Source organism: Mustelus asterias, chromosome 12, assembly GCF_964213995.1.
Source record: "Mustelus asterias chromosome 12, sMusAst1.hap1.1, whole genome shotgun sequence".
NCBI lineage: Eukaryota > Metazoa > Chordata > Chondrichthyes > Carcharhiniformes > Triakidae > Mustelus > Mustelus asterias.
This window is the reverse complement of record NC_135812.1, coordinates 91,783,206-91,854,947: the sequence shown is the minus strand read 5'-3', so window position 1 is coordinate 91,854,947 and position 71,742 is coordinate 91,783,206. Positions and strand designations below refer to the sequence as shown.

The 71,742-nt window shown below is 44.2% G+C and overlaps 3 protein-coding genes across 5 annotated transcripts in view; 2 read left to right on the top strand and 1 right to left on the bottom strand.

Moving 5' to 3' along the window:
* The first annotated feature begins 6,455 nt into the window (after window positions 1–6,455).
* LOC144501697 (uncharacterized) lies at window positions 6,456–23,164 on the top strand. Of its 2 annotated transcripts, none has more exons than XM_078225635.1 (9): window positions 6,456–6,600; window positions 7,286–7,372; window positions 8,783–8,848; window positions 9,686–9,808; window positions 11,619–11,742; window positions 13,835–13,859; window positions 16,338–16,494; window positions 17,661–17,828; window positions 20,478–23,164. In XM_078225635.1, the coding sequence occupies exons 2-9, from the start codon at window positions 7,364–7,366 to the stop codon at window positions 21,201–21,203; spliced, it is 1,398 nt and encodes a 465-aa protein (XP_078081761.1). In that variant the 5' UTR covers window positions 6,456–6,600; window positions 7,286–7,363; the 3' UTR covers window positions 21,204–23,164. The 2 variants fall into 2 exon arrangements, with proteins under 2 accessions (XP_078081761.1, XP_078081762.1); XM_078225636.1 differs by lacking the exon at window positions 6,456–6,600 and adding an exon at window positions 6,638–6,755.
* Window positions 23,165–27,469: 4,305 nt separating this feature from the next.
* On the top strand, window positions 27,470–59,617 carry LOC144501694 (uncharacterized). Of its 2 annotated transcripts, none has more exons than XM_078225633.1 (9): window positions 27,470–27,568; window positions 30,675–30,715; window positions 32,601–32,657; window positions 38,390–38,509; window positions 41,073–41,199; window positions 41,723–41,747; window positions 43,179–43,335; window positions 46,534–46,707; window positions 58,205–59,617. In XM_078225633.1, exons 2-9 carry the CDS (start codon window positions 30,707–30,709, stop codon window positions 58,241–58,243), a joined length of 708 nt encoding a protein of 235 aa, XP_078081759.1. In that variant the 5' UTR covers window positions 27,470–27,568; window positions 30,675–30,706; the 3' UTR covers window positions 58,244–59,617. The 2 variants fall into 2 exon arrangements, with proteins under 2 accessions (XP_078081759.1, XP_078081758.1); XM_078225632.1 differs by having other exon boundaries at window positions 53,007–59,617.
* Window positions 59,618–66,525: 6,908 nt separating this feature from the next.
* LOC144501696 (uncharacterized) overlaps window positions 66,526–71,742 on the bottom strand; it is a 14,283-nt gene continuing 9,066 nt past the window's right edge. Inside the window, exons 3-4 of the mRNA XM_078225634.1 lie at window positions 70,625–70,792; window positions 66,526–69,122 (exon numbers count right to left, since the gene is read on the bottom strand). Of these exons, the coding sequence (XP_078081760.1) occupies window positions 68,370–69,122; window positions 70,625–70,792 (921 nt within the window). The 3' untranslated portion in view covers window positions 66,526–68,369. The remainder of the gene's footprint in view (window positions 69,123–70,624; window positions 70,793–71,742) is intronic.

The following is a 71,742-nucleotide window of genomic DNA, read 5'->3' as shown; positions in this document are numbered from 1 at the left end:
TACATTGCAGAAGGAGGCCATTCAGCCCATCGAGCCTGCACCGACAACAATCCCACCTAGGTCCTATCCCTGTAACCCCACCTATTTACCCTGCTAATCCCCTGACACTAAGGGTCAATTTAGCATGGCCAATCAACCTTACCTGCATACATTGTTGCAGAGATTTTTCTTAAATAAAATGCTTCAAAGGCACCTCCCTCCCCCCACCCCACTCCTGATTCCAGGAGCTGACGACTGCAGTCTCGATTTAACTCGTCAAAAATGTAATAGCCCCGAAGCTCAACAACTCCACGGCAGGTGAAAGTTAACAAAATGGTTTGTTGAAATTACGTAAAAGGGAGGATGATAAATGCCACCTTACTCCTTGATTCCCCAGGCATCAACTGACATGCCTCAACCACCACTCTGCTTGGACTCATGCTCGTCCGCCACTCCGCGAACTTGGACCCGTGCTCAGCCGCTGCACCCATGCGCTCTGCCACAAGACCACAATCCCCTTACCTTCTTCCCCTTCCACAAATACATTGGGCTGGATTCTCCGACCTCACCCGCGGCTGCGATTCTCCGGTCTTGCTACAGTGAACAGAGATTTGGCTGAGTGCCAAATTCCCCGTTCTCACTTGCAGTGGCGACGGGGTGTTATCTCACATGTCTTCCAATTGAATCCCATTCGCCACTGTCCCACCCACCAGGCTAGTCCATTGACATCTTCCTGTAGCTTTCTTCTTTACCAGCTGCACAGCCAATTTTGTATCATCGGTAAACTGCTTAACCGTAGCCCCTACGTTCAAATAAATCATTAATATAGAGCACAAAAAACAATACTGAGCCCACAGACATGTTTCCACCATCGTGTTTAGGCTGGTCTTTAATGACTCAGCCTATCTCTTTGTCAGTAGAACGTTAGCTATTCCCCAGTCTTCTGGCATAACACCTGTAGCCGGAGATGATTGGTAAGTGATGGTCAGAGTCTCCACTATTTCCTCTCTTGCTTCCTTAACAGTCCAAGATCCATTTTGTCCAGGGCTGGGGATTTATCTGCTTTCAAAGATATGAAATCCCTTAATACTTGTTACTCTTTCACTCTGTCAATTACATCTAAGATTGCTCACTCATCCTCCCTGATTACAAGCTCTGTGTCATCCTCTCTTCTGAAAACAGATGTAAAGTATTAAAAACCATACCAATGTCATCTGCCTGCACACACAGGCTGTCCTTGACCCCCATACACGCTGGACATTCTCTTTTCCACCTTCTTCCATCAGGAAAAAGATACAAAGGTCTGAGGTCACATACCAGCCGACTCAAGAACAGCTTCTTCCCTGCTGCCATCAGACCTTTGAATGGACCTACCCCATATTAAGTTTCATCTTTCTCTATACCCTAGCTATGACTGTAGCACTATCTTCTGCACCCTCTCCTTTCCTTTTCTATGAACGGTATGCTTTGTCTGTATAGCACACAAGAAACAATACTTTTCATGTATACATGTGACAATAATAAATCAAATCAGATCCTTGTAGGTTCTCTTCTGTTTTATGCATTTATTTAAAAAAGGATTTTCCCTGATTTTACTTGTCAATATGTTCATGTGCTCTCTTTGCCTTCCCAATTTCTTGTTCAATCTCACCTCTACACTCTTTATACTCGTCTCGGTTTTCTTCGGCACAGTGGTTAGCACTGCTGCCTCACAGCGCCTGGGACCCTGGTTCGATTCCCGACTTGGGTCACTGACTGTGTGGAGTTTGCACATTCTCCCTGTGTCTGTGTGGGTTTCCTCCGGGTGCTCTGGTTTCCTCCCACAATCTGAAAGATGTGCTGGTTAGGTACATTGACCCAAACAGATGCCGGACTGTGGCGACTAGGAGAATTTCACAGTAACTTCATTGCCGTGTTAATGTAAGCCTTACTTGTGACTAATAAATAATAAATAAACTTTAAATCATAGAATCCCTACATTGCAGAAGGAGGCCATTCGGCCCATCGAGCCTGCACTGACAACAATCCCAAGTAGGCCCTATTCCCGTAACTCCACATATTTATCCTGTTAATCCCCTGACACTAAGGGTCAATTAGGTTGAGCATGGCAACTCAACCTAACCTGCATATGTTGCTGCAGAGATTTTTCTTAAACTAAAAGCTTCAAAGGCATCCTTCCACCCCCACCCTCCCCCCCCCCCGCCCCACCCCTCAGTGTTAATGTAAGCCTTACTTGTGACTAATAAATAAACTTTAAACTTTAACTTTTTCAGTATTGAGCCCTCAGAAACTATCACAAACTTCCTTTATTTATTTTCTTCCTTAAGCCTCTGACATCTGGGGGCCTCTGGATTTGTCAAAGAACAAAGAAAATTACAGCACAGGAACAGGCCCTTCGGCCCTCCAAGCCTGCACCGACCATGCTGCCCAACTGAACTACCCTTCCGGGGACCATATCCCTCCATTCCCATCCTATTCATGTATTTGTCCAGACGCCCCTTAAAAGTCACGATCGTATCTGCTTCCACTGCCTCCCCTGGCAGCGAGTTCCAGGCACTCACTACCCTCTGAGTAAAAAACCTGCCTTGTACATCTCCTTTAAACCTTGTCCCTCGCACCTTAAACTTATGCCCCCTAGAAATTGACTCTTCCAGCCTGGGAAAAAGCTTCTGACTATCCACTTTGTTCATGCCCCTAATAATCTTGTAGACTTCTATTAGGTCGCCCCTCAACCTCCGTTGTTCCAGTGAGAATAAACCAAGTTTCTCCAACCTCTCCTCATAACTAATGCCATCCATACCAAGCAACATCCTGGTAAATCTTTTCTGTGCCCTCTCCAAAGCCTCCACATCTTTCTGGTAGTGTGGCGACCAGAATTGAACACTACATTCCAAGTGCAGCCTAACTAAGTTTCTATAAAGCTGCAACATGACTTGCCAATTTTTAAACTCAATGCTCCGGCTGATGAAGGCAAGCATGCCGTATGCCTTCCTGATGACCTTCTCCACCTGTGTTGCCACTTTCAGAGACCTATGTACCTGTAAACCCAGATCCCTCTGTCTATCAATACTCATAAGGGTTCTGCCATTTACTGTATATTTCCTATCTTTATTAGACCTTCCAAAATGCTTTCCCTCACATTTGTCCGGATTAAACTCCATCTGCCATCTGACCCACAATACCTCCTCTGTTTTGATCTCAATATGACTCAAACTACCTACACACCCTTCCCCTGACTCATCATCCACCGAGTCCTTCTCTTTGGTGAATACTGACGCAAAGTATTCATTTAATACCTCGCCCATTTCCTCTAACTCCACGCATAGGTTCCCTCCCCTGACCTTGAATGGGCCAACCCTCTCCCTGGCTACCCTCTTGCTCTTTATATATGTCTAAAAAACCTTGGGATTTTCCTTAATCCTGCTGGCTAATGACTTTCCGTGACCCCTTTTAACCCTCCTTACTCCTTGCTTTAGTTTCTTTCTACTTTCCTTGTATTCCACAGTTGCTTTGTGTGTTCCCAGCCTCCTAGCTTTGACAAATGCTTCCTTTTTCTCTTTGACTAGGCTCACAATATCTCTCATTATCCAAGGTTCCCGAAACTTGCCATACTTATCCTTCATCCTTACAGGAATGTGCCGGTCCTGAATCCCTATCAACTTACACTTGAAAGCCTCCCACATGCCAGATGTTGATTTGCCCTCAAACATTTGCCCCCAATCTATATTCTTCAGTTCCTGCCTAATATTGTTGAAATTAGCCTCCCCCTAATTTAGCACCTTCACTTGAGGACTTATCTTTATCCACCAGTACTTTAAAGCTTACTGAATTGCAGTCAGTGTTCCCGAACTGCTCCCCTACTGCTCCATCGACCACATGGCCGGACTCATTTCCCCATTCGCAGATCCAGTATGGCCCCTTCCCTAGTTGGACTATTTGCATATTCTGGGTGGTTTGCTAGTGTCACACGGAAGGATTTAAACTACTTGGCATGATTCAAGAAGCCCTCCTGAATGCTCCTTACAAACTCTGCCCCATCCACGCCCCGAGCACCAAGTGAGTCCCAGTCAATATAGGGGAAGTTAAACTCTCCCATCACAATAACCCTGTTACTTTTACACCTTACCAAAATCTGCCTACATATCTGTTCCTCTATCTCCTGCTGGCTGTTGGGCGGCCTATAGTAAGCCCCCAACATTGTGACTACACCTTTCCTATTCCTTAGCTCTACTTATATTGCCTCGCTGTAAGAGCCCTGAGATGTCCTCCTGCAGTACAGCTGTGATATTCTCCTTAACCAATAGGGCAACTTCCCCACCCCTTTTACATCCCCCTCTATCCTGCCTGAAACATGTGTGTCCTGGAAGGTTAAGCTGCCAATCCTGTCCTTCCCTTAACCAAGTCTTTGTAATAGCAACAACATCATAATTCCAAGTACTAATCCAAGCTCTAAGTTCATCTGCCTTACCTGTTATGCTTCTCGCATTGAAACAAATGCACTTCAGTCCACCAGACCATTTTTGATTAGCACCCACACCCTGCCTGCTCTTTCACTGAGTCTTACTGGCCCCACTCTCTAGTTCCCTTTCAGTTAATTCACCTTTGCTTTGGTTCCCACCTCCCGCCAAAGTAGTTTAAATCCTCCCGTGTGACACTAGCAAACCACCCGGCCAGAATATGTACGCTCTTCCAGTTTAGATGCAACCCGTCCTTCCTGTACAGGTCCCACCTGCTCCAGAAGAAATCCTGTCAACCCATCCTTTTCCTATAAGGGAACATACTTGCTCCAATTCCTCACTATCTCTTCCTTGATTACCTTCTACTGATCAGGCAACAATTGACCTGTGCGGAGCTGTTTCCAGTCTACTTTAGCTCAATCACATTTCAGCTTAGCAAAATTAGCTTTTCTCCAACTGAGAACTTGTTTGTCTTTCTCCTTTGCTGTAATTGTTCCAGATCTAGGTCCAGGAGCTGGGTCCACTGTTGTTTGTCATTTATATAAACAATTTGGATGAGAATGTAGGAGACATGGTTAATAAGTTTGCGGATTAAACCACAATTGGTGGTGTAATGGACAGTGTAGAAGGTTATCTAAGACTACAACGGGATCTTGATCAACTGGGCCAGTAGGCTGAGGAATGGCAAATGGAGTTTAATTCTGATAAATGCAAGGTGTTGCATTTTGGTAAGACAAACCAGGGCTGGACTTGCACAGTTAATGGTAGGGCCCTGTGGAGTGTTGTCGAACAGAGAGAGCTGGTGGTACAGGTACGTAGTTTCTTGAAAGTGGCACCACAGGTAGGGTGGTTAAGAAGGCGTTTGGCACACTTGCCTTCATCGGTCAAAGCATTGAGTACGGGGGTGTTGGGACATTTGTTACAACTGGGGGTGTGACCTTATAGACGTTTATAAAATCATGAGGGGCATAGATAAGGTGAATAGCCAAAGTCTTTTCCCCAGGATAGAGGAGTTCAAAACTAGAGGGCATAGGTTTGAGGTGAGAGGGGAGAGATTTAAAAGGGATGTGAGGGGCAACTTTTTCACACAGAGGGTGGTGCGCATATGGAATGAGCTGCCAGAGGAGGTGATAGAGACAGGTACAATTACAACATTTAGAAAACATTTGGACAGGTACATGGATGGGAAAGGTTTAGAGGGATATGGGCCAAACGCAGGCAAAATGGGAGTAGTTCAGTTTAGGAAACCTGGTCGGCATGGACGAGTTGTTTGCGAGCTCTTTTGGTAAGACAAACCAGGGCAGGATTTGCACACTTAATTATAGGGCCCTGGGGAGTATTGTCGAACAGAGAGTGCTGGTGGTGCAGGTACGTAGTTCCTTGAAAGTGGCAGCACAGGTAGGGTGGCGAAGGAGACATTTGGCACACTTGCCTTCATCGGCCAAAGCACTGAGTATGGGGGTGTTGGGGCATTTATTACAACTGTACAAGACATTGGTAAGGCCCTACTATTAACGTGTTCCCCAAGTCCTGGCCACCCCCCCCCCCCCCCCCCCTTGCTACCTTCCAGCCAAAAAGGTTCTCTTGAATACATTTTAAGATTTGAACTCCCTTTGTGACTTGCACACTCTTTAGTTGATATTAGCGTAGTTAAAATCCCTCACTATTACTGCCCGAGTGTTTGTGTCTTTCTCAGATTTATCCTCCCGCCTTCCTCTGGCTGGTGGTCCACTTCTTAAGGATTGTAGGTGGAAAACATTCTCACTGGGTGCACTGTTGAAGTAAGTACATTAATTTGCAAGCGATATCGAGCTGCTCCAGTCTGCGTGGCCCTGTTTGACGTCCAATTTCTAAGATTAACTACTTGCACAATTGAAATAATGCACTCAGGATGAAGCGCATCTTTCTTTAAAAAAATGCACCTTAATTCCTTGATTATTTAAACTGGATTATATTGCACTTTGAACCAATGCAACACGCCGTGTTTTACCTAAATTGCCTTTCCCCTGCCCTTTACAGTATTTGATCAGCGTCGCCACAGAGGGTGGCGATGAGTTTCGATGAGTTTCGTTTTCCTGGTTCTGACGCCCTGCTTTGGAGTTGAAAACGAGGAAGGAGGATTCATTATTATATTTCATTCTCCGGAGAAGTGTTCAGAGTGCAGGTTGGTTTTGATCCTGGTTACTTCCTTCGGCCGAACATTGGAAGCTTAACCCAGAGCGGGAATGAGTTAACCTTTCGTCCCATTCTCGGGATGGTCTGGCGTTTCAGTGTCTATCTCCAATAGAAGTTTTCTCCATACCTGTTCTTTACCGCCTTGTAAGTTCATGTTTAACTGAGCGTGGCAAATCTCGAACGGAGAGTCATTCACAGTTTGGTTTATTCTGGAGTAGCCCGGCTTTCTTGTTGAAATTGTAATGTTAACTTCGTGAAATAACAATATCAGCTGTTTTTTTGTGTGAATCTTTAATCGTAGAATCCCTACAGTGCAGAAGGAGGCCCATCGAGTCTGCACCGACCACAATCCCAACCAAGTCCTATCCCCATAACCCCACATATTTACCCTAGCTAGTCCCCCTGACACTAGGGTCAATTTAGCATGACCAATCAACCTAACCCGCACATCTTTGGAGTGTGGGAGGAAACCGGAGCACCTGGAGGAAACCCACTCAGACACGAGGAAAATGTGCAAACTCTCCACAGAGACAGTGACCTGAGGCCAGATTTGAACCCGGGTCCTCTGGTGCTGTGAGGCAGCAGTGCTAACCACTGTGCCAACGTGCCACCCTTAGTGAACTCATTGCTTCTCGCATCTGGCCGGTAACTTTGATGTTTTTTTATATTGACAGATGATTTTTGCAGTGATTTGAAACATTGATGATCTCAAGAGATTCATTAATTTAAAGCGAACACCCGTTTGAAACAAAATGTCTGAGGTAAGCTTCCTGGCGTGCTCATCATAAAGAAATATTTTGTTTTATAAATTAATGAATAAACAAAACCAAGTTCTGTGAATTTGTGATATAATCATAGAAACCCTACAGTACAGAAAGAGGCCATTCGGCCCATCAGGTCTGCACTGACCACAATCCCACCCAGGCCCTACCCCTATATCCTACATATTTTACCCACTAATCCCTCTAACCTATGCATCTCAGGACACTAAGGGGCAATTTTAGCATGGCCAATCAACCTAACCCGCACATCTTTGGACTGTGGAAGGAAACCGGAGCACCCGGAGGAAACCCACGCAGACACGAGAAGAATGTGCAAACTCCACACAGAAATATAGTAGCAGAGTGAACACTCGGTATATGTAATAAAAGGTAATCTTTCTTGATAAGCAAGCACAGGAAAGGTTATCAAGGGTAGAATGTGCAGTTGAGGTTGCAGTGAGATTAGCCCTGAATTTACTGACAGACAGACAGGTGTAAGGGGGCCAAGTGGTCTACTCCTGTTGCTAATGAGTCAGCCCACTTCCCATGCATATGTTCCGCCTGTGGCCGAAGTAATTCTTATTCTTTTAAAATAATCTTTGTTTTCAGACATGTTTTTGCTAACTTCCTTTTCCCATATTGGGCAATGGTTCCATGCACACAGGACCCGCCACCCCCTTGGCACTACCCAGTGCCTGGTGGGCAGTGCCAGTGTGTCAATCTGGCACTGCCCAAAGGGCACTGCACAGCCCTGCACCCAGCCACCCAGGGGGCTTCAATGCTCATGTACAACAATACCGAGAATGCCTCACGCCTGATTACCAGGTTCTTAACTGCAGTGGTGAGGGAGCAGTGTTCCCACATACCGAGTTTTTGGTTCATTATACCTCCTCGCTCCCTCCAGTCTCTAAGGGACGCAAGTCCCTCCAAACCATTCCCTGAGCACTTTTAGGCAGTCTGACCTGATGGTCAGCCTACTTCTCAAAGAGCATGGCCTGGGACCCCTAGTAGCATTCTGGTGATTCCATGGTGTGTCCTTTCCAATGTAGTATATCCTTTCCGAGGTTCAGTGCCCAAAACTGTAAGCGGTATGCCAGATATCACTGGACCAGGGATCTGTATCATTGCAGCAAAATTCAATTTTATGTTCCATTTGGAGATGGGACTGAGGAACTCCAGGCTCCCTGGAAGATCCCATTAGTTTTTGCCAGCATGGGTTAACAATGATTACAATGTTAGCGAGTATTAGAGCACCATTTTAATATAGCACTAAATCTGGGTGACTGACACATCGCCAATGGGATTTCACTTGTAGTGAAATCCAAAGAGAGGTTTAAATGAGTAGTGAGCTCTATGGGCTGAGGTACTATTGATATTTTTCTCATTGATTATGTACCATTTTTACTACAGGGCAATGATTACCAGCCAGGACACATTGACTGTTTTTTCTTTCAATACCAGACTCACTGTGAGGAAGTAAGTTTTATTCAGCTCTTTGTTGATATGAATTACCAGAACATTTATTTTTCGCGTTGAAACTTTCACTGAGCGTATCTTTGATTTTTAAAATTCGTTTTCATGATATGGGAAATGCTGATAAGAGCATTTTTTTTTGTTGCCCATTCCTATACCCCGGAAAGAGTGATGTTCACTGCTACAGGACTTGCAGTGATGCTATTCACACAGTGATATCACTAATCTTTATAACGATTGTAAGATTTGACTAGATTACATGAGAGGGCAAGAATAGTCAGCCACATAATATGGAACTGGAGTACTCCAGACTTCCAAGCGCCACTGCAGACTCTAAGAGCCTCCTTCTCTGCTGTGGTTCCATAACCTCTGCCCCCGACACATTAACTCTCTTTGTATCTTGAATAAACCCAATTAAGTATATAACCAGTTCCTTTTGAAGGTGACAATTGAATTTGCATCCATCACCCTATCTAAGAGGGCATTCCTAACCCTAACCATTCATCGCTTAAAAAATTCTAGTATTTTATAGCTCACTGATTGAAGCTACTCAACCATTTACTTTCTTGAATATTTATGTGCTCAGTTAATTAATATTCTGTACATTAAATTGTTTTAATATTGAATAATAGTCAATGTGCACACTGTGTACAGTTGTGTATTTGATGAAAATAGCCTGTTTGATTTAAAAATGGAATAAGAAATATGTAATTTAAAATGTTTTAATTGAATGGACTTCATACGACTTCCTTTAAAGCAGGGTAAACAAGCAATGGATTTTCCAGCTCAAAGTAATATTTTAATGTTTCAGTGTTTCATCTTATACATCATATTTGACAGGGGCAAAATTGTCCGTTCCTACATAGAGAGTGTTGTAAGTCATCAAGAGATGTCTGTCTGGCGTGGCATGAGCAAAATGGGTGCACAAACCACGACTGTCCCCAAAAACATTTAAATCGAGAGGTACAGCATGATTTTATTGTTATCTTTTAAAAATCTGTAAAAAGTTCAAACCTGTGTTCTTTTTGAAAGATGTCTTGTTTGGGCCTCTATTTTAACCTTCCCATCATTGGTGTCTTCAGCTGTCAAGACCGAAGCTCTGCAATTCCTATCTCTATCCCTCTCCACTTCTCTTTCCTCTTTTAAGAAGCTCCCTTAAACTTTGACCAAGTTTTTGGTTATCTGCCCTAATAGCTCCTTGTGTGGTGAGGCGTAAGCGCTTTGCGATAATGCTCCTGTAAAGTGTCTTGGGACATTCACTGTGTTAAAAGGTGCCATGCAACAACCTTTTCTTGTTGTGTTGCTCCCTATGCAAAGGCAATCTTCCAATGCCACATATTTAACTGCATCCAACAAGTTGGCAGGCAACCAGTTAGCAGACCTCCATCAATGTTGCTCTTTGAGCAGCCACTGGCACATGAATGTTAACAACCCATGGCTGATTTTCCAATTGACCAACTTACCCAACAACAATGGCTCAATTAAGGAATATAGCACCGTAGGAATTCCAACAATCAATCTGCATCCCACCATTCTGCGGCACCCTATGTTAGCCATCACATCACTGATGACACTTGTACTGTTTTATGATTTCTTTCCTTTTCTTTACAAAACTGTTTGAGAATCCTCTCCAATATCACGGCAGCATCAGTGTGCAAGAACCGTGAAGGCAATGCAAACCCAATGAAGTCTTATACTTTTTAGAATAATGTATGATTAATTGTTGCCATACTTTCACCATCACTGGATCAGAAACCTGGAATTCCCTCCCTAGGAGCAATTTGGGTGTATCTAGGCCATTTGGACTGTAAAGGTTCAACAAGCATCTCACTAGTACCTTCTCAAAGGTAACTAAGATGTGGGGATGCCGGCGATGGACTGGGTGGGCTCAGAGAGAAGTCTCACAGCACCAGGTTAAAGTCTATCAGATTTATTTGGAATCACGAGCTTTTGGAGCGCTGCTCCTTCATCAGATGAGTCGCCTGATGAAGGGGCAGTGCTCCAAAAGCACGTGATTCCAAATAAACCTGTTGGGGACTTTAACCAGGTGTTGTGAGACTGCTTAAAGGTAACTAAGGATGGGCAACAAATGTTGGCCTTGCCAATAGATGGCATTGTGGCACAGTGGTTAGCACTGCTGCCTCACAATGCCAGGGACCCAGGTTCAATTTCCGGTTTGGGTCACTGTCTATGCCGAATCTGCACGTTCTCCCTGTGGCTGTGTGAGTTTCCTCCCACAGTCCGGAAAGACGTGTTGGTTAGGTGCATTGGCCATGCTGAATTCTCCCTCAGTGTACCCGAACAGGCGCCGGAATGTGCAACTAGGGGATTTTCACAGTAACTTCATTGCAATGTTAACGTAAGCCTACTTGTGACACCAATAAATAAACTGAAACAAACCATATCCTGTGAATGAATAAAACAATTGTATAGCACCAAAATTAATTTAATGAAAAGGGAACATTAAGCTCATGAGTGCGGAGTCTATGCATTTTGTTTCTGTTTGTGAGTGAGCCAGTAGGTGGGCAGCACTGGTTGATCATCTAGTAATACGTGAAATACTAACCTAAATGGAAGTGGACTAAGAAGGATGTCAAAAATCTGTTGTTTCTCCACTGCGAGGAGGATAGTTTGTGGCAGTCAGCACTAACTAGGACCAGCACACACGGGGATGAAAATAACAGATAACTCATGATGCTAGTATTTTTATTTAGTTGTTGCATTTGTTTCTAGGGGCAGGCTGGTGTAACAGTAAATGATTGTATGTTCACAGATTCTGAAGAAGTACTTCTTATGTGATCAAGAGAATACAAATAATTACTGTGGGCAGAGAGACTGTCACATGTACCATGAGAAAGCCAGCAATTTCAATGGATTTTACCGTTTTGCAAATGAAGGTACTGCTAATTATGTATCTATTTATCTACCAGTACTTTATTATGATGAGCTGTTAGCATTTTCCACTGTAGCCAGCAGAGAGTAAAATTTCCTACCACTCTCCAGCTTATACTCAGGCGTACTTAGAAACCAGAAAATCCACTTCAATCAGAGCTCTGTTGCTTGTATCCTGTGGTTCACAGGCCTTCCCCACCATCGTCTGTGTCCTTGCTGACCTACACTGACTCAAGTGTAACACTACCCTTGTTTTTAAATCTCCCCATACTCTTACTCATCCCCGCAAGTGTAACCTTCTCCCATTCTGCGCCCCCACTCCCTCAAAATCTCTGTTAATTAACTCTGGTCTCCTTCCCAAAGTCCCTTCACCCCCTCCTCTTTTAAGACTCTGCTGAAAACCCATGTCTTCGACCAGGTTTTTGGATACGCCTCCTAATCGCTCCTAACTTGGCATCCCTTTTCCAAACATTTCTGTGAAGCATCTTGATACATTTTTCCTTTTTAAAGGCTCCATATAATTGCAAGTTGGTGTCAGAATACAGTTCAAATACTATTTTTTGCACAAGACATTTTAGAAGCAACTAAAATTTTACTTTCTAAGTCTATCCATGTAGTATGAATGCATTTAAGTCATAATTAGATGATCACATGTCTGCCACTTCAAACTTATTAGTTCTCAGCTGACTTTGTGTGTAACAGATCACTCAGGGAGTCTGATTGCTGTGGCAACAAGCACATTTACATGCATATTATAGCCTAGGACTATGGATAGTGATGGGAGAGGCTCCAACTTTCTTTCCATCACCCAGCTGACCAGGAATCAGCTGAAATCAGCACCATTTGGCAGATTCCATCACTGTGCTGGGATAGGAAATGCTGGCACTGTCAGTTCTGTCAGTTTTCCTTAGCACCATCTACCCAGGCTAGTCACAGAGCTGCACAGACTGTGGTCCTAGATAGCTCCACAGTCTACTCTGTCCTTCTTCACAGGGGTTAATATTAAATACCAGTGCGGCACAGTGCTTAGCACTGATGCCTCACAGTGCTAGGGACCCGGGTTCAATTCCAGCCTTGGGTAACTGTCTGTGCGGAGTCTGCACATTCTCCCCATGTCTGCGTGGGTGTCCTCTGGGTGCTCCCGTTTCCTCCCACACTCCAAAGATGTGTAGGTTAGGTGGATTGGCCATGATAAATTGCCCCTTAGTGTCCCAAGATGTGTAGGTTAGGGGGATCAGTGAGGGGTTACGGGTAAGCACCTGGGTCAGATCCTCTGTCGGAGGGTCAGTGTAAACTTGATGGGCCAAATTGCCTCCTCCTACACTGTAGGGGTTCTATGGTCACAGATCAGAGGTTTTTTTTTCTTTGAAGATAGTAAGGAGAGTAATATTTTGACAAATGTTATTCTTGGAGATAATTTTTAGCAATGCCATTGAAGATTCATTTTTAACTTTTCTTGGCCTGGATAGAACATCACAAGATGAATATCACACGATATGATTCTTGTGTTGAAATTTTGTTCTTAGTTGTAAGGAATGTTTGGGCGCCTGTCAGGTTTTATAATAGTATTAATGCTACAGGGACATTAACGATTAACATTTAATCAGTAAAACCTATAAGATCCGGGTTTATTATTCATTTGTGGGACATGGGCATCGCTGGTTTGCCAGCATTTATTGCCCATCCCCAGTTGCCCTTGTCCAGAGGGCAGTTGAGAGTTAACCACGTTGCTGTGGCTCTGGAGTCACATGTAGGCCAGACTGGGTAAGGACAGCAGATTTCCTTCTTTAAAGGACATTCGTGAACCAGATGGGTTTTTCTGACAATCGACAATGGTTTCATGGTCATCAGTAGATTCTTAATTCCAGATTTTTTTTATTGAATTCAAATTCCACCATCGGCCGTGGCGGGATTCGAACCCGGGTCCCCAGAACATTAGCTGAGTTTCTGGATTAATAGTCTGGCAATAATACCACTTGGCCGTCGCCTCCCCTAATTTAATTTAATGTATGTCAATTTGAATGTATATTATAGGTTGATAGAAATCACAAATTCATGGAATATTGAGTATTAATGCAATCTGTTTTATCTTCCCAGTTCCAGTGTTAGCTGAAGAGAGAAGGTGAGATGGTTCACTATTTCTATCAATTTGACCATTTGAGTTCAGATTTTCCATTTTTCACTGTAAAATCAATTTATAATAATTTTATATCTTAAAGACTTATACTGTGATGCAGAACTGTGATGAATGTTTTAAATGGCTTTGCAAAATTATTGTTTGGAGTGGTCAGGCTCGCCAAACCTGATGTGATATTTCAAATTAGAATCATACACTGCAGAAGGAGGCCATTCAGCCCATCAAATCTGCACCAACCACCATCCCAACCAGGCCCTTTCCCCATAACCCCATGCATTTACCCTGTTAGTTCCCACTGACACTAAGGAGCAATTTAGCATGGCCAATCCACCTAACCTGCACATCTTTGGGGTGTGGGAGGAAACCAGAGCACCTGGAGGAAACCCACGCAGACACGGGGAGAATGCGCAAACTCCACACAGACAGTTACCCAAGGCTGGAATTGAACCTGAGTCCCTGGCACTGTGAGACAGCGGCGCTAACCCCTGTGCCACCATGCCGCCCAAAATTATTCCGAAGTATGCCATCATATCACAAGAGAAGTATATATGTTATAGAAGTAGATTCTATAGCCTCTTCCTCATTAGTAATGAAGACAGCCCTCTTTTAAAACAGGCTGCTGTTATGTTCCTTCTCGCTGACTGCATCTTTGACAATCTTTTCCAGTCTGCTTTTGAAAGCCGCCTTTTTTGCTGATGATTTGCAAGCTGTAACAGATATATTTTTAAAAACATTTTGGCACCTTGGGTGATAACACATTTAATGCAGGAGTCTGCAGACAACAATGCAAACTTTGCAAGGCAAGAAATCAGGTGAAACACCAGAGGTATAGCTTATCACTGTATAGCTTATCACTGCCATAAAAAGCCTCAAAATGAGATTGCAGCCTTGAATGTTTGGGCAGTTACCTGCTTTATTTAAACAAAAAAATATTGCAGAGGAAACTGGTAGTTTAATTCTATTTTGAGTCTGCTTTTCCGTGGTAGATCTTGTAAAATGGTTGCAGCACAGAAGGAAGCAATTTAACGCATCGTGTCTATGGCTCTCTGTAAGAGCAACACAGCTAGCCCACTTCCCCACCCTTCCGCAGGAGCTGTGTCCAGGCAGTGCTTTCCAGATCCTAACCCCTTGCTGCTTAAAATGTTCTTCCTCACATCACCATTGATTCTCTTACCAATTACCTTGAATTTGTGTCCTCTGGTTCTCGACTTTAGGGCGGCACGGTAGCACAGTGGTTAGCACTGCTGCTTCACAGCTCCAGGGTCCCGGGTTCGATTCCCGGCTCGGGTCACTGTCTGTGTGGAGTTTGCACGTTCTCCTCGTGTCTGCGTGGGTTTCCTCCGGGTGGTCTGGTTTCCTCCCACAGTCCAAAGATGTGCGGGTTAGGTTGATTGGCCAGGTTAAAAATTGCCCCTTAGAGTCCTGGGATGCATAGGTTAGAGGGATTAGCGGGTAAATATGTGGGAGTAGGGCCTGGGTGGGATTGTGGTCGGTGCAGACTCGATGGGCCGAATGGCCTCCTTCTGCACTGTAGGCTTTCTATTCTATGATTTCTTCTGCCAATGGGAACAGTTTTTCCCTGTCTAATCAGTCCAGGCCTCAAATGACTTTGAGCATCTCTATCAAAAGCTCTCTTACAGCTCTCTTATTTAGGGTGAACAACCCAGCTTCTACAATAAATGTACTCCATATTGTTTATACATAATGATACTCACACCGAAGAGTGGCACAGGGGTTAGCGCTGCTACCTCTCAGCACCAGGGACCCGGATTCAATTCCAGCCTTGGATGACTGTCTGTGTAGTGTTTGCACATGCTCCCCGTGTCTGCCTGGGTTTCCTCCGGGTGCTCCTGTTTCCTCCCACACTCCAAAGATATGCGGATCAGGTTGATTGGCCATGACAAATTGCCTGATAGTGTCAGGGGGATTAGCAGGGTAAATACCTGGGGTTATGGGGATAGGGCTTGGGTGGGATTGTTGTCGGTGCAGGCTCACTGGGCTGAATAGCCTCCTTCTGCACAGTAGAACATAGAACATTACAGCGCAGTACAGGCCCTTCGGCCCTCGATGTTGCGCCGACCAGTGATACCAATCTAAAGCCCCTCTAATCTACACAATTCCAATATCATCCATATGTTTATCCAATAACCATTTGAATGCTCTTAATGTTGACGAGTCCACTACTGCTGCACACAGGGCATTCCACGCCTTTACCACTCTCTGAGTAAAGAACCTACCTCTAACATCTGTCCTATATCTCGCACCCCTCAATTTAAAGCTACGTCCCCATATTATGTCCCCTCACCTATGTCCCCTTATAGGATTCTATAAGACAAAAAAGTAATAATCTACAGTTAATTTCTAATAAGTAATGCATTCAGTGTATTCCTGAATAAAATCATTTTACCAATGCAACTTTTTCCTATTGAATGCTATGGAGCTCTGTGTTTTCTGTTTCACCAGCATTGAGCAGAACAATTTTATGAAGAAGAACTCCACACGGACACAGATCTCTCTGAAAAGTGCAAGCCAGTTCATAAAAATAGCTGTGATCTTCATTCGGCAGGCTGTTCGAGACAGGAAGCTGTCTGGGGACAGAGGGAAACACTACATTAAAGAGGTTTTGTTCTTATTTTATGATCACAATAATAAAGTTTTGAATGATAAAGCTCCAGTGTTTATTAGCATTGCACGACTGACATATTACTAAACATGGGAAAAGTATTTTGATAGTTATTTCCCGTACTTTTTCTAAATGAGTGGTTTACTCATGAAACACATTCTTGAATTTAAACCAAAACAATAAATTCTAATTGGATATTTGTGTTGATTTTGGTGTAATTTTGTTGGACAAAATTCCAATTTTAAATCATTCAAACTTAAGTATTAATATATTTTGCATAAACATCTCAAGAAAATTTAACTTAATATTTCTATGAAATATGGAGTTGATGTATCCTAGAATCCCTACCGTGCAGAAGGAGGCCATTCAGCCCATCGAGTCTGCACCGACCACAATCCCACCAGGCCCTATCCCCATAACTCCATACATTTATCCTAGCTCGTCCCCCTGACACTAAGGGGCAATTTAGCATGGCCAATCCACCTAACCCGCACATCTTTGGACTGTGGGGGGGACACCGGAGCACCCAAAGGAAACCCATGCAGACCCATGGAGAATGTGCAAACTCCACACAAGCCGGGAATCGCACCCAGGTCCCTGGCGCTGTGAGGCAGCAGTGCTAACCACTGTGCCACCGTGCTGCCCCACTTGTACTTTTAGTCTTCATGAGAGTTAGATAATTTAGTTATTTAAAGTAAAGTTTATTTATTAGTCGCAAATAGGCTTACATTCATACTGCAATGAAGTTACCGTGAAAATCCCCTAGTTGCCACACTCCGGCACCTGTTTGAGTACACTGAGGGAGAATTTATCATGGCCAATGCACCTAACCTGCACATCTTTGGAATTGGGGTGGAAACCGGAGCACTCGGAGGAAACCCACGCAGACACAGGGAGAAAGTGCAAACTCCACACAGGCAGTGACCCAAGCTGGGAATGAACCCAGGTCCCCGGCGCTGTGAGGCAGCAGTTCTAACCACTGTGCCTAACAGAAACTGTAACTAGCTGTTACAGTTGCTGTAGCTAACAGAAATCCCCCCCCAGTATTTCTTCCACCTTCTTCGGAAGTAAAATACAGATCTGTGCTCCATGTTCGTCTGATCCTATGACAAAACCCAGGGAGTTGTTAACCTCACTGAAATTTGTCCTTCTTAATTTTGCAGGTACTGCATACAGTTCTGTTTCTGTGTCATATCAATGACCCTTCTTTTGAACCGCAAGACATATTGGAAGACTCAATGGGATCTTGGATTCGCAAGCTTCCAGATGTGTTTGAACAGTACAAGACGCATCTTCCAACTCGACCACCATACACAATTCTACTTGAAATAGTGAGTAGAAGCGACATCAACCTGTGCATTTAATGGCTCACGGCGCGATTGAAAATTGACTTCCTGTTATTTCATACTTTTGTGCTGCTTTTAATTAAATATTACAAAACATTCTCAGCAAACTTTTGTCACATCAGTTGAGATAGTAAGTAGGTGATGTGCTTGCCTTCACACTGCATTGATCCTTGGTTCACATCACAGATAGCTCTTGTGACAAAGTAATTTGAGAGAGAAAAAAATGAAACTGTGTGGATGTGTGGGATTTTAAAGTGAGAGATGATCCGATTGTAAGATACCAGGAATAAATCGTGATGTATTGAGTAATAGTCATAGAGATATACAGCACAGAAACAGGCCCTTTGGCCCAATTTGTCCATGCCAACCAGATTTCCTGAACTGAACTAGTCCGATTTGCCTGTATTTGGCCCATACCCCTCTAAACCTTTCCAAATGTCTTTTAAATGTTGTAATTGTACCTTCCCCTACCATCTCCCCTGGCAGCTCATTCCATATGCGCACCACCCTCTGTGTGGAAAAAGTTGTGATGTGGAGATGCCGGCGTTGGACTGGGGTAAACACAGTAAGAAGTCTCACAACACCAGGTTAAAGTCCAACAGGTTTATTTGGTAGCAAAAGCCACTCGCTTTCGGAGCGCTGCCCCTTCGTCAAGTGCGTGGGAGTTCTGTTCACAAACAGAGCATATAAAGACAAGATGTTAATTTGACAACAAATTCTGGCCAATTATGTTTCACATCAGCTCTGAACAAAAAAAGCTCTGTAGCCCTAGACTACATGGAAAAAGTTGCCCCTTGGATTTTAAATCTTTCCCCTCTCACCTTAAACCTAGGCCCTCCAGTTTTGGACTCCCCTGGGGAAAAGACCTTGTCCATTCACCTTATCTATGCCCCTCATGATTTTATAAATCTCTATAAGGTCATCCTTCATCCTCCTATGCTCCAGGGAAAAAGTCCCAGCCTATCCACCCTCTCCTTATAATTCAAACCTTCCAGTCCCGGTAACATCCTTGTAAATCTTTTGTGTCCTTTCCAGTTTAATAACATCCTTCCTATAGCAGGGCGACCAGAATTGTACGCAGAACTCCAAATGTGGCCTTACCAATGTCTTGTACAGTTGTAACATAACATCCCAACTCCTGTACTCAGTGCTCTGACCGATGAAGGCAAGTGTGCCAAACGCCTTCTTCACCACCCTGTCTACTTGTGACGCCACTTTCAAAGAATGATATACCTGCACCTCTCGGTCTCTCTGTTCGACAACACTCCCCAGGGCCCTATCATTAACTGAGTAAGTCCTGCCCTGGTTTATCTTACCAAAATGCAACACCTCGCATTTATCTGAATTAAACTCCATCTGCAATTCCTCGGCTCACTGTCCCAGTTTATCAAGATCCCATTGTAGTCTTAGATAACCTTCTTCACTGTCCACTACACCACCAATTTTGGTTTCATCCACAAACTTACTAACAATGCCTCCTATATTTTCATCCAAATCGTTTATATAAATGACAAACAACAGTGGACCCAGCACCAATCCCTGAAGCACACCGCTGGTCACAGGCCCCTAGTCTGAAAAACAACCCTGTGCACCTACCCTCTATCTCCTGTCAACAAGACAATTTTGTATCCAATTAACTAGTTCTTTGTCAGTCCCATGTGATCTAACCTTACTGACAAGTCTACCATGCGGTACCCCGTTGAAGACCTTGCTAAAGTCCATGTAGACAACGTCTACTGCACTGCCCTCATCTATTTTCTTGGTCCCCTCCATCTCCCATCGACAAGACAATTTTGTATCCAATTAATTAATTCTTCCTTGGTTCCATGTGATCTAACCTTACTGACAGTCTACCATGTGGTACCTTGTTGAAGACCTTGCTAAAGTCCATGCAGACAATGTCAACTGCACTGCCCTCATATATTTTATTGGTCACCCCTTCAAAAAACTCTATCAAATTTGTAAGATAAGATCTCCCATGCACGAAGGCAAATGGAAGTGCATGAACTGAAACTGAAAGATGTGCATGTAGATTGGGGCTACAGAGCTTTTTTTGTTCAGAGCTGATGTGAAGTATAATTGGCCAGAATTTATTGTCACATTAACATCTTGTGGTGCTCCTTGTTATCCATGAATAAATGATACAACTTTACTCTGCCATCAGCTTAGTAGAAATGGCACTTCACATAGCCTCCCCTTTCTCTTGGTATCTTGATCTACTTGCATGTTAATTACCTGTTAAACTCATCATAGTCTAGTCAGTACAAGTGTAAGTACCCTTTTTAACACTGTGGTAGTTATTACAAGTGAAGGTATCCTCTTAACTATGGGATAAGTATGAATGACTGTCAACCAACCTCTCTGGCACTGAAAATTAAGTGCAGGCACGTTGAGTATAATCTGTACTCTGTCAAGTACCAACAGCCGAAGGTACATATTGTTTGGTTCAAACAGCCAATCATTGGGATGTACGGCCTATGTACCTGGCATTGCACTGGAACTGGTTGCTCAGAAGTGTGGTAGACAGAATGTAGGCACATTGGCAAGTCGTACCTCACATGGAAGAAGATGGTTGTTGGATGGAGGCCATTTCGAGAATATTGCCAGCTTAAGAATTTTCTTTTCTTTTCTCAGGTGGTTGGCTGCAAGGAATCAGACGATATTGAAAGAATGCTAGATTTTCTGTCAATGCTAAATAGGAGAATGTCCGTGGAACAAAATACTCAAGATGCCAGTAGGTGCGGGAATAGCCTTTGTCTTGTATCAACAGCTATCAGCTGCTCTTTCTTCCAGGACATGGTGAGAGGAACAAAAACTAAAAATTATTTTGGTGCCTCAGTTTCATGCTTTGGTAAGCATCAGAAAGAAATCATGATAGACATATTGTGCTACCATACATGGAATGAAGTCATTAGCTTGGCAATATGTATGGCTTTAGAAGGTGTCCCGCAGGCTATTTTGTTCCACCCTGAGGTACATTCGATTGCTTACCAAATGAGGGATAATCCTAACAGACAGAGAGGAACGGTCAATGGTAAACGTCAACAACATACTCCCATACCACCTTGTAGGAAATGCCTAGACCTGTTCCCAGACATAGGGGTTGATGTACAACAAATAAACAATGCCCAACATTGGCCATATGGGAACTGTGCTGAGGTCGAATCTTTAAACAGGCTTCTGAATGACCATGGAAACATTTCCAGGGGATTAACTGCTCCTCCAGAGGGTCAATTCACTTTGGAATCTCTTAAGCGCAAAAGAAAAGGAAGACTTGTACATAACTTAAAATTATTCAAGTTTCAATTGGGAAATAGTCTTTTATTTTACAAACCTTCTGAGCCACGGAATACAGCTTAATGTACAAGTGCTTTGCAATTCTTGATTTTCAATGTGCAGCTCACAAGCTGTGACAAACATTAATATTACAATAATAAAGATGTTCAGGTGGTTGGAGTACTCTTATTGCTGTGGTACTGAGCTGCTGCAACGAAGATAAATATTTTAAGGTAAAATTCATATATACATTAAACTGGGATAAATTTCTGTACTAGTATCTCTGCATTGTTTGAGTCCTGCATTTGATAACACATATTTAGTGCAAAGTTTTTATGGGTCAATTAATTGATTTTTAAAAATTTGTTTAAATAATTTTTTAAATGAACCTAAAATAAATATTCAAGACAGAATGCCTGAATTTTGAGGTTGCTTGGATACCTAAATGATGAATGCCCATTAGATCGCACTTGTTTTGACTGTGAGGGAGGGAACATATTGCAATGTATCTGGGTTTCTTTGTCCTTTTCCCAGTAAATTATTTCAGACAGCTTGGCTATATTAGTCCCAGTTTGCAGTGTCCTATAAAAAATATCCAGTCCTCTTAATACCCCAGCTAACTGTTGCAGCATAGAAAAGATAATGAACAGATGGTTTTAGCCAACTTCACAGGCCGAACCTATCACAGAATGCATTTCAAAAGTACTTCATTGGCTGTAGATTGGATGGAGGATTTCTCTACACCTGTCCATCTCCAGTGGCTTTCAATGCTGCATCGAAGAATGTTGGAGCACGCTATCTGGTCTGTTGTTCCATTTCCACTTCTCTTTCTGCTCACTAACATCTATTTAACTAGTTCCAGCCAAAATGCGCCTCCTCTTTAAGAGGTGCAAGCTCGGTTTAACTAATACAGAAACAGCAAATGCTGGAAAAACTCAGCTGATCTGACAGCACCTGTGGAGCCAATGTTTCGAGTCTGGCTGAAGAGTTGTTTGTGAATGTAGGATTATATTCATTGGAGTTTAGAAGAGTGAGAGGGGATCTCATCGAAACTTATAAAATTCTAACAGAGTTAGACAGGGTAGATTCAGAAAGAATGTTCCCAATGGTGGGGGAGTCCAGAACTAGGGATCATAGTTTGAGGATAAGGGGTAAACCTTTTAGGACTGAGGTGAGGAGAAGTTTCTTCACCCAGAGAGTGCTGAATCTGTGGAATTCACTACCACAGAAAGTAGTTGAGGCAAAATGTTGTGTGATTTCAAGAAGAAATTAGATACAGCTCTTGGGGCTAAAGGGATCAAGGGATAAGGGGGGAAAGAGGGGATCAGGATATTGAATTTGATGATCAGCCACAATCGTAATGAATGGCAGAGCAGGCTCAAAGGGCCGAATGGCCTCCTCCAATTTTCTATGTTTTTATGTTTCTATAATTGAATTGACTGACTTGTCCCTCCCTCACTTGGATACTCATAATACAGATTGTAACAAAATGTAACAAGTTAAACTGAAGTATTCTTCTCCGAGTGAAAGCTGGCGTCCAAACTATTTTGTGCCATGACAGTATTTTGAGAAAAAGTATGCCAAGCTAATGGTCAGAACAAGCTGCCAATTAAACCAAACACTTTAAATCATTGCAACAATGATTTTAAATAGTTACATATTTCAGTCAAGTGCTATGCCGAGTTTCTATTTTTCCTACGGTGTGTATTTTTGAGGAATTTATTGTATAGCATTAAACTGTATCGATTTATTTATTTTGCTACAGTGAGTTGCCAGCTCACCTTGAATTTTATAATGTTTTTGTAATTAATGGGGAATGAAAATTAGAATGGCTGGAGATTCCCAAGTGACCAGCTCTGTTTCTGACAAGAAAATTCGAACATTCACTTCCCCATTTGTGTTGGTGCATTCGGCACCTTAGGAAAACTGATTGTATTTACCGGAGTACTGTTCATGTGATCTTATACCAAAGTAAAAAAAATACACCTTTACTGTATTTTGTGTTTTTCAAGGTAATTAGTTCAAATAAATTAATTTGGTGTCGGAAGTCATTTATTGTCACATTTTTGATGCTCAGTTGTTCATTCAGGACAATTTGCAGTTTTAAAAGCAAGTAGGATTTTCACAGAGTCAGAGAATCCCACAAGACTTCAGGTTGACAGGAGATATCCCTTGAATCTCTGTAGCACTGATAAATGCCCTTATCTCTTCTCGAATTACAAGTCGATGAGAAGATAGTAAAAATTAAATGCACAGGAGTTTTGGATTGATCTGCAAAATGCCCAACACTATCAAGATTCTTAATCCAATTTTACGTACCCAGGAGAAGGTGGAGACTGAGCTACAAATTTATTTTGAGAAAGCTCAATGCAGGACATACCGGACGCAATCTTACCAGCTCGCTGCACCTGCTGATCAGTGCGGCGAGCTGGAAAAATTGCACGAGACGCCAAAAATCCGATTCGCGGACATCGTTTAAGACTTACCTGGATAGTCACATGAGCAGCCTGGGAATGGAGGGATACAAACGATTGGTCTAGTTGGACCAAGGAGCGGCACAGGCTTGGAGGGCCGAAGGGCCTGTTTCCTGTGCTGTATTGTTCTTTGTTCCCGGCTCCTTTTTATTGATGAAAACCACTTGCCTTCAGAAAAGGTGCAAAGCTTAATCATAGAATCATAGAAACCCTGCAGTGCAGAAGGAGGCCATTCGGCCCATCGAGTCTGCACCGACCACAATCCCACCCAGGCCCTACCCCCACATATTTTACCCACTAATCCCTCTAACCTACGCATCCCAGGACTCTAAGGGGCAATTTTTTTAACCTGGCCAATCAACCTAACCCGCACATCTTTGGACTGTGGGAGGAAACCGGAGCACCCGGAGGAAACCCACGCAGACACGAGGAGAATGTGCAAACTCCACACAGACAGTGACCCGAGCCGGGAATCGAACCCGGGACCCTGGAGCTGTGCAGCAGCAGTGCTAACCACTGTGCTACCGTGCCGCCCTAGCATCAGATTGCCAGGATTTCCATCTCATTAGAGAGGTCGACATGGCTGCTTCCCCCCCCTCCGGAAGCATCCTCCCCTACCTCCTCTTGCCGGATCGGTATGAATCACCACTGGTCTCCACCAACAGAGGCAAGGTGGTCAGAGACCACTGAAGCCCCTGGATGGTTGGGGACATGGCAGGGCAGTGTCTATCAGGCAGTGCCCACCTGGCACACTGGCAGTGCCTACCTGACACACCAGCAGAGCCAATTGGGCACACAGTGTGCCAGGGCAGTGCGAAGGGGGTGAAGTCTGAGTGAAGGTAGATCCTGCATGTGGCTATGACGGTGGTGTCTATGACGGGTACCTATGCATAGGGGGCTATGCAGAAGGAGGTATACATAGGAGCTGTGATGGGTGCCTATGCCTGAGGGGGCTATTATGGGTGCCTATGCAGAAGGTGCCTATCCCTGTGGGGCTATGCACGAGGGGTTTGACAAGTGCCTATGCATGCAGGGGGAGGGGGGCTATGCTGGGTGCCTATGCATGGGAGGGCTATACACAGGGACTTTCATGGGTGATTATGCATGAGGATTATGCACAGGGGGTTATGCAGGGGTGGGTGGGGGGATTGTGCAAGGTGGATTGAGAAGGAGGTCATGACAGGGCGGGCATGTTGGGGTCTGCAGGGCACCCATCAGGAGGGCCCTGCTGCCTGATGCTGGTGACCCGTGTCAGAGTTGGGGGAGAACATACAACCGATAAAGAGGGGGGAGGGTCCAATGTTCATGGGGGTGGGGTGGGGGGGAAGGTGAGAGGAGGTCTCCCAGTTCACTGGCAGATTGGGGTGCCCTAGCGCAGTGGCGCCCGAGTGCTCTGAAGCTAGTTGCCCCGATCGGCAACAAGCTCCCAGCTGCCCAGAGTCATGACTGAGTGCTGAGTGCTGAAAGATTGTGATCCAGAGCGCGCCGCACAGACCGGCATGGAGGCCTCCCATTTTCTCACTGTTGTGACACTTAGAATTTTGGGGAGAAAATTCCACCAACATGTCCTTCTCTGAATTGAAGGAAGAAAGAGCAAGGAGAAACAATATAATATACACATTCTAAAGGTGATAATGGAGCAGAGGGAACCTGAGAATTCATGCATAGATCTTTGGGAGGTGTCAGGAACGCTGGAGAAAGTGCTCAGTGAGGCAAATGGGATGCTCACCTTTATAAACAGAGGAATTGTGTACAAGAGCTCGCAGGTTATTTTGAATCTTTATAAAACACCAGTTCAACCACAACTGAAGCACTGTGTCCATTTCCTTGCCCCATACTTAGGAATAATGTGAAGACATTTGAGAAGGTGCAGAAACAAAATACAAGACCGGTTCGAAGGATGAGGAATTTCAGTTACTTAAATTGGAGAGGCAGGAATTGCTCTTAGAGAAGGTTGAGAGGAGATCTGATAGGAGTGTTCAATTGATGGAAGGTTTACTGGAGGTGATTAAAGATGGTTGACAAAGGAACCAATGGAGATATGAGGTAAAACTTTTATGCAGCATGTGGTTAGGACCTGGAATGCACTGCCTCAGAGTGTGGTGAAGGCAGATTCAATCAGGAATTTCAAAAGGGAATTGGATAATCATCTGAAGAGAGAAAAATTGAGAGGGGTCTGGGGAAAGGGTGGGCAAGTGGGACTAGCTGAGATGCGCACCCAGAGGCAGGACAGAGAAAATGCCAAGGGTGGGATTCTCCGGCTGTTCACGCTAACAGGATTCTCTGGTCCTGCCAGTATCGCACCCCCGCCTGCGGGTTTCCTGGTGGCATGGGGTGGCTTCAATGGGAAAACCAAAGAATCCCACCACCCGTGAACGGCACACCACCTCCCGCTGCTGAGAAACACATGGCTGGGAGGCTGGAGAATCCCATCCTTAATGTTCTCTTCCTGTGCTGCATTAATTCTATGAGCTTGGGCAGTTTTCATCCAATTTACTTTTATTCATTCATTGGATGTGGGCTTCACCCGCAAGGCCAGCATTTATTACTCGTCCCAAATTGCCTTTAAGAAGGGGGTGGTGAGCCACTCTCTTGAACTGTTCTCGTCCACTTGGTCTAGGTACACCCACGGTTCTGTCAGGGAGGGAGTTCCGGGATTTTAACCCAGTGATAGTGATGGAACGTCAATATGTTTCCAAATCAAAATGATGGGTGGCTTGGAGGGGAACTTCCAGGTGGTGATGTTCCCAGCACCTTCTTCCCTTGGCCTAACTTCCAGATGGTAGTGGTCGTGGGTTTGGAAAGGTAATCAACTTTGCCTTTTTATTTGGCTTAGTGCCAGTGTGCAGCTATTGGCAACATCAAAGTTAACTTGCCAGATTTTCTAAATCCGCTGGAAGACCCTATTTAAAATGAAAGCTATCTTGGGGCATTCCTGGTCAGGATCTCTCAGGATCCCATCATATGTTGTTTTTAGTAACTACCCCTTCATCAATGGTTTTTGAAACAAACCAATGTAAATTTCAGGAGTCTAAAATTCTTTTGGTGAGCAATATTTTCTACTTGAAGTGTGGATGATGGTTGCTGAATCAGGTCTAAACTGCAGCAAACTGGTTATCAATGTAATAAAAACAAAATGCTGGATAAACTCAGCAGGTCCGGCAGCATCTGTGGGTAGTGAATGTAGCGCAATCCATCACACAAACCAGCCTCACACCCACCGACTCTGTCTACACTCCCCGCTGCCTCAGAAGAGCAGCCAGCATAATTAAGGACCCCACGCATCCCGGACATACTCTCTTCCACCTTCTTCCGGCGGGAAAAAGATACAAAAGTTGGAGGACACTTGTCAACTGACTCAAGAACAGCTTCTTCCCTGCTGCTGTCAGGCTTTTGAATGGACCTACCTCGCATTAAGTTAATCTTTCTCTGCACCCTAGATGTGACTATAACACTACATTCTGCACTCTCTCCTTTCCTTCTCTATGAATGGTATGCTTTGTCTGTACAGCACGCAAGAAACAATACTTTTCACTGTATACTAATACATGTGACAATAATAAATCAAATCAAGAGAAACACTCTCGGCATGACCTGGCTATCAAAGTGTTAGTTACAGTAACAATTATTACAATATGTTCCCAGTGTTCTGCGAATGATGTGTGTGGGGACCTTGTAGTTTGTATTCTCTTTACCTGCTGTGTCGAAAATAGAATGCTTTCCACAATGTTAATTCCTTGTGTTGGTTGGTGATAAAATTGAACTTCCACCGGCCTCTGTTACAGATTTCTTATTTGGCCAACAAATACAATACGCCTGCTTGTGGAAGCAGGAAGTCAACCCCGATCAGTTTCGTTTTCTCTTTTTGCATTAGACCACCATCCGATCCACCCGCCCATTCTGAGTGCAGGGGAACGCTTCTTTCTCACTGTGGTGTGAGCTGACATTGGGACACTGGCACTATTACAGCATCAGGTAAGAGGTCCCTAACTCCAGCTGGACACTCACTCCCCCCCTCCACCCCGTCTGTCCCGGGTGACAGTGAACCCACTCTTCAGGCAGAGACAGCCTCCTCTTCCTTTGCACAGAGTTGTGCAGAATGGAACGAACAGACGCTGAAAAAAAATGTCGGTCTTATGTCCGCGAAAATATTTAGCAATAGTGGCGAGTCACAAGGATAAGGGAGTAAATACAAAAACAACACACAGAATATTTGAACACATCTTTTTTGTTGAGCTGGAAAACTTCACTGTTAGGTGGAGGAAATCTCTCCCTGCGGCCCTGTTAGAGTTAGCAAGACTAGCCCATTGACTGTAATGGATTCAATAGAATTGGATATTCTTTTGCTTTCCAATGTACAATTTAACATAAAGAAAGCAGGAAAGAACTTAAACAAGGAGTTCAGAGGGCTAAAGGGGGCCATGAAATGTCCTTGGCAAACTGGATTAAGGAAAATCCCAAGGCATTTTATAGGTATATAAGGAAGAGAGGGTAGCTAGGGAAAGGGTAGGTCCACTCAAGGACAAAGAAGGGAATTTCCAGAGAAGGTGGATGAGGTCCTTAACGAATACTTTGCATGGGTATTCACAAAGGAGAAGGACATGGTGAGTCTAGAGAGGGATATGTTGATATTCTGTCGATATAAAAAAGGAGAGATGTTGGTGTTTTGAAAAGCATTAAGATAGACAACCCCCAGGATTGATGGGATCTACCCCAGAATACTGAGGGAAGAAATTGCAAGGGCCTTGTATGAAATCTTTGTCTCCTCTTTAGTCACAGGAGAAGTCCCAGGGGATTGGAGAATAGTCAATGTTGTTCCTTTGTTTAAGAAGGGCAACAGGGATAATCTGGGAAATTACAGGCCGGTGAGCCTTCTATCAGTGGTGGGGAAATTATTGGAGAAGATTCTTAGGGACAGGATTTACTCACATTTGGAAAAATATGGACTTATTAGCAATAGGCAGCATGGCTTTGTGCATAAGAGGTTGTGTCTCACAAACTTGATTGAGTTTTTTGAGGAAGTGGTTAATGAGGGCAGGGTGGTGAATGTTGTCTACATGGACTTTAGCAAAGCCTCTGACAAGGTCCTTCATGGTAGGCTGATACAGAAGGTGAAGTCACATGGAATCTACAATTAGCTAGTAAAATGGATAGAGAATTGGCTTGGCCATAGAAGACAGAGAGTAGCGGTGGAAGGGTGTTTTTCTGACTGGGGATCTGCAACCAGTGGTGTTCTGCAGGGATCAGTGCTGGGACCCCTGTTGTTTGTAATCTATATAAATTATTTGGAGGAGAATGTAGGTGGTCTGATTGGTAAGTTTGTGGATGACACAAAGATTGGGGGAGCTGTGGACAGTGAGGAGGATTGCCAGAGGATACAGCAGGATATAGATAGGCTGGAGACTCTGGAAGAGATCTATGCCCTGCACTCAGCAGTATTTTCCTTCATTTTCCAAATGAAAAAAAAAGTTATGATCAGTAAGACAAGTTTCCTTCTGGGATTTGACCTGCTCAGCAAATAACATCTGCTGTGATTATAACAATTGTCAAGTTCTCACTCCTCTAAGCAAGCCCTCATTCCTTGTAAAATAAGTGAGGGAGATGATGGTGTAGTGATAATGCCACTGGGCTAGTAATGCACGGATTCAAATTCCACCATGGCAGCTGCTGGAACTTGAATTCAATGAATTTGAATTCAATAAATTGAAAATAATCTGGAATCAATAATGGTCCAGATTACTGATTGTTGTAAAAGCCCACCTGGAGGGGAAATCTGTCATCTTTACCTGGTCTGACCTACATATGGCCCACAACAATGTGATGACTCTTAAGTGCCACAGTGGACTAGCCACTAAGTTCAAGGGCAACAAATGTTAACAGTTGCCAGTGACACCCACATACTGTAAAAGTGTGATTTTATACACGTAATGGCTGATAACCCTTGGGGTTAAACATAATTCAAATAGGTGTTATTCTGATTTTTAGGTAACAGAAGAATTGCTCAAATAAAAACAGAAAATGCTGGAAATGTCTGGCAGCATCTGTGGAGAGAGAAACAGAGTTAACGGCCGGAAGTTTCCGACCGTTCACGCCAATGGGATCTTTCCCATCCCGCTGCAGCGAACGGAGATTTGGCTGGTCACCAAATTCTCCACCTTCGCCGCCGTGGGAGCGCACCATGAGCAGGTGGAAAGATCGCGCCCAACGTTTTGAGTCTGCATGACTTCAGAATTACTCAACACTACTCAGTACTCACCAGATCATTTCCACCATGATCAATGGCTGTCATTTTGTCAAAGCATGTGCCTAAGGCTAGGTTCCCTGAAAGAGGTTTACTTAAAAATCAAAATTAAGTAACAGCCAACAACATTTCAATCCTGACTTTCTGGTTTACAAAATAACAGGAGGTGTCATGCTTTGCTAATGCTCCTAATAATATTGAACTCAAGCACCCAGTCTGCAATATTAAGTTTAAACTATAGAGTCATCTATGGGGTGGGGGGTGGGGTTTGGCGATGGCCTAGTGGTATTATCGCTAGACTATTAATCCAGAAACTCAGCTAATGTTCTGGGGACCCGGGTTCGAATCCCCGCCATGGCAGATGGTGGAATTTGAATTCAATTAAAAAATATCTGGAATTAAAATCTACTGATCACCATGAAAACCATTGTCGATTGTCGGAAAAAATCTGGTCCTTTAGGGAAGGAAATCTGCCGTCCTCAGCTGGCCTGGCCTACATGTGACTCCAGAGCCACAGCAATGTGGTTGATTCTCAACTGCCATCCAAGTGCAACAAGGGATGGGCAATAAATGCTGGCCAGACAGTCCCATGAATGAATTTTTTAAAAATCTGAATATTTTCAAGTGCTCATCTCTGCATGGGGTGCTGAACAGGAGAACAGGAATCTCTGAACTGGCAGAGAACTGCCATCTATACCTGGGAAAGGAATTGTCATAATACTTTTTAAACCTGGATATCACTGTATGTTAACCGTTCTATTGCAACTTACTTTGAGTACTGCCTTTAGGTAGATGATGTAAAGATAAGGAACATTCATGAAGGTTTGTTTTTCTTTCCAGAAAATGTTTCATTAATAACGAAAATTATCAAAATGATGCAGGTATGTTCTTCCTTCTCTTTATCACACAATTCAGTCAGAATCACTAATAATCAGTTGATGTTCATCTGTAAGGATCAGAGTCCAGTTGTGAGCATTTGGTTACAGTGGGGAAGTTGTCCTGTTAATCCACCAGGAGGTAGGTGCATGTGCAAGGTGATACAAACATAAGGTCACAAGAACTTAAGAAAAGCCAAGGATTTGCCTCACTGAATTCTCACACTGTTAGTGCAGATCCAAATCTGTTTTAATCTGTTATTCTGCCTGGCAACTGATTTAAAAAGTTTATCACCCTATGTTGGAGTTCTGAACTTGAGTATTGCTGTTGAAGCTTCTTGTCCTGCACTCATCGGGACATTTCGCAATACCAATTGTAAGGTGAACAATAATTCATACTGCATGAGATAGAGTGTTGATTAATTGGCAAATGGACACTTGATTGGTAGAAGCATTGCCATGGAGAGTGTACCAGTAACTGAAATCTGGTGGTTAACTGTCAAGCTTTATATTCACACACAGAGTCCTGTCCTTTGCGAGAGAAAGAGCATGTACACACATTGGACCTTTAAGCTTAACAAAAATTTAAGGGACTGCCATTCCCTGGATCATTCTCCATGGGATTCCGTTACGGGATGTGGGTGTGGCTGGCTCGGCCAACATTTATTGCCCATCCCTAATTGCCCTTGGGAAGATCGTGGTGAACTGCTTTCTTGAACCGCTGCAGCCCCTGTGGTGTAGATATACCCGCAGTGCTGTTAGGGAAGGAGTTCCAAGATTTTGACTCAGCGACAGTGAAGGAATGGCAATATGTTTCCATGTCAGGATGGTGAGTGAGTTGGAGGGGAAACTTCCAGGTGGTGGTGTTCCAATGTGTCTGCTGCCCTTGTCCTTCTTGCTATCTTGACCAATCAGTGTCGACCTCCCTGGTTTGAAAGTAAACCAAGCTTGGCAGTTAACTGTCAGTTGTCAGTTACTGGTGCATTCGCCATGGCAATGCTTCTATCAATCAGAGCCACTCGCCAACCAATCAGCACTCTCAAGCAGTATAAATTGTTGTTCTCTTTCAGTTTAGTATTCTTGCAAATTGTCCTGATGAGTAAAGAAGAAATGTTTCAACAACATGTCTCTTTTTTCAAATATACATCTCCTTTGCTATGTGGTGCCAGAATTATGCAAATGGAAGATTACGTTTAATATTGGCATAATACAAAGCGTTATAAGTTAGCCAAGCTATTGTAGCGTGCACCACATATAAAAAATGATGAATGCAAGGTGACTTTGGAAGGGATTAAGAAAAGCAGTGAGCTTGTCTCTGGTGCTGTTCAATCAATAAAGTCATGGTGGCAGAGTGGTTAGCATTGGCTTGGGTCACTGTCTGTGCAGAGTCTGCACATTCTCCTTGTGTCTGCATGGTGCCCTGTGTCCTCAGGGTGCTCCAGTTTCCTCCCACGGTCCAAAAGACGTGCTGGTTAGGTGCATTGGCCACGATAAATTCTCCCTCAGTGTACCTGAACAGGCACCTCAGTGTGGCGACTCGGGGATTTTCACAGTAACTTCATTGTAGTGTTAATGTAAGCCTACTTGTGATACTAATGAATAAACTTAAGAAAACTTTAAATTTAAACTTTAAAAGTAAGGCAATTAAAAAGGCTAACAAACGGCAACATATGCAGCGAGAAGAATGGAATGCAAGTCTACTGAGATTCAGCATATACGAAAGGGATAAATGGGATTGCTAGGAGGTTTGTGTGATGTGAATTTTATTTCCAGAAGCAAGAAGTATGACTTGTAATTGACAGGAAAATAGGACAAAAACAGTTGAATTGAATTCTAGGATTTAGCTGGCCATTCCTCACTTATTCTGATCATTAATTTGTTTTTAATGCAGGGCTACAGGGTGGAAAACATTGACTGCTTCTACTATCAGTATACTCACTGTACCAATGTAAGTCTTTTCCCTGGAGTTTACCTTTGTACATTATTGTTTTCACTGGGGACAAACCACTTGCACTTATAACCATGTCCTATGGATGATATCAAACAGAATTTTGCATCGAGACACTTAAGGAAAAGGTGACCAGAAATTTAGTCAAAGAAATAGGTTTTAAAGATGAGAGGCAGAGAGGTTTATGGAGGGAATTGCAGATCTTAAGGGCTAGGCAATTGAAGGAACAGGGGCCGCTGATGTTGAAGTTAAAATCGGGGATACGCAAGAGGCCAGAACCAGATGAGTGTGGAGATCTTGCAAATTTGTAAGGCTAGAGGAGATGTCAGGGAAAAGGAGGTTCGAGGCCGCAGAGGAGTTTGGAAATGAAGAAGAGAATTGTAAAGTTGAGGTATTGCCGGACAGGGAGCCAAAGGTCATCAGTGAACTCAGGGGTGTTGGGTGAATGGGACTTGACATGAGTTAGGATGTGGGCAGCAGAATTTGAGCTGCAGTTTATGTTTGGTGCGATGTGGGAGGTTGACTAGGAGAGCATCGGGAAAGTTGAGTCCAGAGGTAGTGAAAACATGGATGAGGATTTCAGCATCAAATGGAGGACAGGTGATGTAATGGAGGTGGAAGGAAAGAGCAGAAATGGGGTTGGAAGCTCATCTTTGCGTCATATCAAGGTGGTAAAGAGGCTGCTTCAGCCTCAGATTATGGACAGGAAGAGGGATAGGTTGGTGGTGAGGGAACAGAGTCTGCGGTGGGTTCAGAGAACAATTCTCCCCAGTATTTAGTTTGAGGAAATTTATGCTCATCCAGTACAGGGTGTCACACTACCATCACAACAAATCAAAATCCGTGGAGGTGTTGGGAGAAATAGTAATGAGGTAAAGCTGTAAATTGTTATTGTGCATGTGGATCCTGATATTGTGTTTTCAGATGATGTTGCTGAGAGGATTGTCTGTGCATGAGAATTAGAAGGTTCCCACAGAGTCAAAGCAGTGTTATGGGTACAGAAAGAGACTATTCATCATCACCGTGTCTGCATCGGCTCTCCCAACGTGCATCATGACTTCGTTCCATTCCCTGCCTTTTCTCCGTACCGCTGCACATTGTTTATATTCAAATAATCATCTAATGCCCTCTTGAATTCCCCGATTGCCTGCCTTCACCATACTTTCAGGCAGTGCATTCCAAAACCAAACCATTTGCTGTATGAAAATAATTTTTCTCACATTACATTTGTTTCTTTTGCAAATCACTTTAAATCTGTGCCCTCTCATTCTCGATCCTTTTACGAGCGGGAACAGTTTCTCCCTATCAATTCTGTCCAGCCCCCTCATGATTTTGAACATCTCTATCAAATCTCCTCTTAGCCTTCTTCTCTCCAAGCAGAACAATCCCAACCTCTCTATCCTTACAACTGAAGTTTCTCATCCCTGAAACTATTCTTGTAAACCTCTCTGCACTCTCTCCAATGTGTTCAAATCCTTCCTATAGTGTGGCACTCAGAACTCTACACAATATTCCAGCTGAGGTTTAACTCATGTATTGTATAAGTTCAGCATAACCTCTTTGCTCTTGTACTCTATGCCCCTTTTAATAAAGCCCACAATACTGTATGCTTTATTAACTGCTTTCTCTACCTGTCCTGCCATCTTCAATGATCCATGCACATAAAGACCCAGGCCCCTCTACTCCTGCACCCGCTTAAAAATTGTACCTTTTATTTTGTATTGTTTGTCCATGTTATTCCTACCAAAATGCATCACCTCACACTTCTCCACATTGTACTTCATCTGCTACCTATCTGCCCACTCCACCAACTTCCCTGTGTCCTTTTGAAGTTCTACACTATCCTCCTCACGGTTTACAATGGCTCAAGTTTTGCGTCATCTGCAAACTTTTAAATTGCCACACCAAGATCCACTAGATCAATCATTTATATATCGGGAAAAGTAAGGTTTCCAATACCAACCCCTGGCAAATACCACTACAAACCTTCCTCAAGCCCGAAAAATATCCAATGGCCATTACTCTCTACTTCCTATTATTCAGCTATTGCTCCTGTCCCTTTTATTCCATGAGCTGTAACTTTTCTCACAAGTCTGTTGTTTGGCATTGTATCAAATGCCTTTTGAAAGTCCATGTACACAACATCCACAGTGTTACTCTCATAGAGCCTTTCTGACACCACTTCAGAAATTTCAGCAAGTTAGTTAAAACATGAGTTCCCCTTTGGAAATCTGTGCTGGCCCTTTCTAATCAACCCACATTTTTCCATGTGACTTCCAATTCTACCACTGAAGTTAAACTGACTAGCAATTGCTGGGCTTATCCATAGATTTTTGAACAACTGTGTAATGTTTGCGATTCTCCAGTCTTCTAGCACCACCTCAACTCTACAGAAGACTAAAAGATTAGTCTGGGTGGGTTCTCTTGCTACAATTTCCACTCACTTCTTTCAATATCCTTGGATAAATCTCATTCGGTCCGGGTGCCTTGTCAACTTTAAGTACCGACAGTCTACCCAACACTTCTTAATTATTAATTTTGAACTGTGCTAGTGACAGAGTTTTTTTCGTCTTTCTCCATGGCCTGTGTAGCATCTACAACATTGGTAAAGACAGATGCAAAGTATTCATTTAATACCTGAACCATGTGCTCGCTTCCATGTGTAAAGTCCCTTTTAGATCCCTAAGTGGCCCTACTCCTCCTTTCACCGCTCTTTTAGTATTTTTAATGGAAGACTTTGGGATTCCCCTTTATGTTAGCTGCCAGTCTTTCCTCATGATCCCTCCTTGCTTCTCTAAATATACTTTTTCACCGCCCCCCTGACCTTATGGCCGGAATTTTGCCGCCCTGCCCACCACGGGAATCGGAGCAGGCGAGGGGCGGTCTATGGAAAGGTCTGTTGACCTCGGGTGGGATTTTACGGTTTCGGGACGAGCAAGACCGTAAAATCCCACCCATTGTATTTCTCTTGGCTCTCAATTGTATTTTCTACCTGACCCATCATAAACACACTTTTTCTTTGTTTTCTTAATCTCTATCTCCTTTTCATCAAAGGAGTTCTGGATTTGTCTGCCCTATCGTTTCCTTTTGAGGGAATATACCTTGACTGTGGCCGAACCATTTCTGTTTTGAAGATAGCCCATTGTTTAGCTAGTTTTTCCCATCAACCCTTTGTTCCAGTCTATCCGGCCCAGCTCCGTCTTGACCCATTGACGTTGGCTTTGCCTGATTAAATATTCTTACTCTGAATTGTCCTCTTCTACCATCATCTTAAACCTTATGATACAATGATCACTGTCTCCTAAATGCTCCCCCACTGACACGTGATCTACTGGGCCCAAGGATTGAAATTTAGAGAACTCTAGAGATGATGATGGGGGAAGGGGTGGTCTGGGAAGAGAAACTACTGAAGGTGATTCTCTGGCCACAACCAGATACAAAAACCAGGGGATAGCAGTCCCTACTTAGCAGAATGACGGAGGAGAGGCTTTGGTGAAGACTGAGTTGGTCAACTGTGTCAAAATTTATAGGTCAAGGGAGAGCAATAGTTGACCATGGTCACAGTCATGTTGGATTCCAGACGTCGACATATACCTTTTAATAGAAAATTGTTTTTATCAGGGAATTTTTTTCTGTTTCTGCTACTGTGTATATTGAGAGTCTGCATGCAGTGAGCACAGAGCAAGAGAACCCACCCAAGTTATCATCCATTATATTAAATGGAGATAAAATCCAGTAGGATCCTTTGCAGGGGTCTGATCCACTGATCGAGTTCTCCTCTGTGTGCTGTGCCCAAGCTGTCCAATCTGCACAGTTATAGGAGAACAAAAAGCCACTTGTGACGATATCCAGTCATAAAGGAGTTGGCAGTGCAAAATGTTCTTGTCAGAGCAGAAACCCAAACTGTTAAGGACCACAGATGAAATGTAGACGGAACATGTTCACTCTCATCACCAGGCTGTCAGTTGGCTGGAGCAGATTGTTCTTGTAGAAAGTCTGCAAGTCCAACAGGTGATCAAGAAGGCAAATGGGATGTTGGCCTATATCGCGAGGGGGATAGAATAAAAAAGCAGAGAAGTCTTGCTGCATCTGTACAAGGTACTGGTGAGGCCGCAGCTGGAATACTGTGTGCAGTTTTGGTCCCCTTACTTGCGAAAGGATATATTGGCCTTGGAGGGAGTGCAGAGAAGGTTCACCAGGTTGATACCGGAGATGAGGGGTGTAGATTATGAGGAGAGATTGAGCAGATTAGGTTTGTACTCGTTGGAGTTTAGAAGGCTGAGGGGTGATCTTATAGAGGCATATAAGATAATGAAGGGGCTGGATAGGGTAGAAGTGGAGAGATTCTTTCCACTTAGAAAGGAAACCAGAACTAGAGGGCACAGCCTCAAAATAAAGGGGGGGCAGTTTAGGACAGAGTTGAAGAGGAACTTCTTCTCTCAGAGGGTGGTGAATCTCTGGAATTCTCTGCCCACTGAAGTGGTGGAGGCTACCTCGTTGAATATGTTTAAGTCACGGAGAGATGGATTTCTGATCAGTAGGGGAATTAAGGGTTGTGGGGATATTCGGGTAAGCGTTCTCCAAGGCGGCCTTCGCGACACATGACGGCGCAGAGTCGCTGAGCAGAAACTGATAGCCAAGTTCCGCACACACGAGGACGGCCTCAACCGGGATATTGGGTTCATGGCACACTATTTGTAACCCCCACAGAGTTTCACTGGCTGTCTTGTCTGGAGACAATACACATCTTTTTAGCCTGTCTTGATGCTCTCTCCACTCACATTGTTTTGTTTCTTAAAGACTTGATTAGTTGTAAGTATTCGCATTCCAACCATTATTCATGTAAATTGAGTCTGTGTCTTTATAAGCTCTGTTTGTGAACAGAATTCCCACTCACCTGAAGAAGGAGCTTGCAGCTCCGAAAGCTTGTGTGGCTTTTGCTACCAAATAAACCTGTTGGACTTTAACCTGGTGTTGTTAAACTTCTTACTGTGTTTACCCCAGTCCAACGCCGGCATCTCCATTTCAGAAACATTCCAGTGTTCTCAACATCCAGGGTTGCTATGGCAGTAATGATCATTGATCATCATAGAATCCCTACACTGCAGAAGGAGGCCATTCGGCTCCTAGAGCTTACAACAGCAACAATCCCACCCAGGTCCTATCCCCGTAACCCCATGTATTTACCCTGGTAATCCCCCTGACACTAAGGGGCAATTTTAGCATGGGCAATCAACCTAACCCGCATATCTTTGGACTGTGGGAGGAAACCGGAGCACCCGGAGGAAACCCACACAGACACGGGGAGAATGTGCAAACTCCGCACAGACAGTGACCCAAGCCAGGAATCGAACCCGGGTCCCTGGCGCTGTGAGGCAGCAGTGCTAACCACTGTGCTGCCACTGATTGTAGATGTGTCCATTAAGGAGAATTCCCCCTCGTTTATTGTGGGAGCTGTACCCATATATAGATTAAAACTGATCCTGGCAAACATGCAACATAGAAATAAATGGAAAACCAGGTGTATTGACTGAATTTGCCAGCCCGATTCAATATTAAACTGAGTGAGAATATTACTTTTACTTAATATTAATATTACTGTTACTTTTCATTGGCCCCTCAATGTAGTTTTCTCTATGCTACTTGCTGCTGAATCCTGAACCTTTGCTGTGAAGTTTTTTTGGATATTCATATGAACACGCAGTTTAGATACTTCACATTTGTTTCCACAGGGACAGTGCAAGTTTCAACACCGGGAGAATTGCAAGGACTCATCAGATACCTGTGTGGACTGGTTTCGACACAAGAAATGCAGAAACCAGAAATGTCCCAAGAAGCATTTAAACCATGAGGTCAGAAAAAAAAACTTTCCATCTTCCCCCTCCCAAATTGCTGGATTTCCCCCATTATTAAGGAACAGAAGTCATTGTTCATTTCCTACCTTCCTAGACACTTCCCACAACCTTGTTGCTGTCTCAACTGTGATCATCTGACTCAGGAGAACAGTGTTATTTGAGAGGAAAAATGTAAATACTTCAGGTGGGATTCTTCATCAAAACTTCAAGGCTATGGACCAAGTGCTGGCAAGTGGGATTAGTTGGGCAGGTCAGGGCATTTCAGGCGTCAGAGCAGACGTGATGGGCCAAAGCGCCTCTTCTGCAGTACAGTATTCTGTGATTCTGTGCAAACTGCTCAATGTCCCAGTCAAATAAATGCGCCCAATATTTTATGCTTTCTTTCAGATTGTTGTCACTGCAACCCCCCCCACCACCCCCCCCCCCCCACCCCATCCCACCCACCCACACCCCTCAACACTAGAAATTGCAGCCTGTTTATGAAATTCTTTTAATGAAATAGTTTGAAAATGGCATGGTGAATCACCTTTAAGACCACAGTAGGGGGAGACCAAGGCAGTTTTCCTGACCATAGGATGTGTGGTTTGTTTGCAGTATAACATATGATCCATTTTCAGATTGCCTGCTATCCGCGTAACTTACTTAAACAAACTTTGTAGTCATGGCTGCAAAGCTTTAATATTTCCTTTCAGTGCAATTGGCTTCTTTCAAGTGAGAGATCTGACTGTCAGAGTTATGAACTTCTCTCTCGAAAGGCACCATTTCTGCTTCAGGGCTGAGAGGTACCCATGTATTAACTGTAATGGTTGGACATATGAAGCACATCAAAGGTTTCTCAGCAATGGCTCTGAAACATACCGACATAAACATGTCTTCAACTGGCTCACCTACTGAATGTATGTGTTTTCACCGTTTTAATTAAGTAACAGTACTGGCCAGAGTAAAAGTCCATTCCCTTCTGCACTGCTCTGGTAAACAGAAGAGAAGAGAAGATGCACCATAGAAAGCATCCCATCCGGATGTATCTCAGCTTGGTATGGCTCCTGCTCTGACCAAGACTGCAAGAAACTACAAAGGATTGTGAACATAGCCCAGGCTATCATGCAAATCAGCCTCCCATCCATTGACTCCGTCTACATTTCCCGCCACCTCGGAAAAGCATCCAACATAATCAAGGATCCCCATGCACCCTGGACGTACTCTCTTCCACCTTCTTCTCTAGGGAAAAAGATACAAAAGCCTGAGATCGCGTACCAATCGACTCAAGAACAGCTTCTTCCCTGCTGCCATCAGACTTTTGAATGGGCCTACCATATATTAAGCTGATCTTTCTCTACACCTTGTCTGTAACTGCAACGCTATATTCTGCACCCTATCCTTTCCTTCTCCCCTATATTCTCTATGAACAGCATGCTTTGTCTGTATAGCGCGCAAGAAACAATACTTTTCACTGAAGACCAATACATGTGACAATAACAAATCAAATCAAATCAAGAGTTCTTTGCCAGCACCTCCAATTGGAGGAAGTATTTCTCAATTATAAATTGTTCTCAGCTGTTTGGTTAAGATCAAGGGCTGGCTTCTCTGACCTCACTTGCAGCTGGGATTCTCCGGTCTCGCTGCAGTGAATGGAGATTTGGCGGAGCGCCAACTTCTCTGTCCCCTCTGACAACGGCAGTGGGGTATAAATGGCTGGAGAATTCCGGCCCAAGTGTCGGATCAAGCCCGAGATGGTGTGCAATGCCTTATCTTGTCAGCTTGGATCTTGTTTCTCTCTCTTGTGGGAACATTAAATGTTTGAATTTTAATTAATTTCTGGAGCAGGCAAGGAGATGGATTAAGGGTTTGCCCCGTCCACTCTGCACATTTGGCTTTGTAACTCTGAGAAAGGAATACAACTTGTTTCATCGCTTGAAGCAAAACTTGAATTTCTTTAATGCGTTATTTATTTGAAGTTTATTTATTAGTGTCGCAAGTTGGCTTACATTAACATTGCAATGAAGTTACTATGAAAATCCCCCAGTCGCCGCACTCTGGCACCTGTTCAGGTACACTAAGGAAGAATTTAGCATGGCCAATGCACCTAACCAGCACGTCTTTCAGACTGTGGTAGGAAACTGGAGTACCCTGAGGAAATCCACACAGACACGGGGAGAACATGCAGACTCCGCACAGACAGTGACCCAAGACGGGCATCAAACCCAGGTCCCTGACATTGTGAGGCAGCAGTGCTAACCACTGTGCCAGTGTGCCGCCCTAAAGTGACCTAGGCACCAGTGAGATTTGAACTCAGGATCTCCTGTTTACTAGGCAAGCGCTTTAACCAACTAACTTAACTGAATAGAAGCAAGTAAATGGAATACGATTACTTTCCCATCCTTGCTAATGTAAATTGTCCTTTATTGTGTGTACTGTTGGAAATTACAAAAATGAACTAGTTAACAACAAACAGGAAGTTGTTCATTTTTACCAGTTGTTACGTTCACAGCTCAAGTGGATGTTTAGTTGTGTAAAAGGATTACAAAGGCTGCAATGTAAGAGCTGCGAATTCTGTTTCTAGGTAATAGTGACATATTTTCTGTGCAAAGCAGAGGAAAAAGCAAATCACTGTACCCAACGAAATTGTCCCATGTACCACGAGAAAGCCCGTCAGTTCATCGAATCTGGGATCATTCCACCTATCTCAGGTATGACTGTTAATGCAATGCACTTGTACTCACTTCTAGACCAGACGGCATGGGGCTATCGCATTTCACACAGGGTAATCCTATATCTGAATTATGTTTAACAGACAAACATAGTGGAAGTGCGTGGTGACCTATCCGAGACTAAGCTGACAAGCAGGCTACATTTAAAATCAAAAAGAATAGAAATGACACTGAGCAATATATGCAGATAAATAATTAATATTCCTTTATCTGTTATTTTAAATAATTAACATTGTTTATCTGTTATTATAACGGAGGCATTTAGACAATCAATATAAATGGATAAATGAAGGGGCAGCGCTCTGAAAGCTCGTGCTACCAAATAAACCTGTTGGACTTTAACCTGGTGTTGTGAGAGTTCTTACTGTGCATCCTTTAAAATAGGTGAATGTTGATTTGTTATGGTCAGTATTTAGAGGGATTCTGTGGGCTATTTATGTATAATTTTTTGGTAATGCTTAGAAATTTCAAGTGGTAATTACAATATATTTTTCTTTTCTAGTTCCGATGGTACCTGGAAACAGAAAGTAAGGCTGTTATATTTGCTGTTAAGAGTGTGTTGTGTTCATCTGCCGACAGTGCTGATAGTAATTTCTAGTCTATGGAGTCCCCATTACCAACATTAGTGAACACTAAAGGTGTGAATGTCTGGTTGACGTCAACTAAGTCCAGAGACAAAGCCTGTCAAAGACCAGAGGCAAAATGACTGATGGTGATGCAAAACTTGAATGTATAGGCAGATGATTTCTGACTGAAATAAAGTTTACATTCTTCTTGGCCTTAAGATTTCACCTCTGAACTGCCAGCTTATCAAACCAGTCCATCAAGGTCACCAAACTGCCTTCATAGAACAGATGATGGCCGGAATTCTCCAATCTCGCCCGCAGCTGGGATTCTCCAGCCCCGCTGCAGTGAATGAAGATTTGGCTGAGTGTCAAATTCTCCCTTCTCGCTGGCAGTGGCAGTGGGGCGTGCGAGACCAGAGAATTCCGGCTGCGAGTTTTGGATAAAAGATCATAACTTGCGGGATACTAGTGACATCTCTCGCATCTTTCCATTAGAATAGCACAGGAAGAGAGGGATTGCCACTGGAAATCCAATCCAAAAATGATTTTCTCCAATGTTCCTCATAACCATAGGAGAAGTCAGGGAAACCAGATCTGCAAAATTTCACAAAGCTTCAGATATCACAACCCGAATGTAAATAAAAAGCTTGAGAACACTGGGGTTATATCACTGGACTAGTAATCCAGAGTACTGAATTAATGTCCTAATGGCAATGGAGAACTTAAATTCAATTGATTAAACAATCAGGAATCAAAATAAAGGCTAGTTTCAGTAATGGTGACCATGAAATGTTGGATTGTTTGCAAAACTCCTTCTGGTTCATTAATATCCTTTAAGATAGGAAATCTGTTGACTTTACCCAGTCTGATTTACATATGACTCCAGACACACAGCAATGTGATTGATTTCTAACGGAAATGGCCTAGAAAGCCACTCAGTTGTAATGAAAGGGATGGGAAATAAATGCTGGTTTTCCAACAACATTCAGAACCGGCACACAATTTTTTCAAAAGCACAGTGATGTATTTGGGGATAATGCACATGCTCTCACCCATGTATACAGTGACAGTGTTTCAGAGGTCAGGTTTTGGGGTGGTAATTGTGGTAAGTTGCACTGAGACCTGGACCACATCCTCCCTCATTTACATGTGGTGGCACAGAATCTGATGGACTGGCAGGTATTAGAGAGGATAGATTTGGCACAATCCTTTTGGGACAGTTATGTGGTAGTGTCAGCTGTATTTCCCCATTTTACTGTTATCTGTACCCCAAAACTGAGCAAGTAACTGTCAAAAGAAAAAGATAGGAAAAGCAGCTCAATATGTTCCTACATAATAGGCTTGTTCTGATTTTGACCAATAAATGACCTGTTTAATTTACTCTTGTGCTAGAAAGAAAATGGTGGACTTGGTAAAACGTGAAAACCCACAGGTCCAAAACTTTGTTCTGAGTGGATATCTGTTTTTGGACAAGGTTCGTTCATTCATTGCAAACTCTGTACGAGAGAGAAAGCTTCCTGTAGATAAAGGAAGAAATTACTTCAAAGAGGTATGATTTTTAACTTGTTCGTTAAAGATAATGTAAGATTTGGAAATTGGATGATCCAGTTTTCTCTCTGACTAACAAACAAAATTGATAGCTGGCTTTTACTAATTTTGAAATATTTTAAATTGATATGCAGGTTGCCACCGTCCACTTGTCTTTGCGGCACTGAGTGGGCAGGTAGGGGCAGGGATCCATCAGCCCATTCCATATGACCCACCGTATGCAGCACACTATCTATCAACCTACTGTTCTTATAAAGGCAAGAACCCCGGGAGCTGAATACTCAGACTCGTTAGCCGAGGGCAACATCCCTTCACCTCCCAGTCCTGGTCACTAGTGCACCGTGTTTCACGACCGTTTGGCTGAGAAGGATGACGATATCCTCACAAACCTACAGCTCCCTATTACCCCACACACATCTCCCTCTGTGGCTTCATCTCATGGGATCCGAATGCTTTCCCTTTGCATAGGTCAGAGGGGATGGGAAATAGATGTGAAGTCCAGCACCAGTTTTAAGGAACTTTAGCAGTTCAAATTAGTCTGGAAGCAGAACTGAAAGTTAGACGCTGAAGAACCTCTGTCAAGTTTATAAGAGGGCTGAGGGTCCCTGGGTTCAATGAAGAACCTGCGGAAGTGCTTCAGACCTGCGGGAGGGGATGTTAACATACAGCAGTGCAGTTGTAAGGAGAGCAGCAGTAATTTCTGGGTGTGCCACCATTTGCCAATCTCTCTTTGCTGATATGGGCTGCCACATCCTTGGCTTAAGGACAGCACGGTGGCACAGTGGTTAGCACTGCTGCCTCAGAGCACCAGGGACCCGAGTTCAATTCCGACCTCGGGTGACCCTGTGGCGTTTGCACATTCTCTCCGTGCCTGTGTGGGTTTCCTCCGGGGTGCTCCGGTTTCCTCCTACATTCTAAAGCTGCGCAGTTAGCTTGATTGGCCATGGTAAACTGCTCCTTAGTGTCAGGGGTAAATACGTGGGGTTCCATGGATAGGGCCTGTGTGAGATTGTTGTCGGTGCTGGCTTGACGGGCCGGATGGCCTCCTTCCGCACTGTAGGGATGCTGTGATTCTAGAAAGCAAAAATGATCTTTTTCTTTGTCATGTGGTGTGGTAAAGCTCATGTCAGCAGGGATTGAAGCATATGCATCAACCAGTTTGATTTTAATGTGAAGATTTTAGCAAAGTAATTCCCTGTTAAGGCTGAGAGGAGAGGCTGAGATGAAAATTGGGGATGTGTAGAATACCACATGGTTTATTGGAGATATAAGTAATTGCAGCCTTTTAACACAGTGTGAGGGCAAAGTCGCAGTTCTTGGCTAACATACAGTGCATTGTCAGAGGCTTTGACACTTTACTCTTACTTTCCCAAACAGAAGTCATTAACTTTTTTTCAAGCACAGAGGAATATTCAGTCCTTCGAGCCTGCTCCGCCAATCAATCAGATCATAGCCGATCTCGCCCTGGTCTCAAATCCACCTCCCCACCTGTTCCCCACATCCCTCTTTCCTTTTTTTATTAGAAATGTATCTATCTCCCTCGTGAAACCATTCAACGATTCAGACTTCACCGCGCTTTGGGGCAGAGAGTTCCACAAATTCACCACCCTCTGCGAGAAGCAGTTACCCCTCATCTCAGCTTTAAATCTACCGTCTCTCAACCTACACCTGTGACCTCTTGCATTGAGTTTATTTGTGCGAATGTTGGAATTGGCAGATGCTATCCTGGCCACCTCCTCCCACAGCATCTTTGTGATTCTGCCTGACTTCTTGTCGGAACACTTACGCGGCTTTGTCACTTAAACCTTTTAGTCCTCCTGTCAACCTCGCAGACATTATTTAGGAACTGGTTTTCAGTTGAGCGCCCAAAACAATTCTGGCTGTAATGGCTCCTTGAACAGCAAGAAGTCTCACAACACCAGGTTAAAGTCCAACAGGTTTATTTGGTAGCAAATACCAAACCAACCCCAGCCAGGATGGTATTTGCTACCAAATAAACCTGTTGGACTTTAACCTGATGTTGTGAGACTTCTTGCTGTGCTTACCCCAGTCCAACGCCGGCATCTCCACATCCTTGAACAGCAACAGGGCTTTTAAACCAGCAGAAAATCAGTCTCCCTTATCCCAAAATGGTGAGATCTAATGGCTACACTTTATAGAATGAATAATGGTAAACTTGGGCATTATGACGGAGTGCAGTGGGAAGTGGGGTACAGTGGGAGATGGGGTGCAGTGGGAAGTGGGGTACAGTGGGAGATGGGGTGCAGTGGGAAGTGGGGTACAGTGTGGGAGGTGGGGTGCAGTGGAAGGTGGGGTGCAGTGGGAAGTGGGGTACAGTGGGAGATGGGGTGCAGTGGGAAGTGGGGTACAGTGGGAGATGGGGTGCAGTGGGAAGTGGGGTACAGTGTGGGAGGTGGGGTGCAGTGGGAGGTGGGGTGCAGTGGGAAGTGGGGTGCAGTGTGGGAGGTGGGGTGCAGTGGGAGGTGGGGTGCAGTGGGAGGTGGGGTGTAGTGGGAGGTGGGGTGAAGTGTGGGAGGTGGGGTACAGTGGGTGGTGGGGTGTAGTGGGAGGAAGGGGGCAAGAAAAACAAAAGAAAATGTGCTGGAATCATTCATTCTTCTTCTTGAATTCTTTGCCTGGAGCCTCAGTGCCTTGATCTCCACCATGAGTAGGTCAATGAGGCAAGTCCCAAACCAACCCCAGCCAGGATCGCGTTCAAACTCTGTGCTCTTTGCACCAATCTAATCTGCACCTCGTTGTATCTTGTCCTTTATGTTTTGGAAAATCACAGATAACTAACGGAGGGCACAATCTCTTACTCAGGGTGGGGACTCTGAAATTTGACCATTTCCTCTTGACCCGATAATCTATTAGTTTTGCACTTTGTGTTCTGCATTTCTTGCTTCGACTTCATTCTCAGTGAACCAATTTTTGCGTTCTCTCCGTGTCTGCATGGATTTCCCCCGGGTGCTCTGGTTGCCTCCCACAGTCTGAAAGACGTGCAGGCTGGGTGCATTGGCTAAATTCTCCCTCAATGTATCTGAACAGGAGCCAGGGTGTGGCCACTAGGGGATTTTCACAGTAACTTCATTACAGCGTTAATGTAAGCCTACTTGTGACACTAAGAAATAAACTGAATGAGGCATGTATTATGATGAGTAAGCAGTTTTTTGTTGAAATGTTGTTTTTTATTTTACAGATATTGCATACAATACTGTTTTGTGGCAGCATTAATGATCCTATCATTGAACCTAAATCATTTTTTGGGAAAGAAGAGGAATTTGAACAATTGTCTGCCAAGTATCCAGACGTCTTTCAGAAGTACAACACCCACCTTCCCAAACGCCCACCTTACACAGTGCTACTTGATGCAGTAAGTTCAATTAGTTCACCCTCAGAAGTGCTGTGTGGTGAATAACAGAGATAGGCCACTTAGTCGATTAAATCTGAGCCATTAGTCCACATCCTGCTCACTTTACATACGTGGAGATGCCGGCGTTGGACTGGGGTAAACACAGTAAGAAGTTTAACAACACCAGGTTAAAGTCCAACAAGTTTATTTGGTAGCAAAAGCCACACAAGCCTTCGGAGCTCCAAGCCCCTTCTTCAGGTGAGTGGGAATTCCCACTCACCTGAAGAAGGGGCTTGGAGCTCCGAAAGCTTGTGTGGCTTTTGCTACCAAATAAACCTGTTGGACTTTAACCTGGTGTTGTTAAACTTCTTACTACACTTTACATACAGCAGGTCAGATTTTGCTATGGGATGGGGTTACTGTAAGTGCACCAGAATTTCATTTTGGGAGCGAATGTTACAGCACAGAGAACAAGGCCATTTTCACTTGGTGTAGCCTCATTAAAAATTCATGGTAAACTCCAGCATTATTAATATTTAAGGTGAGGGGCGAGAGACACAGAAGGGTCCAGAGGGGCAATTTTTTCACTCAGACAGTGGTGAGTGTCTGGAACGAGCTGCCAGAGGCAGTAATAGAGGCGGGTACAATTTTGTCTTTTAAAAAGCATTTAGGCAGTTACATGGGTAAGATGGGTATAGAGGGATATGGGCCAAATGTGGGCAATTGGGGCTCGCTTAGTGGTAAAAACTGGGCGGCATGGACAAGTTGGGCCGAAGGGTCTGTTTACATGCTGTAAACCTCTATGACTCTATGACTAATGTCCTCGATAAGAAATCCACCTGATGAACTGGGAGAACAGACTCATGCTGCTGAACCAGCTGAAGAGCCAAGTTTGTATAATATTCACTGAAGTGTCTGAGACTGATGCTTCTGCAGAACATGAAGCTCAAAACATTGAAGACCCTTCACTGAGGTGTTATTGTCTATAATTCAGCACAGATAGAGGTAAAAGGTTTCACAGATGGAATGATGATGGCCTCCGAGAAGGAGGGAGGTCTTCACAAGAGTACCACCTCGATTCCCCAAGAATTATTCAAAGTCAGAATTAGCTGACCTCTCCCGGGTTTCTAAGATATTGTAGGCACTCAAACCCTGGAACAGGTAACAATTTGGAGCATTTTCTGTCAGTTTTAGCCAAATTTGCCCTCACTGTATTGAACACCTGCTCCTTCCTAACAGCCAGGACGTACCCTGCTATAATTCATGCTCTCTTCCCACTCTGAATATGTAAAAAACAGTGGAAAGCTTAGATGATAATTTTTTCATCACCAGCGCCGGTGCGCACCTGCGTTAAGGAATTTCTTGAAAAACCACATTGCTTCTGAGATGCGCAGAACACACTCGAAAGCTTCTTACTAATGTGACCACCACCAAAGACAACAAAATGTCACTTCAATTCTCCCAAGACTCCTGCCAGCTTCGTCAGAATCCCTGACCATTGTGGGAGAGCTTGAAGGCTGAGATGTTGTTTCAATTATACAGGGCCTTGGTGAGGCCACACCTAGAGTATTGTGTGCAGTTTTGGTCTCCTTTTCTGAAGAAGAATGTTCTTGTTCTCGAGAGAGTGCAGCAAAGGTTTACCAGGCTGATTCCAGGGTTGGCGGGACTGATGTATGAGGTTAGGATTGTTTTCGCTGGAGTTCAGATGAATATGGGGGGATCTCATAGAGACATATAAAATTCAGGGAGGATGTTCCCGTTGGTGGGGGAGTCCAGAATCAGGGGTTACAGTCTGAGGATTTGGGGTAGACCATTTAGGACGGAGGTGAGGAGACACTTCTTCACCCAAAGAGTGGTGAGCCTGTGGAATTCATTACCACAGGAAGTAGTTGATGCCAAAACACTGAATGTATTCAAGAGGCGGCTGGATATATCACTTGGGGCGAATGGGATCAAAGGTTATGAGGGAAAAGCAGGATTAGGCTATTGAGTTGGACGATCAGCTATGATCGTAATGAATGGCGGAGCAGGTTCGAAGGGCCAAATGGCCTCCTCCTGCTCCTATCTTCTATGTTTCTATGAGATTGGTAGGGCACATGTTGTAGTCATCCAGGGGAGACATGGTGGTCTTGAACTGCAGGAATACTATTAGGTTTGTTTGCAATGAGATTCTTTTGCCAATGATGGAATATCTGTGGAATGGTCTGGAGCAAGGTAGGAGAATACCATGGCAAGGGAGTTTCAAAAATATTTTTTATTCATTTGTGGGACATGTGAATCACTGGCTGGCCAGCATTTATTGCCCACCCTAGTTGCCCTTGAGAAGGTGGTGGTGAGCTGCCTTCTTTGCAATTGACACAGCTGAGTGGCTTGCTAGGCCATTTCAGAGGGCAGTTGAGAGTCAACCACATTGCTGTGGCTCTGGAGTCACATGTAGGCCAGACCAGGTGAGGATGGGAGATTTCCTTCTCCAAAGGATATTAGTGAACCAGATGGGTTTTTCCAACAATCGACAATGGTTTCATGGTCAACAGTAGATTCTTAATTCCAGATTTTTTTTTATTGAATTAAAATTCCACTATCTACCGTGGCGGGATTCGAACCTGGGTCCCCAGAACATTAGCTGAGTTTTTGGATTAATAGTTTTAGTGATAATGCCACTGGGCCATCGCCTCCCCTATGATCTCCAAAATGGGATCTTTATTAATCAGGAATTGGCTGGCTAGCGACTCAGTTGAGTTTGTTGTTAATGAGGAGCTGTGAGGGCAGGATGCAGCTTTTATAAAGGAGCAGCCATTCAGAACAATGTGGATAGAAGTTGGCCAATTGCCTCCACTTGTCTTGCTGATTAGAGATGATGTGCGGAAACTCAACCAGGGGAAAGGGGAAAAAAAATTGCCAAATAAACAATTAAATAAAAATGAGGATTATTTTTCTCACCATCTCAGAAATGAAGGGGGAACAGCACCTGAAAAGATGCTGGAAATTAATGAAACATCTAACAAAGTTGGAAATGCTGGTATGTCAGCACACCAGTCAGCATCTGGGCTAATCTCATGGGTGGAAGCCCCGAGTCAGTGTGTCAATTAGGCCCAGTGGTAGCTGAGTCAGATTATGGATTCAAGCTGCACTTCAGTGCTGACACATCAATGCATTATTTCATAGATTTCATAGAATTTGTACACTGCAGAAGGAGGCCATTCAGCCCATCAAGTCTGCACTGACAACAATCCCACCCAGGCCCTGTCCCTGTAACTCCACATATTTATCCTGCCAGTCCCCCTGACACTAAGGCCGGCCCTCTACCATCCAGCCTGCCATGGAATCGAGCGGGTGAGGGTCCGACAACGGAAATCTCCATTGACCTCAGGCGGGAGTTTCCTGTTTCGCCCGAGCGAGCCCGTAAAATCCCGTCCTCAGGGTCAATTTAGCATGGCCAATCCACCGAATCTGCACATCTTTATGAGCATTTTGAAGAAAACCTTTAATGTCAGAGGTGTACTCCTTTAGATTAAACCTTAAACTGTCTATATGATGTTCAGGTAAATGTAAAAATATCCCATGCCACTGTCTGAGGAACATCAGATGCTATTCTCCATCAGTCAACAGCAGCCAAATAGATTGATAAATTGTTGATCTTGTGGGACCTGGGTGTCTGCATATTACTTTCAATGTTTGCTTGTGCAATGCTAACTATTGTTACAGACAGAAGGGGGATTGATTTAAACAGCCCTGGTTTCTCTTCTTGCTACCTCTCCATAAACAGAAAGGTGCTTCTGATTTTTGATTTCCCCATTGAGTGGCGTATTTTCCCCAACCCTTAAATTTGGAGTGTTCCAATCCTCTGAATAACTCATAGAATTCTACAATGTAGAAGGAGGCCATTTGGCCCATCAAGTTTGCACCAACCACAATCCCACCCAGGCCCTATTCCCATAATCCCATGCATTTACCCTAGCTAGTCCCCCTGACACTAATTTAGCATGGTCAATCCACCTAACCCGCACATCTTTGGACTGTGGGAGAAAAACAGAGCACTCGGAGGAAACCCATGCAGACACAGGGAGAACATGCAGACTCTGCACAGACAGTGGCCCAAGCTGGGACTTGAACCCGGGTCTCTGGCGCTGTGAGGCAGTAGTGCTAACCACTGTGCTACCGTGTTGCCCACAGCAAACATGAGATATGAAAAAATAAAAGGGTTGGCTTAATTCTCACGCACACACAAAACGTGGGAATGGGGTTTCACAATGTCCACCCATTTGTGCACTCACTCAATAATGAGATAAGGAAAAGAAAGAGGTACAGGACCAGACCACAGTGAAAATATAAGTTATGGTTTTATGTGAGTCCAGAATAGAGAATCAAAGTCTAAAGGAGGGTTGCTTCCCATGGGAGGTCGATTGACTGTCACATGGTGACCCGTTTTTACAGAAGTGAGACTTCCACGAGGGGAGAAGGCACATAGATTTGAATTAGACTTGAAGGCACCAGTTCCAATATTCCAGTAGTGCACAGTGTAGATGAGAGCTAGTCAACTGTACCAGGGCAGAGCTCCTTTTGCTGCTACCTGTTTGATGGTAAGATGGTAGGCAGCTACAGGCTTTTCAGAGGACAAACAGAAAACTGCAGATAACTTCCAACAGCTTATTAATAAAAGGCTTTCAGACAGCTCAAGTCTTGGCCATGTGACAGCATGGTTTCAGGTAACAAGCGACCCTCCTGATTGAAACCCATTGTGTTTGGGGGCAGGTAATGGTTGGACCATTGACTCCATCTTGGGATATTAGGAGTCACAAATAGCTGCCTTTGTTCATAACTGGCTATCACAGACATACCATCTCTGGGGCTGAAGCTCTGCCTTAGAAATGGGAAAAGGGTGAATGTATTTCACTGGAATTCCATTGTCAGCAGTCACAGAAGCATTAGCACCACTTCTAAAAATAATAAACCTCCTCTTCATTTTATGAAGGTTAGAAATTCCTCTGCTATGAGTCAGGGCTTGTTCCTACTTTTTACAGAGTTGTCCGGGTAACATATTGTGGCTGAATGGTCTGCAGAGATTTAACCTTAGATATGCTGAAAGATCTTCAATTGAGCAAGCTTGATTTTTGGTTAAAGTTGTTTTTTCACTATACTGGGATTTCTTGTGGCCAGTGGCCTGGAACTTATCAAAGGGCAGAAGGTGTCAGATGTAACAGCTTGTCCTTGGCAGGGAGGAGTTCTTGACAGACCTTTGGAGCCAGTGTTCCTTCTCTGGGCATTGGAATGTAAACAATATGCACTTAAGGGGCCTAGGTATGATGGGGTCTGGGGTGGACCAATACCACTACTCTGGCTCCATTTGATTGGCCTAATCAAACGATGCAATTGGGGTTTTCTGATCAATTCATTGGCTGGTTACCAAGGAACGTTTGGAGTTTTAACTCCGCGAACACAAAAGAGCTTGTTCAGAAAGGCAGAACTCGGGGCACCAAGTTCACAATGAGGAATAACATCTAGAGAAAAAAAAACTGATTCATTGTGACAACAAAACCCTGGCCAGGTTTTAATTGCGAGTGGGGATCAGCCTTAAGTTAAGTAACAGATAGTGAGTATTTGGTTTATGCATTGCACGTATTTGCTGTTGTTTAAATAGTTACAGAATAAAGGAAATTGTGTTTAAGTAGTTAAAGTCAACTTTGTGTCTTTTTTCGCTGCAGAGGTTAAAACATACAGGTTTGCACAACAATAGGTATGTATTTATTTCCCCTCCCCCGTCTCAACCAGGACGCGATATTCTAAAATTCATTGACCGTGAAATGCTTTTGGTTGAAAGATGCTGTGCAAATGCAAGACATTGCAAAGGTTTACCAGGATGTTGCCTGGTATGGAGGGTATTAACTATGAGGAGACATAGAACAAACTGCGATTGTTCTCCCTGGAAAGACGGAGGCTGAGGGGCGACTTGATAGAAGTTTATAAAATTATGAGGGGAATAGATAGGGTGAACAGTTGGAAGCTTTTTCCCAGGGCAGAAATGACAATTACAAGGGGGGCACAAGTTCAAGATAAGCGGGGGGAAAGGTTCAATGGAGATATGCGGTGGAAGTGTTTTTACACAGAGGGTGGTGGAGGCCTGGAATGCACTGCCAAGTGAGGTGGTTGAAGCCACATTTAAGACTTATCTCGATAGGCATATGAACAAACGGGGAATAGAGTGATATAAGCGATTGGTTTAGATAGGTAAACGTGATCGGCGCAGGCTTGGAGGGCCGAAGGGCCTGTTCCTGTGCTGTTCTTTGTTCTTTTTTTTTGATTAGTCCATATTTGTTTTCCAGGTTGTTGAAGTTGTGGGAAGAAGAAACACTGATGAAGTTTTAAAGTGTCTGTTGGAGCTGAGTGAACAAATGGTTGCAGAATCTACTCATGCTAAAGGCAGTAAATGTAGAAATGTCTTTGTGTCAACTGTCATCAACTACTGCTATTTCCAGGATCGTCATATCACAAATGAGAAAACAGACAATTATTTTGGTGCTTCAGTGTCATATAAAGGAAGGCAGCAGGCAGAAATTATGATCGATATCATGTGCTGTCAAACATGGCACCAAAACATTAGCCTGGCTGTCTGTGTTGGCAACTGGTATAAAAACCAAATTCTTTGGTTCCCTCCAGATGTGCACTCCGTGGCTTACAATATAATTTTCACTGGAGAAAGCCTTTCTGAATCAGGCACTGCACCAAACAATCAGTGTGAGGATGCTGTGGATGGACCAGGAGGTCTCCAGAAGACCAACCCTCTGGAGAAGAACATAACTCTTAGGCAACGTGCATTCTTAAAGACTAGACATCCTTGTGAGAGATGCGTCACTATGTTCCCAAACGTAATTTATCATCCAAGTCCAGAGTATCATGAGCATCCATATTGGGAATATGGGAACTGTGCCGAGTGTGAATCGTTAAGCCAACTTCTGCGTGCACATCCAGACATTGTCATGAGGTTAACCTCTTATGTACAAAGAACAACTCTACAATCTCCAACCGAATACATTGATCTACCTGAAGGTCTGATTTTCAGAAAGTTGAGAAGACTTACAGATAATCTCAGATCCCTAGGGTTTAATGTGGGTGATGATTTATCCTTTTACGATCCAGCTCACATAGACAGCACAGCCTTGGAGATATATCAACGCTAAAGGCACATTTTCAAATAGGCTTGTTTCTGTAATTCAGTGAATTGCTGCACAACTGATTATAGTAAAGAAACTGGCCTTTTAGGTTTTAAATACACTAATCCCCTCATGAAGGTGTCAATAGTTGATGCTGAGGCAGCCCTTGCATTATTAGGAAACAAATGGCAGGAAATATGTTGCATAGCCAATTTCCCCAATTTGCAAGGGATCGTACTGTGTCCAACCCCAAATATATTCTGAAGAGCAGCAAAAAGAGTGAAGTCTGAAACTTCGTTTCCATCTCTTTAACTGCGGGTGATTTTGCATCAATTTGGCTGGGGAATTTTGGGCCCACATTTCTAGAATTCCAGGTTTCTTACTGCCTGAAGGAAACTGAAATGTTTAGCAGCAGTATAACAGTGAAATATTGAAAATATGGATATGAATGAACTCCCTCCGAATCTGTGACAAATAGGAACTGATGAACTGAGATCACTGCTATCTTGTTGGTTGAATTCCAAATCTTACAGTCCTTCTTCGAGCTTTTCATTTACCAGCTCAGTTCTGCAAAGCTTTGTGTAATTTTAAGTTTTGATATTTTTCTCATCTGGCCCTTCCAGGCATAAACCTTGTTGGGGTGCCCGATTTGCTTGGGCAGCAGCACAGCCTGGACGTTGGGCAGTATCCCATCCTGGGCTTTGATGACCCCGCCCAGCAGCATGTTCAGGATGGTGCGCCGCAGGTGGTGGGCTTGATGTGGCTCTTCTTGTCCTTGGTCGCGTTACCGACCAGCTCGAGGATCTTGCCGGTCAAGTACTCCATGCGAGCGGCCAGATAGATGGGAACTCTGGCTCTGGCACACACAGCATGGCGACCCTTGCACACCAGCCGGTGGATGCGGCCAACGGGGAACTGGAGACCTACTCTGGAGGAGCAAGTTTGGGCCTTGGCACGCCCATGGCCTCTGGTTTTACCACAACCGGAACTCATTTCTCCAGTTCAAACATCACTGACTAGCAGCCAGAGTTTAAGTTTGGAAGAGCACTTAATTCTGAGTAATCTAATTTTGTAAGTAAAGGTTCACGGGCAGGACTTTCCGTTTTTCTTTTGGTTCAGGTGAGGAAACCAGTGTACAGCTCATTGGCTGCACAGCCGATTTGCTTGCCATGTTATCAGATGTTCACTAACGTCCTTTAGGGAAGGAAATCTGCTGTCCTTACCTGGTCTGGCCTGACTCCAGAGCCACAGCAATGTGGTTCACTTTTAACTGCCCTCTGAATTGGCCCAACAAGCCACTCAGTTCAAGGGCAGTTAGAGAGGGGCGATAAAGTCTGGCCCAGCCAACGATGCCCACGTCCCATGAATGAATTTAAAAAAAATTATTTTAAAATTCTAGAAACCTGGTTTGCGCTGTCGCAGTGGCAGTGCAGGGCCAGAAAAAGCTGGCAGTTGGGAATCCCATGATCTCCAATTAAAAAGATGAACGCCACATACAAGCTCCCCAGAGGGCCCCCTCTGGCACGGCCCTGTCACAGTGCCACCCTGCCCAGGCATGTCCCTCTCCCCCTGGAGGCTATATTTACCTCAGCTGGTTCCCTTCGGCTACTTTATATTTTTATGAATATAAAGCTTGCTGACCTGGCGCCACATTAGCAAGTGGGGAATTCTCAATAACGTATTTAAATGCATTGAAATGAGGTTCCTGCCTTCAATGCATTACAGCGATGGGGGCAGTTAAAATTGGGAAATGGGATCTCGCCGGCGAGAATCTCATTTTTCGATTCTCGCAGGAATTTCCGCCAGCGTTCCCGTTTTCATCCGTGGCGAACGCCGGCAGAATATTTTGGCCCCTGTTCGGCGGCACGGTGGCATAGTGGTTAGCACTGCTGCCTCACAGCGCCAGGGACCCAGGTTCAATTCCCGGCTTTGGTCACTGTCTGATGAAGGGGCAGCGCTCCGAAAGCTCGTGCTACCAGATAAACCTGTTGAATTTTAACCTGGTGTTGTGAGACATTTTACTATGCTAAATTGATCCTTAGTGTCAGCGGGACTAGCTAGGGTAAATACATAGGGTTATGGGGATAGCGCCTGGGTGGGATTGTAGTCAGTGCAGACTTGATGGCTGAATGGCCTCCTTCTGCACTGTATGATTCTATGATTCTCCCTGGGTTGTAATCTAACCCATCAAATGCTGTTAACATAGACAAAAATATTGGGGGCGATCTTGCCAAAAGAATTCTGGGCGCGGTCTTACCGGCTGTTCACACCAGGCTCCTGCGGCAGCGAAGTCAGAGAATTTGGCACCTAGCCAAATCTCTGTTCACTGTAGTGGGATGGGAAAATCCCAGCCATGGGCAAGATTGGAGAATCTGGTCCTTTAAGTGCTGAACTAGTGTGAAAACAGGAGCGAATTGCACCCAGTTTTTGGGTGAGCTCCCAGATGCAATCATACGGCACTTATAAAAACAAAATTAGGCCAAATGTGAATCGCGCCAGCAGGGGGAGTGGGTGGAGCCTATTCACGCCGGGAAGCCAATTGCTGAACACCCCCTCCTGACGACTACACTGGTATAGCGCCACCCCAGCCACCACCCCCCTCTATCGCCATACCCCCCCCGATCACCGCACCGGCCAACCCCACCCCCGATCGCTGTCCCACTGTGATCACTGCCCCAGATGATCCCCACCCCCCCATCGATGCAGAGTAGCCTTCCATCTCTCCACCTCCCTACAGACTTCCCTCGCTTCCCCATCATGGCCCTGCCCCCTGTCATGGGTCCTGCCCCTTCAGGTTCCGCTCCTTCAGGCCCTGCCCCTTCTGGCCCTGCCCCCCCTGGAACTCATGATGTGGAGATGCCGGCATTAGACTGGGGTAAACACAGTAAGAGTTTTAACAACACCAGGTTAAAGTCCAACAGGTTTATTTGGTAGCAAATACCATCAGCTTTCGGAGCGCTGCTCCTTCGTCAGACGTCGCAGATTTCCACTCCATCTGACGAAGGAGCAGCGCTCCGAAAGCTAATGGTATTTGCTACCAAATAAACCTGTTGGACTTTAACCTGGTGTTGTTAAAACCAGTGCCAGGTGGGCAGTGCCAGCGTGCCTGATGGGCAGTGCTAGGATGCCAGGCTGGCACTCCCAAGGGACACTTGTTGGCCCTTCCCCAACCACCTGAGGGGACTTCAATGGCCTCCAGTCCCACCGGCAAGGCCATCACATCTGGTTCCTGTTGGTGGGGACCATACGTGGCCCTCACCAGTGAGGACCTGACCTGGCGAGCAGGTAAGGACAAGTGAGCCTGGATGATAGCGTTCGGGACTCACTAATTACATTTAAATAAGCTATATTTAAATTGGCTTCGTGCCCTTTATGGGTGCGAAACCTGTCTCGCAGGCAGAGTGGGGCCGGTAACATTGTGAGAAGCGACAAACCGAGCACAAATCCAATTTTCCGCCTCTTGCCTGATCTTACCGGCTCGCCACACCGATCGACTGTTCGCCCCAGAATTTTCTGTCCAATGAATTGTACCTTACAACCCCCCCAAGTTTTCATGTTGCAGCTGTACAAAACTCTGGTGCGGCCGCACTTGGAGTATTGCGTACAGTTCTGGTCGTCGCATTATAGGAAGGATGTGGAAGCATTGGAAAGGGTGCAGAGGAGATTTACCAGGATGTTGCCTGGTATGGTGGGAAGATCTTATGAGGAAAGGCTGAGGGACTTGAGGTTGTTTTCGTTAGAGAGAAGAAGGTTAAGAGGTGACTTAATAGAGGCATACAAGATGATCAGAGAATTAGACAGGGTGGATTGTGAGAGCCTTTTTCCTCGGATGGTGTTGGCTAGCACGAGGGGACATAGCTTTAAATTGAGGGGTGATAGATATAGGACAGATGTCAGAGGTAGGTTCTTCACTCAGAGCGTAGTAAGGGCGTGGAATGCCCTGCCTGCAGCAGTAGTGGACTCGCCAACATTAAGGGCATTTAAATGGTCATTGGATAAACATATGGATGATATTGGAATAGTGTAGGTTAGATGGGCTTTAGATTGGTTTCACTGGTCGGCGCAACATCGAGGGCCGAAGGGCCTGTACTGCGCTGTAATGTTTTATGTTCTATGTTCTAAGTGTAAGACTTCACAACTGTATACATGCGACTGGATTATTAATGGCCAGGTACCTGACAGACTGATAGTTATAATGTGTTTTCAGTGTTGGACTCTCTCTGGAGCAGCAATCACTGTACAATTGGATTATAAAATTTCAAATGACGTCCCAGCTTAAATCTCAATTAAAATTGAGATTTTCTTCCAGTCTTCCATGTTTTAAATTTGTAAGATTGGTTCAAATATTTAGATATTCTCATCTCTCAAAGGTTTGCTGGCTAGTGCACAAACGCTGTGTGGTCAGGTGATCCACGAGCTCCAGGATTGTTACAGATATGGTGATATCTTTTTCATTAGCATGGATTAAAAGCTCAAAATGTGGAAGCCAAGTTTAAATCCAGCTAGACTTTGCAATTTGCAAACTGCAGAGCTGGAAGAGACAGTTTTCATGCGGCCAAACCTTGGACAATTAAGTCCCAGTCGAAAACAGACAGACCTGGAACTGCCTGGCCAGGTGCTAATGACCACATTGTTTCAGAATGAACCGTTATTTACATCTCCAGTGAACCTGCTTTGTTAGAAGCATGATGTGGAGATGCCGGCGTTGGATGCCAGGCAGACTTGGTGGCACCCAGCCCAATAGGAGGTCAGTGGCATAGCATGATAAGGACAGTCCTTGACAGCTGAAGGTTCAAAACCATGTTCTGTGACCTCCAATTATGGAAAGTAGTCACCTCATTGGATCTTCCTGTTCCTGCCTGATGCTAGTATTGGACTCAGGCCACAGAATATTCGAGAAGGATGAGAAGAGGGGGACAAAGGGGCAACCTGGAGCCCCAACTTTCGCTCTGCCTTTTGCACCAACGGCATCTCCAAAGAGCACCTCTGACTGGCAGCTGAGCAGCTCAGCATCTCCAGCTCCTTGTATCTCGTGGGAATATCAGACTGACTGGACCCAGAAGACCACCCTGGTGAGATGACCCAAAGACCAGAACCAGCCTGAGATGAGAGGGGAAACCGAAATTGATGACTGCAGATCCTGAAACATCAGCCAACACTCAAAGACTGAGGAACAGCTTGTCCCAGCCTTATTGAACCGATATTACCAGTCCTTGCAGACAAACAATTCAAATATACTGATAGGGAAACCCTTGGAAGTGTGTATCAGAAATAAATAGCTAGTGTAGATTTGGGACTGTTTACTTGGAGATTTAAGACCGTTTACTGAAGAGTCCTGTGAAGAGATTGATTGAGTTTACTTGAAGTACAACAGGAGAGTCTGATAAGATGATGGCCGAATGGTATTATCGCGAGACTATTAATCCAGAAACTCAGCTAATGTTCTGGGGACCCGGGTTCAAATCCCACCATGGCAAATGGTGGAATTTGAATTCAATAAAAAAAATCTGGAATTAAGAATTTACTGATGACCATGAAACCATTTTCGATTGTCGGAAAAACCTGCCTGGTTCACTAATGTCCTTTAGGGAAGGAAATCTGCCATCCTTACCTGGTCTGTGACTCCAGAGTCACAGCAATGTGGTTGACTCTTAACTACCCTTTGAACAAGGGCAACTAGGGATGAGCAATAAATGCTGGCCAGCCAGCGACGCCCATGTCCCATGAATGAATACAAAATGTATTGATTTTCCTTGATAAAATGTTCAATAAAGTTGTGTTGGACCTTCACCCGAGCCTCGTCCCCTTTGTATATCTCACTGCATCACGTACCTGAATTAAGAAAGGGTTAGTCAGGGTGCATTTACCCATCCTTTCACTTTACAACAGCTAGCTTAAAGATTCACACTCAACACCATTACCAAGTTCACAAAATGGATGTTTGTGGCCTACTGGAATTGAATCATAATTCATATCTGTCGGCATATCATAGCATAGTTCAACATCCTATTTATTATTGAAATAATTCTAGCTCGAGGACCGCTGTGTAAAGTTCTATCAAGGCTGAAAAGACTGAAAGGGAAGGCAAGGCAATTTAGGAAGTAAGGATTTGGTGACACGAAAACTTGGGTTTGAAATGTATGAGGATAGAGAAACTATGTGATTTAGTGGTGATTTAAGGTCCTGAGAAAGGATGGCTTGTAATGGGAAAACATAGAAATATATAAAATAGGAACAGGAGGAGGCCATTTGGCCCCTTGAGCCTACTCTGCCATTCATTATGATCGTGGCTGATCATCCAACACGATTGCCTGATCCCGCCTTTCCCCCCCATATCCTTTGATCCCTTTCGCCCTAAGTGCTAGATCTAACTGCTTCTTGGTCGGCTCATGAAGAAAGTAAGGAGGTGTGGGATAGAGGGAAATTTGGCCGATTGGATAAGTAACTGGCTATCTCATAGAAGACAGAGGGTGGTGGTGGATGGAAATTTTTCAGACTGGAGACCAGTTACCAGCAGTGTACCACAGGGATCAGTGCTGGGTCCTCTGCTATTTGTGATTTTTATAAATGACTTGGAGGAAGGAGCTGAAGGGTGGATCAGTAAATTTGCAGATGACACCAAGATTGGTGGAGTAGTGGATGAGGTGGAGGGCTGTTGTAGGCTGCAAAGAGACATAGATAGGATGCAGAGCTGGGCCGAAAAATGGCAGATGGAGTTTAACCCTGATAAGTGCGAGGTGATTCATTTTGGTAGGACAAATTTGAATGCGGATTACAGGGTCAAAGGTAGGGTTCTGAGGAATGTGGAGGAACAGAGAGATCTTGGGGTTCATATCCACAGATCTCTGAAGGTTGCCACTCAAGTGGATAGAGCCCTGAAGAAGGCCGATAGTGTGTTAGCGTTTATTAACAGGGGATTGAGTTTAAAAGCCGTGGGGTTATGCTGCAACTGTACAGGACCTTGGTAAGACCACATTTGGAATATTGTGTGCAGTTCTGGTCACCTCACTATAAGAAGGATGTGGAAGCACTGGAAAGAGTGCAAAGGAAATTTACCAGGATGCTGCCTCGTTTGGAGGCTAGGTCTTATGAGCAAAGGTTGAGGGAGCTAGGGCTTTTCTCTTTAGAGCGGAGGAGGTTGAGAGGTGACTTAATAGAGGTTTATAAGATGATGAGGGGGATAGATAGAGTGGACGTTCAGAGACTATTTCCTTGGGTGGATGTAGCTGTTACTAGGGGACATAACTATAAGGTTCGTGGTGGAAGATATAGAAGGGATGTACGAGGTAGGTTCTTTACTCAGAGAGTGGTTGGGGTGTGGAATGGACTGCCTGCTGTGATAGTGGAGTCGGACACTTTAGGAACTATCAAGCGGTTATTGGATAGGCACATGGAGCACACTAGAATTATAGGGACTGGGATAGCTTGATCTTGGTTTCGGAAAAGCTTTGGCACAACATCGTGGGCCGAAGGGCCTGTACTGTGCTGTACTGTTCTATGTTCTATGTTAAATTCAATGTTTAGACCTCAACTACTTTCTGTGATAACAAATGCCACAGGCTGACCACTCTCTGGGTGAAGAAATTCCTCCTCATCTCTATCCTGAAAGGTTTACCCTGTACCCTCAGCCTGTGACTCCTGGTTCTGGACACCCCCACCATCGGGAACATCCTTCCTGCATCCCCCTATATAGTCCTGTTCAAACTATACAGGTTTCTATGAGATACCCCCTCCCACCCCCTCATTCTCCTGAACTCCAGCGAATACAATCCTAATAATGACGATGTACTGAATTGATCACAGTCAGAAATTGCAGAGGGAGAAGAACATCTAAACGGCAGCTTAAAGGGAACAAGAACGTTCAGAGAGAATCAATAAAATAGCGTAAGACAAGAAGGATTGTTTTGGAGAGAGACAGGAAACTAATAGTGAAAAGGGGTCTTTATCAATGTTTTTCCAACGAACTCTAGCTCGAGCATCAACTCCTTTCTAAAAATTGCATCCTTTGACAACAAACCCAACTCAGTAGCTGGTATGTTGCTTTCCTCCACAAGGCTCCCATTCTGGCGATCATTGTAATACTCCTTTGCTAAAGCATTCTCTCATCCTACTAAGGACCATTATAGAGACGCACTATTAGTGACAAAGCATTTCTCTGAAAACAAATCATAGAATCCCTACAGTGCAGAAGAGGCCATTCAGCCCATCAAGTCTGCACCGACTCTCTGACAGAGTATTTTACCCAGGCCCTCTCCCCGACCCTATAATCCCAGACATTTACCACGGCTAATCCCATGGTAAATGTCATCTTGGGATGCAGAGGGACAATTTAGCACGGCCAATCAACCTAACCTGCACATCTTTGGACTGTGGGAGGAAACTGGAGCAAAAAGTTTTAAAGTTTATTTATTAGTCACAAGTAAGGTGTACATTTGAACACTGCAATGAAGTTACTGTGAAATTCCCCAAGTGCCACACTTCGGCACCTGTTTGGGTCAATGCACCTAACCAGCACGTCTTTCAGACTGTGGGAGGAAACTGGAGGAAACCCATGCAGACACGGAGAGAATGTGCAAGCTCCACATAGACAGTCGGCCAGTCTGGGCCAGAATGGCATCCAGGTCCCTGGTGCTGTGAGACAGCAGTGCTAACCACTGTGCCGCCTCAGAGTGAAATAAAAGCAGGAAGTGTGAGAAATGTGCAGCTGGAATATCAATATCGGGCAAGTATAAACAGGTTTGACTATTGCATTTTACAAAATGAATTTACAGAATGTGGGCGTCGCTGGCTAGGCAGCATTTACCACCCTTCCCATAGTCAAAGTTAATCTTTACTAAGGACCCGTGTCAAACAATAGGGTAGATTCCTCACCCACAGTAAGGAATTCTACCTTTCACACCAGATGGAGTGTCGGCCTGAGAATGGGTGCAGTTCAGGTGGAACCAAATGCTGTTGATTGGAGGGTGAAGTTGCCCTCGGCTAAACAGCCTGAGGATTCAGCTCTCACCGTGCTTGTGGTTTAAGAAGTGAGCCATGACGGTCACTGTGCCACAGCGTGATAGCTTGAGGAACATTATGGTGACAAAAGTGGATAGAGATCTAGTGAAATGGGATCACTGCTCCTATCTGCTCTGCCTAATAGTTTTACAAAATAAGGCGGGTGGTGGCAGAAAACCCAACCTGTGTATTAATGAAAAATATTTCAGAAGAGGGAAAAATGGTTAATCCACATTCCAGATTTTGTGCCTCTTTAATGAACAATCTTTAATGGGTAGCACGGTGGCACAGTGGTTAGCACTGCTGCTTCACACCGCCAGGGACACAGGTTCAATTCCTGGCTTGGTTCACTGTCTGTGCGGAGTTTGTATGCTCCCCGTGGTGGCGTGGGTTTCCTCCGGGCATTCTGGTTTCCTCCCACAGTCCAAAGATGTGTGGGTTAGATGCATTGGCTATGCTAAATTGCCCCTTAGTGTCCCAGGATGTGCAGGTTAGGGGGATCAGCAGAGTAAATGTGTGGGGTTGCGGGTTAGGGCCTGGGCGGGATTGTTATCGGTGCAGACTCGATGGGCCAAATAGCCTCCTTCTGCGCTGTAGGGATTCTATGATTCTAAGTTAAATACAATACCTCCTCCCACAATCCAAAGATATGCGGGTTAGGTTGATGGCCATGCTAAATTGACCCTTTAGTGTCAGGGGATTAACAGGGTAAATACATGGGGTTAGGGCTTGGGTGGGATTGAAAGTGCAGGTGTAATGGGCCGAATGGCCTCCTCCTGCATTGTAAGGATTCTATAATATATCATATTCAACATTTCCCTGCATATTATCAGATAGTTAGAGAATACAGGTTTCAGCTAATAGCAAAGTAGAATCAAAAACTCTAACATTAAGTGGTTCCTGCATCTCAGTACAATAAACCTCAGCATTATCCAACCATACCAACTGATCAATTTACAGATGCCTGGCTTACTTCACTTGCTAGCTGCCTGGTAGTGTTAAATCCAAAGAACGACATGTTGACTTGTATAATCAAAATAATTAAATATCTAGCTCTGCTGAACTATAACTACAAATCTTACTAGGATCAATGGATTCCTTTGAATAACTGTATCTCAGTGCCACAAGGTATACACAAGGGACACATGGACTTGAAACATTAACTCTGTTTCTCGCTCCACAGGTGCTGCTGTGTTTATCCAGCATTTTATGTTTTCATTTCAGATTTCCAGGATCCAAGTCCCACAGCTTGATCAGCAATAAAATTCAACACAAAACATCTTAAAATATAGGGCCAGATTCTCCGACCTTGCCCACAGCTCGGATTCTCCGACCTCACCCGTGGTTGGGATTCTCTGGCCCCGCTGCAATGAATGAAGATTTGGCTGGGCGTCAAATTTTCCATTCTCACTGACAGCTGTGGCAGGGCGTGAACGGTTGGAGAATTCCATAAATGTGATAGCACTCCTTATTTTCTTTACAACTTATTTCATTATCCATTTGCTCTCCAAAGTTACTACACATTCCCATATACATCTGACCAAATACCCAGCATTGCCCCAGTGTTTCAGGAAGCGTAAAGGAGAACATGCCCCTGTCTACATCAACGGGGACGAAGTAGAAAGGGTCGAGAGCTTCAGGTTTTTAGGTGTCCAGATCACCAACAGATCACCTGGTCCCCCCATGCTGGCACTATAGTTAAAAAAGCCCACCACGCCTCTACTTTCTCAGAAGACTAAAGAAATTTGGCATGTCAGCTATGACTCTCACCAACATTTATAGATGCACCATAGAAAGCATTCTTCCTGGTTATATCACAGCTTGGTATGGCTCCCGCTCTGCCCAAAACCGCAAGGAACTACAAAAGGTCGTGGATGTAGCCCAATCCATCACGCAAACCAGCCTCCTATCCATTGACTCTGTCTACACTTCCCGCTGCCTCAGAAAAGCAGCCAGCGTAATTAAGGACCCCACATACCCTGGACATTCTCTCTTCCACCTTTTTTCTTCAGGAAAAAGATACAAAGGTCTGAGGTCACGTACCAACGACTCACAAACAGCTTCCTCCCTGCTGCTGTCAGACTTTTGAATGGACTTACCTTGCATTAAGTCGATCTTTCTCTACACCCTGGCTATGTCTGTAACACTACATTTTGCACTCTCTCGTTTCCTTCTCTATGATCGGTATATTTTGTCTGTATAGCGCGTGAGAAACAATAGTTTTCACTGCATGTTAATACGTGACAATAATAAATCAAATCAAAGTCTGTTCCTTTCATTCTGCATAATTCTGTGCAAAGGATGATGTGTCTGAGACTAAAGTGAAGGTCAGGTTCACTGTCAGACTTTACTGAAGGGGCGCATCTGTCCAGCTCGGGTTAGGGATTTCTTTTCTGGTTCTATAATTAAATCAGCAGAAGTCAGAGTGTCCAAATATCAGTTCACATCATAGAATCCCTACAGTACAGACAGAGACCATTTGGCACACCGACCCTCTGTCAGAGCATCTTACCCAGCCCTATCCCCGTAACCCCACATATTTACTCCAATAATGCCCTTACACATCTTTGGACATTAAGGGACAATTTTTAACATGGCCAATCCACCTAAACTGCACATCTTTGGACTGTGGGAGGAAATCGGAGCACCCGGTGGAAACCCACACAGACACGGTGGGACCATGCACACAGACAGTCACCCAAGGCCGGAACGGAACCTGGGTCCCTGGCATTATGAAGCAGTAGTGCTAACCACTGTGCCGCCCAAAAATGATAAAGAAACAGTCTGATGATGATGACGACTTGACGCAAAAAAGAGAAAAATGAAACTTATTGTTGACTTCCTGCTAACTTGGAAGGTGTATCTTATTGGTCAAATTTAAAGCTCTGGAATGGAGATGAAAGCGCAGTTTGATTGTGCCTCAAGACATTTTCCCTGGAATGGGACAACTTTTGTGACACATTATATTTAGTAAATGCAAACACAAAATCTACAAACACACACACACACCACTTGCAAAACACCGGTGATAGATTACACCAGGTCACTGTAACCATCCCATTGATATTTGACTTTCGCAACTTTGCTATAACGGGTGGCTACAGTGGTTAGCACTGCTGTCTCACAGTGCCAGGGACCCCTGGTTGGTTTCTAGCCTTGGGTCTGTGTGGCAGTGGATAGCTAAACCAGTTGCTGTCAAATTTGCTCGAGTCTTATTGAGCAGAAATGAGAATCATAGAATCCTAAAGTGCAGAAGGAGGCCATTGAATCTGCACCAACTACAATTCCACCTCGGACCTATTCCCATAACCCTACACATTTACCCTAGCTAGTCTCCCTGACACTAAGGGGCAATTTAGCATGGCCAATCCACCTAACCCGCACATCTTTGGACTGTGGCAAGAAACTGGAGCACCCGGATGAAACCCACGCAGACACGGGGAGAATGTGCAAACTCCACAAAGACAGTGATCCAAGCCAGGAATCGAACCCAGGTTCCTGGTGCTGTGAGGCAGCAGTCTACACAGCACTGTGCCACCGTACCAGGAGCAATGATTGTCATTCCACCAGTTCACCAGATTCTCTTTTGCTTTTGTGTGTTCTGAGGTCATGAAAAGTGCTTTATATGAATGCAAATCTTTCTCCATTCTTTCTGTTCAAATAAAAACATTGACAATTGGGATTTTCTTTGCACAACTTTTATTTACGTCGAGGTCGGTGAAATAACAGCATATTGAATTCAGCAAGCTTATGTTGTATCCAATCTCTATTCTTTTCCTGACAGCATTCAGTGTAGCAAACATCTGCAAACAATTCATGGTTCTAATGACCCAAATAATCATTTTCTTGTATTCCAATCCAATACATTCAGAAATCCTATATTCACAAACTTGCTTGGCCCAACAAATGCTCCTGCAAACTGAGAATCTTTTGATAGTTGTGAAATTATGTCAAATACCTTGCAGAATGCAAAAATAATGTTTATTTGGAATATAAAACTCTAAGTATCTCATTCTGTAAAATTTAGCAGGTAAATATAAAGTTGCGACACAACTGGGAATAGAAATACATTAAGTTTCCTGTAAAACTCTCTCATTTTAATTTTTGTTTTTACGTTATATTTAAAGATGGCACATTGATACAGAATAGATTTTATTGAAAAAGGATAAAAGAGATTCTGCGTGCATTTAATACTGAGAACAGTCCCAGGCTAGGCATTTATTTACAAGTATTCATAATTTGTCTGCAGTTTTAAATATATGTTTAACCCATGCTTATAAATGTCAACATAATTTGCTTTTGTTTCCAAACTACGCTGGTGCATGGAATAAACTAGAAGAACAAATTAGATTAGGGATCCAATCATAGTCATAGAGGTTTTACAGCACGGAAACAGGCCCTTTAGCCCAACTTGTCCATGCTACCTAGTTTTTACCATTAAGCTAGTCCCAATTGCCTGCGTTTGGCCCATATCCCTCTATACCCAATTTGCCCATGTAACTGTCTAAATGCTTTTTAAAAGACAAAGTTGTACCTGCCTCTACTACTATCTCTGGCAGCTTGTTCCAGACACTCACCATCCTCTATGCGAAAGTATTGCCCCTCTGGATCCTTTTATATCTCTCCCTTCTCACCTTAAACCTAAGCTCACTACTTTTAGACTCCCCTACCTTTGGGAAAAGATGTTTTGGGGCGAATGGGATCAAAGGTTATGGGGAGAAAGCAGGATTAGGCTATTGGCCCAGTTGGCATTGCAAGTAGGCACCATGCCCGGACCCCAGTGGGAGCCTCATAGCAGAGGGGGGATTAATTTATTTGTGGCGGTGGGATGGAGGGATGGGAGGTGGGGAGCAGACGTGGGAGCTGGGAATGCTGGCACTGACAGCGTGGGTGGGGGTGACTGTATCGGTGGGGTTGAGGGGAAGAGGTCCAATGTTCGGGGTCATTCCAATATTGACAGTGTGGGTGTGGGGTTGGGGGAAGGTCGCTGGGGACAAATGCCGACTCTGATCACAGCGGGCAGGTGGCGGGGGGGAAGGGGTGGTGGCGTTGGTGGTGGTGATGGAGGGAAACCCCTTAGACTGCCGCTGTGGGTTGGACGGGCTGTTACTTTTCGATCTGATAGGGGCATCCGGCCGGAGCTCTACCACCTCGCCACGGAATTAGCACGGGTGAGGTTACAACAACGGAAATCTCCATTGACCTCAGGTGGGAATTTCCGGTCTCGCCCGAGCGAGGCTGTAAACTCCTGCCCACCATGCTTCTCTTTGGAACCACCTGGCCATTTTCTGGTAAGATTTTGCCGACTGTGTTTGATGCACTGCACAGAGATAATTTTCCTGATGTGCGTTCCCGATGTGAACAACCATTCACAGAAAGCACAAATTGGGGAATTGGGAATGTGCCCATCAGAATTTTCTGTGTTAAATTATACATAGTACTAAGTGTAAGATTCCACGGCTGCATATAAGCAGTTGAATTATTACTCGACCGAGTAAATGACAGAGTGATAGAATGTGCCTTCAGTGTTAGATTGCTTTATGCCTGACTATTGTAATATAACATGCTACCTCCAAATTGAAACTTGAATTTTTCAAGATTCTGTTTAAGTTGATTGTATTTCTCATTAAGCAGCATTTCAGGTGAATTTGTAAATGTCTCCCGCATTAATCCTTGGACAATTTCCCCATCAGAGTGCAGAAGCTGGCTTAGAGATTCACACTCAGCACAGTTTCCATATTCCCAATCTCCATCAACATGATTATGTGAAGCTGGATCAAAACAAATGTCAGGGAACATTATGAAGCATTTCTTACAAGGTTCCCTTGGAACTAATGTTCCAAACGGCTGAAGATTTTCAGCAATTTTGCAAGACCTGGTCATCTGGAAGTGCTGAAGTCTAGCCCGAGCATGTTCAATTCGCTTTGTTTGTTCAGTGGCTTTTGCTGAACTGTATATATTAAAAGCCATGGAGCATACACCAGTAGGAAAAGTGAAAGCTTTTTCATTGTATGTGTTGCCAACACATACTGCCCAGCCAATGTCTTTGTGCCATGTCTTACAACACAATATATTGATCATAACTTTTCTCTGCATCCATCCCATGCATGTCACTGAAGCACCAAAATAATCGGCAGCAACATCATTGAAATTGCAGCAACTAATGACCGTCGATACCAAAAAATTTCCACATTGCTTGCCCTTATCATTCGTAACATCCATTTTATCAGTCAGATCTAACAGGCACCTCAAGACGTCCTCGGCATTTCTTGTTCCCTTGATCTCAACAATCTACAAAACAAACAGGTACAATCAAAAGAAAGAAACAGCCTGAAACAAGAAAGAAGCAACACCTTTCAATCCAAAACATTTCAATAAATCACTCCAATAAATCACTTTTCATAGATATCAGTTGATGTGTAGGCAATCACAGAAGACAAATTCCACACTGCAAGTGAAATAAGAAAGCATGAAGGAGAGAAAGCGATTGGAAATGTAAAACAGGAATCATCCATCATTCTTTTGCTGATAAACAGAAACTCTGACACCGACTACTTTGCAAAAATTGCATCCAGCCACCATGATCCCCTTTCGGCAGCAAACACAATTCAGTCACTCGCCGGTATGTCGTTCTTCTCCATAACTAACACCACTCCCGTTTTTGAAACTTAAGGCATTCTCCCAACTTGCTCCTGACCATTCCACAGACAGTCCTTCAGTGACAAAAGTACCTCACTGTAAACAAATCTAACAACTTTCCTACTATTTTAGACCACCTTGTTTCCCTGGATGCCTGCTCTGTTACTCTATGCCCTGTCATTCCTTGCCATCTAACTTTCCCAGGGGATAGGAGGTTCCGAGGAATCTTGCCCATGACTTATGGGGGAATTGAAGCAAATACCTCTTTGTAATAAAAGCAAATTACTGCGGATGCTGGAATCTGAAACCAAAAGAGAAAACGCTGGAAAATCTCAGCAGGTCTGGCAGCATCTGTAAGGGAGTCTTACAGATGCTGCCAGACCTGTTGAGATTTTCCAGCGTTTTCTCTTCTGGTTTCAAATACCTCTTTGTGTTTGGTTTTGGGCCACTTTCCCATGAAGAAAATTCTGAGTGAAGACACTCTGTGTGCCTTATGGAATTCAATTTGTTTTTCATAAGACATCCCTTAATGTGGGTGAGAACATTCTGGCAATGAAAAATCTATCATTGAAGCTTTCCATTGCTTCCCTAAATGGTTTGCAGAAAATAAAGGAATATTTTCAGGGGGGAAAAGGGGCATGAGGGTTATTGTGGGACCTCCTTCGCATTGCTGGCAAGTTGCAGATGATCATTACTTACTTAGAAACGTCAAAAATAGGAGCAAGAGTAGGCCATTCAGCCCCTTGAGCCTGCTCCAACCATTCAATATGATCATGGCTGATCCTCTACCTCAACACCATACTCCAGCGCTCTTCCCATATCCTTGACACCTTTAGAGTCCAGAAATGTATCTATTTCCTGCGTAGGAATATGCAGTGATTGGGTCTCCACTGCCTTCAGTGGTACAGAATTCCACAGGTTCACCACCCTCTGAGTGAAGAAATTTCTCCTAATCTCAGTCCTAAATGGCCTACCCTGTATTCTGAGACTGTTCACAGGGCAAAGTCTGACCTGATGTATTCTTTGCATAGCAATAGCAAAGGATCTGAGGAGTGAGCAGTGACAAGATTAAGCAGCTCAGATTTAATTGACTAAACGGCCAATTTCTGTTCCCTAACCCACTGTACTTCTCAGGATGAACTGACTGAGCTTACCGCATCGAGTAGCACTGTGTATGGCGGACGTGTGGGGAGGTGGGTTTTGCAATCCTGAAAGACATCTGGATACTTCTCATGAAATTTCTGAAAACCTTGTGCCAAAATTTCTTCTGGTTTAATAATTGGAAGATTAATTTGACCATAAAATAATATTACATGCAACATCTGAAAAATAAAAAAAAAGATTAAATATAACTTTTCAGCCATGAAAAAGGATTTATTTATTTTTTTAAATTATAAAAATCAAACTGGTTGTGTTGGAGTGAAATAAAAGCAGACAGTCTGAGAAATCTTCTGCACCAATCACTCGCGAACGAGTCTGATTGTCCACCTAAGAAACTCCACCTTATTGGTCATGTGTGGGCCCTTGTGTGACTAATGAGCCCAATTCTAGATTGCACACCTGGCAGATGTTTCTGGGAGGTAGGCCCCTGAATGCTAGATTACTGGTTTTCCTTTCTCAGGTCCCTTTTCCGGGCCCCCTCTTGCTGCCAGATGTCCTCAAAGAGCTGTGTCCCTTCAATCAGGAGGTTCCTCCAAGCATAGAATAGAATAGAATCCCTACAGCGCAGAAGGAGACCATTCGGCCCACAGAGTCTTGACTGACTTTCCAATGGAGTACCTTACCCAGGCCCTATCCTGCAACCCCAGATATTTATCCCACTAATCCACCTAAGCTACACATCTTGGGACACTAAGGAGCAATTTAGCATGGCCAATCCACCTAACCTGCACATCTTTGGGCTGTGGGAGGAAACCGGAGCACCTGGAGGAAACCCACACAGACAGTCACCCAAGGCTGGAATTGAACACCCCCTCCCTGGCGCTTTGAGGTAGCAGTGCTAACCACTTTGCTATTGTGCCATCCACTCTCTTCTGAGCAAGGGTCTCCCAAGCGTTGATGTCTAGGTTGCATTTCTTGAGGTAAGCCTTCAGGGTGTCTTTGAAACACTTCCTTTGTCCTCCTCTTGTTTGGGAGCATTCCTTCAGCTGGACGAAGAAGGTTTGTTTTGGCAGTCGGGACTCTGACATCCTAAGCACATGGCTGGCCCAGTGGGTTGGTTTCGGATGATCATGGCCTCGAAGCTGGTGCTCATGGCTCCTTCAAGGACACA

What these genes read in the sequence shown, in the direction of transcription:
- LOC144501697 (XM_078225635.1), top strand. An exon ending in ACCAGACTCACTGTGAGGAA is followed by an intron (nt 8,849 to 9,685) that starts GTAAGTTTTATT and finishes CATATTTGACAG; the next exon opens with GGGCAAAATTGTCCGTTCCT. An exon ending in GGAAACACTACATTAAAGAG is followed by an intron (nt 16,495 to 17,660) that starts GTTTTGTTCTTA and finishes TTAATTTTGCAG; the next exon opens with GTACTGCATACAGTTCTGTT.
- LOC144501694 (XM_078225632.1), top strand. An exon ending in AGAAGCATTTAAACCATGAG is followed by an intron (nt 38,510 to 41,072) that starts GTCAGAAAAAAA and finishes TTCTGTTTCTAG; the next exon opens with GTAATAGTGACATATTTTCT. An exon ending in GAAGAAATTACTTCAAAGAG is followed by an intron (nt 43,336 to 46,533) that starts GTATGATTTTTA and finishes TTTATTTTACAG; the next exon opens with ATATTGCATACAATACTGTT.